Raw genomic sequence first — 72,089 nt, 5'->3', positions numbered from 1 at the left:
GAAGAATGTTATGCGTTGAGTTGGTTCCGTATTAACAAGAACTATGAAGAGGGATAAACTATGTTATTCAATGATAATTGTTGATAAGTTTATATGTTTTTAAGCAATTAAGCTTCATGAGATTGCTTAGAATTTTCCTCAAGTATGTACTTGTTTGATCACATGCCAAGGTAATATGATAGCCTTATTTCATATAAAGCATTCTATGTTGAAGCATGCGTTCTAAAGACTATAGTTAAGTTTCCACAAATGCTAAGCTTAAAGCTACTTTGGAAAGATTCATAATATGTATGATGTTAAAGCATGATATGTTTTTAGTAAGTCGGATACTGAAAGCATGGAAGGTGTCCAGGAAGTACCTAAGGTGTTGACGTTACTTAGTAACTCCAAATGTGCACGTAGAAAGTTATGAAAAAGAGGCCGAAGTACGGGTCTCTTAGGCCATATTTGAGAGGCCGAAGTGTGGGTCTCTTAGGCCCTATTTCAGTAACTGGGGCCAAAGTATGGGTCTCTAGGCATGATACAGATGTTGGGAGCTTGAGCGATGAATGCTCGTTCTCAACTAAGATTCAGGAAGTATTCACAGAACGTTATTATGTTTTATGCTTCAAGTGTTATGAAGTTGTTCGATGAGTTAGAGTTAAAGATATAAGAAATGGTCAGAAGTGACACACCTCAACTAAGGTTATAATGGAAGTTGGGTGGGAGGGTCCCTCCCCTAACCAAGCTGAGATTCAGTAAGGTTATGCTCAAGAGCAGGCCAGAGGAGTCGCTCTCTTGTAAAGATATTTAATGTGGAAGTTGAGGCCTAAAGGCCTCCCAGAGTCGATGTCTATAATGCCTATGTTATGTTTAATTACTAGTAGAGAAGTTTTACGTAATTACTTGCTTGACTAATTTCTCAGTTTTCAGCTGTGCTTTTCAATTCATGATCTCTTGTTAAGCATGATTAATATGTATGCCTATTACGTTTCAAAGGTTAATCGCTCGCTGGGCTTCTAGCTCACCCTGTTTTTATGTCTTCTCCACAGGTAGCGGTCACTCCCTAGAAGACGACTCTGCTGTTGCTCTGCCACTCAAGACCAAAATGTTAGAAAGTCTAAGTGTGGGTTATGTATAAGTAGTACGCATGTATTATGTCATGTAGGGACTAATTGAGTGTGTTGGGCTTACTACTTATGTAAAGTGTATAAGATGTTTTATTGAAGAGTAATGTAGAACTCTGTTAATGATTGTCATTTGTCTTAAGTTGATGGTTGAGTCTATATATGCATTTCAAGGTTCTAAGTCAAGTTATGCAGGTTAATAGATAGTAAGTACCAGCAAGAGGCTTGGTAACTACTGCGACCACATCTCCTTGCAGGTTTAAAGGGTAATCTGAGAGGGAGTGTGGCACAAGGTTTCGACACTAACATATGTGCTGGATTTCTGAACTATGTAAAGATCTTTTACATATCATAAACAGCTTTTATGTGTTCTCCATATCTCATACAAATTTTCAGAAATACCTTTAAGATTAAAATAATGTTCATAACAATTAAAGCAACTAGGTGTAGAAAGTTTTCACTTGATTTCATGTTCTATCAAAATAACCCCAGAAATCTCAAACTTTCTATATTTCTTACTTTGATCCAATCGAAATATTCTGGATTTTATTTTACATAACAAGTTTTATACACTTTGAACCTTTTAAGTGTTCTGAACTTATAATTTAGGTTAAATAACCGTTTTCCTTTATTGTTTGCTAGCCATTTTTAAATATCTAAATATTTGCAAATGGTGTTTAGCTAGGTTGGTTCTAACAAAAGTTGTTTTACAGTAGAACCAATATAACTTTTGCTAATGCACATTTCATTTATAACAATAAGTTTAAACAATTTGTTCTTTACAACAAGATAAAATAACTTTCATTACAATAATAAAATTAAACAAGTTTATCTCCTTGAAGAAGAGGCAATATCAGGCTTCTTAGAGGACGATCCTCTTTTGTCAACAGTAGTAACATTTACTTTTGATTCCAGTCCTTTAGCCTTCATCATGGTTTGGTAAGCCTGTAACTCATCGAGAAGTGTAGTCAAGTTATATTATATTTTATTCATCAACGCGTTCGTACAGAATTGAAACAAAATCTTCGAAAGAGATTGAATAATAAAACCAACTTAACTCTTCTCATCAATGACAACACCATTTACTTCTGCCATGTTGAAATCGACCATCATGTCCAAGACATGTTCTCTAACAGAGGGTTTTTTCATACGACAGTTGTAAATGTATTTGATAGCATCATGCCTCAAGGAGAAGGACAGTTATCCAAACGTCCCATGCAGAGATTCCATAATCTCCCTGGCAGTACTCATGCTCTCATGTTTCTTGGCCAATACATCAGATATGCTGGCAAGAATATAGGCACAAGCTTTCTCATTAGCCCTGATCCATCTATGATATGCATCCTGAACATTTCGAGTTGCATTTGAGCCAAAAATGGGAGGACACTCCTCTGTTAAAATGAACCGTAGATCATCTATCACCAGTATAGTATTAAGGTTTGATTTTCACGTAGCATAGTTATCCCCGGTAAGTTTATCAGAATCCAATAGTTGTACTAAAGAACTTATCACTCTGAAAATATAAACAAAATTTATTAGAGAATTGCTTTTAAATCCAAACAAGTTTTAGCAAAATAATAATGTACCCAAAATTCTCATTATTTTTTCAACAATACTATAGCAAGACATTTTTTACTAAATACTATCCCAAGAATAACTCATATTTCAATAGTCATTTAGCTATCGTTTTTTGTTAGAACTTACTAACACTTTAGTAATTCTGTAAGTGTGACCCTCTGTTTTCAGACTTCAAAAGTCGGCCTCAACGATGCTACCGAATTGGAAAGTCAAAGTTGAAAATGACTTGAGAAATCCTATCCATTTCTAGAGTTTGAGTTGTTTCGAATCCTATGTTACAACCCTCCGAGGGGATAGCCATCGTTAAACGACTAGCGAAGCTGACTTAAAGACGACAAGTAAGCGCAACATAGAAATCTCACAATCCAAATAAATGGAAGAGACCGCAGGATACATTGACACATATCCTTCACCCACTTACTATGAACTACTTCCCACATTCACCTTGATATTGACCCATACAAATACTTTCCGAATGGAGGTCACTTTCAGGGTGACAAAACCATCATATAAATCTCACGGTGTGAACTTTCTAGAGATGTGAGAATTGAAATCAATATATCGTATATTTGATTTTACATTGAACAACTTTCCCTCATTCACCTTGATATTGACTCATGCAAACACTTTCCAAATGGAGATCACTCCCTGAGTGACATGAAGGGTCGCATGAATCTCACGGGGTGAAAATCTTAGGATGTGAGAATAAAAATTAAAAGATCACTTTTGATTTTGTTGTGAATAACTTCCCCTATTCACCATAATTTCAATTCATGTACTCACTTTCCGAATGGAGGTCACTCCTAGGGTGACCCGAAGCAAAACATGGATCGAGATTGTGAACTCATAGGGATGCGAGAGCTAAAAATGATATATCATATATGTTATTAATCTCTCACTGAAGTATTCTAAATTCCCACTAAAGTGTTCTAATAGCATATCATATATGCTATTAAACTCCCACTAAATTGTCCTAACATTTGTTTAGGTATAACTTTACTTAGGTTTGTTCCGGCTAACTAAACAACCTAAGTCTAGGTTTTTATCCAAGTATAATGTTTATATTTGGATTTAACCTATGAAGTCTAGGTGATAAACCAGTTTTAAAATCTCACACCGCTCACGTATTGCTCATGAAACTGGTTAACAATGCTCAATTATTCGACTCCCCAGGTAGGAGGTGTTCCGTAAACTGTCAACTTAAATACCCCCAGCCTTAGACAGGATTATATACTGGTTGAGTTTGTAACCATATTTTACAAGATATCGATCTATTTTAACTATTAAAATAGGTGATTAACCTACGTGAGCATGCAACTTATCTTTGTTATGGATTTTAAATGTCTAGCTCAATTTTATAACAACTTACAAAATTTTAGACATGCTAAGCATCCATAACATACATCAAAGGCATTCAACATTTAATATAACATTTATATTAAAACATTTGAAACTCTATAATGCATACTATATATTATAACATTTTATAATATACTTTCATTGCATGTAACATGCTTCCTATAGTGGGATTTAAAATCTAAATGGTATACTTTATGCACATACAAGATTTATTTAATTATAACATAAGTCACATGCATAAATAATTAAACACAAATTGACATGGTTTTAGTTTTGGCATTTTCAAGCAAACAAATGCCTAATTATTACAAAAAAAAAAAAATACAGCAAAAGCAAGCTCCAAAACACTTCTCAATTGCTCGAACCACCTTGAACCGGAACCGAACCTCGAACCGGACCTCCATTGCTCAAAATTATGCTGAATCGGGCAAATACCATCGAGTACCATCAAGCATCGAGTATGCCCTTCGATTACCATCGTGTATCGAATATTTCACTAAATACCATGGAGTATGAGCATCGAGTACCATCGAGTATGGCATCGTGCATCGAGTATTTCACTAAATACCATCGAATTACATCAAGTATGGCATCATGCATCGAGTTTTTGAGCATCGAGCATCGAGTATTGAGCAGATGCTGAAACCTCAGTTCCTGTTTCTCGACCTTCTTCACTTATTTCTTTAATTACAACCTAATTGTAACTCTAATGACTCCATACGAATCACAGACGCTTAAATATACATTAAGGCTCATCAAACAAGAGCGAATAACAAGAATTACAACATAATTGAAGACAAAACAATGCTAAAACTCTAAGAAACCATATCAATTCATCATTTTCATACAACTTATGAAACAACACCCACCAAGCCAAAGTTAAACCGAATTAAATGCTTAAATGATGCTCTGATATCAATTGTTGCATTCAGGAAGCAAATAGCGGAAGTAAAATTGGATCATTAAGCATTCTAATTAATTAATTTTGGCTTCAAACTAAGCATGCTCATAAACTAAAAATGGAGTTTCAACACTAACCTTTGAAATACCTTTGATTCACGATCTTCAACTGCAATCTCCTTGATATCTACTCATGAACCACCACAAGGCCTTCCCTATTATCCCCTTCATGCCTTGGATTGAGTTGTGGGACTCAAAGTAAGCTTCGATTAAAGGATTAAGGAGAGAAGGTTTCTGGTTTTAACAATATGAAGAACAGTTCTTCAATCACTCTTTCTCAGCAAATTGCAACTGATTGCATACCTCATTTCCACTCAAATTTCAAGTTTATATTGCACGAATTTCATGCAAAGAGAAAGCATGCATGGATTACAGTAGCTGATTGAGAAATTAAGCTGAAATTTAATGGAATTATGTGTGAGCTACTATGAAAGAAATTGGGAAAATCTCTCTTTTGGGATTTTTCAATTTTCTCAATTTTTGCAATTTTGAAAAAAAAAATTAAAATTGCAAATTAATTTCAGTTTTTAATTTTACATTTAAAACTAAAATTATATTAATTTTACAAAAAAGTAATTAAAAATAATTTTTTATTAAAACTAATAATTAAACAGTTTAGTTAATTCTAATTAATTTAATATCAAATATTAAATTAATTAATCATCAATTCTACTATCATGAATCTCTATTCATGAGTTTAGTATTTAAATCATGTTTAAATATTAATCGATTCTCCAATTTTGTTTAATTCAAATTAAACGTAATTATAACACATATAATTACTAATTCTCTTAATTCAAATTTGAACATTTCAAATTAACTTATCACGCTACTCTAAGGCTAATATGTTTTGTGAGCTAATAAGGGGACCTAGTGAACCTACAGATCATGGACTCCAATAATCAAAGATTAATTGGCTAAACTTTTTGCACCAAATTAACCCCTCATTTGTTAGCTACTGGGTCACCCCACTAAAGCCTAAAGTTGCACTCCCCTCACTGTAGATATATTGTGTCCACTTGATATAACTATGATTAGTAAGTTAACCCTTCAGAGGTTGTTTTACTCCCAAGATTATCTCATGTTCCTTAAGTCCCATTAATCCTCTAGTGAACAATTGATTTATGATCCAATCATCAAACCGAGTTCCTCTCGAGCCAATGAGAGGATGGGTCCCCTTTTTCAAGACCCGGAGTCAGTACTTAAGGAAACAACCTACTACTATCCATGAGAGCGGGTAGGAGTGAATTTTATCTTGCACCTTATATCCCCAACTATCTACCCAGTCTTACCCCTGAAATGGGAGGCTTATTGAGCCCATGTTGTTGAGCCAACCCTCACCTATGCAGATCTAAGGATAATCCCGAATAATCAGAAATTCATAGTTAGCTCAGGATTAAGGTCAAGTTACCTAGGTTACCGTTTTGAAATAGTCAGTTTTAAATGGTAAATACTAATATAAAGTAAGAGTGACTAATTTCATGGTCTGATCTTCCACAAACTCATTGCACAGGACGCCCCTACTTCTCATATCATCATATGTACGAATTAAGATCACTTCGTTTGTAGCACTTTACAACTTTTTGTAACAACTACAGAGTGGGCCGCATCCAATAGTGTTACCAAAATAAGGCACCCAACCTTATTCATATACTATAGATCATTTTGACTATTTACTAGAATCTGATCCACTTTTATGTCTCCACATAAAGTTCAAGTACTCATATAATAGTTATAGATCTTATAGTTTATTAGATTTATTTCTCAAACGAAATAAGAAATTCATATATTCAATAACAACATATTACATTTTCAGAATAAGTTTATTGTTTACAAACCACGAGTTTTAGGCACATAAAACTTAACAAACGAACATCTCTTGCAACGATGCCATGATTTCACGAGCAGTAGGCATGGCTTCATGTTTTCTTATTGAGCATATCAGATATGCTTGCCAAGATGTAGGCTCTCACCTCTCATTAGCCCTTACCCAACTATCATAAACTTCCCGAATATTTCGGTTAGTATTTGAATCGAGAAGAGGAGGAAATTCTTCCATTAAAATAAACCTAAGGTCGTCAACCACTAGAACTGTGTTTATGTTCGATTTTCAGTTACAGGAACCTTCTCCATTGAATTTATTAGAAGCAAGAAGTTGTATAATTGAATTCGACATTGCTGAATAAAACAAATCCTATTAAAATTATGCATTTAAATCCAATTTTAGCAAATGTAATAAGGTACCCATATTTCTTTATTTATTTGTAACGATACTTTGGTGAGTTAGAATATATGCTACCAAGGGGCAATCAAATACTATTTCATTGAAGCAAGACAATCTTGACCAAATACTATATCCATAATAACTGTTATTCCTATAGTATTTTGGTTACCATTTTCGTCAAGAACTTTTATTAACATTTAGTAACTCTTGTAATTGTGCCAGCCATTTAATCTTATAGAATGGTATGAACATGTCCCTTAATTAGAAGACAATGTTCAAGACGGAACTATAAAAACCTATTCATTTCTGAACCTTGGGTTGTTTCGAATCCTATGTTATAACCCTTCGAAGGGATTGCCACGGTTAACAACTAGCTCGTGTCGCCTAAAAATGATAGCAAGCGAAACATAGGAACCTCACGGTTCAAACTAATGGAAGAGACCGTAAGATATGTTGACACATTTCCTTCACTCACTTGAAGAGAAACTCAACATGAAGAATTCCTTGAGCGGAAGCAGATCGTCCAGATTCCATTTTGATTGAAGTACAAATTTATAATACAACAAACAAATTATGCAATCAAAGTAAATTACAACATGTTTTTCAAATAAAATACAAAGGTTGAGAGATTATACCTTTAAAGAACCGTTCTTCAACTTATCCCTCAATCCAACTTGTTTACGAACGCTTCGAACAAGTCAAGAACACTTCTCTCGAACAAGCAGTAAACATTAACTCGATCCTCGAACCAACAGGGACACTACCACTCAGATTCCTTGGTTTACTCAAGGTGAGAACCCAGGAGTGGTGGGCTCTGACTATTTTGGTTAAGAGGATATTTATGAGTTTGGAGGAGGAAGAAGATCGAAGAAGAAGCACTATCACATAACAAACTCCCTATCGCATAGACAAAGAGAGCCTATCGTATATGCTCTATGTTTGTCATGTAGATTATCGTATAATCTCTACTTTGTGATCATGTAGATTATCGTATAATCTCTACTTTGTGATCTTGTTGTTCTCTTTCTGGTGTATTTTTAATCTTCTAAGTAAAATGAAAAACTCTTTTTCATTTTATTCCAATTGCCATAAAATTGCACAACCACCCACTAAGGTAGTTTTTGAGAAAAATGATTATTATTCAAAATAATAAATAATATAAATAAATATGATAACCAACTTATCATATTATATTTATAACCTATAGTTTTAATATTGCATCACATACAATATAAACTATAGTTCTTTTTCTCTATTTTATGGTATTTAATATAAATCATATTTATATTAAATTAACAACTATTTGAATCTCATTCAAATATTTATTCCTCCAATTAATGTATCAAATAATTATATCAATTATATCATATATAATTAAATTCCCTCTTATTAATTTGAACAATTCAAATTAACAAAAAAATTGATTCTCAACATAATCCTTTTAAGCTACCAAGGAGACCTTATGGACCTGTAGCTTGAGGCTCCAACGATACGTGAATAATTAATTACTTTTTAATTATATTATCCACCATTCGTTAATTGTCAAGCACTTCACTAAAGTCTGACGGTTGCACTCTTCACACTACAGATATATTTTTGTGTCCATTGGATATAACGAATCAACAGTGTGATGACCCTTCACAAATTACTCATAAATACAACTAGGCCAAATTACCGTTTTGCCCATGTAGTTACATCTAATTCCTTAAGTACCACTGATTCCGCTAATGAACAATAAGTCATAGTCCCACTATGATTGAGTTCTCCCTGGCCGACAGAGGGTGTGGCCATTATGTTAAAGACCCAGAATCAACCCTAAGGGAGCAATTTATCTATTTGCACATGCATTGGGGAAGAAGTGAATTCCGTCTTGTGAAATTGAGTTCCTAGCTCCCCATTCAGATGAATCCCCAAAATGGTAGGCTTCTTGAGTTGGAAATCTGGCCACTCTCACCCATACAAATCAAAGGACCACCTTCATGAGTGGAAGTTCACAACTCACTCAGGATTCAGGTCATGTCACCTATGGTCATCCTAGTGAAATGTAAGTCTCTGTTATCAACGGTGTTATATAAAAAGACTAATCATTTCGTGGTCCGGTCTTATACAAATTCTTTGTATAGGATACCCCCGCTCGCATGTCTCCACATGAATGATCAGGATCAGATCATTTATAGCACATTACAACATTTATAATAACTACAAAGTGGGTCGTATCCATAGTGTCATCAGGATAAGGTACCTAATATTATCCATCTATTACAAACCATTTAGGTTATCATTTTAACAAGATCCAACTATGTCTCTACATACTTGTTTAAATTTACATAAAATAACCTCGGTTCTTAGTTTATTAGATTGAGTATATGCTTAAAAAATAACACTTATTTTATTAATAACAATATGTTTATACAGAGTTTACAAACTACGAGATTACAAGGAGATTTAGGACACCATTCCCAACAATCTCCCACTTTTCCTAAAGCCTAGGGAGACTAATGTACAAAACAAATAAAGTACAAAATACAATAAACTAGTTCATACACTGTACCTCAGTAACATCTCCCACTTGCTCTAGACAATGTGTCGCATATCTCGTAGACCCAGACTCTCTAAATGACCCTCAAACACTTTAGCCGTGAGAGCCTTTGTAAACGGATCAACAACGTTGTGCTCCGACGCGATCTTCATGACAATCACATCACCGCAATGCACAATCTCTTGGATCAAATGATATTTTTGTTCTATGTGCTTGCCTCTTCCGTGACTCCTAGGTTTCTTAGAATTTTCCACAACACCTCTGTTATCACAATAAAGTGTGATGGGTAAAGACATATTTGGAACAACTTCCAAATCAGTAAGGAACTTCTTAAGCCAAATAGCCTCTTTAGCAGCTTCACAAGCAGCTAAGTATTCGGCTTCCATAGTGGAGTCCGCGATACATCCTTGGTTGTTGCTTCGCCATACTATAGCTCCTCCATTCAGAGTGAACACTAACCCTGATGTGGATTTTCGAGAATCCCTATAAGTCTGAAAATTAGAGCTTGTGTATCTTATAAGGATCAAATCCTTATCTCCATACACAAGTCATATAGTCCCTCATTCTCCGAAGATACTTGAGGATTGTTTTGATCGTTGTCTAGCGATCTAATCCTAGATTGGACTGATATCGACTGACAATCCTTACTGCAGAGCAAATGTCAGGTCTAGTACATAACATTGCATACATAAGGCTACTAACAGCCAATGCATAGGGTATTCGTCCCATTTTCTCAACCTCTTGAGGAGTCTTAGAATACTATTCCTTAGACAATACGGTTTCATGCCTGAAAGGTAATAAACCCTTCTTGGAATTATGCATCAAATATCTAAAAAGCATCTTGTCAGTATACGATGCCTAAGACAAGGCTAACCATCTTGTCAGTATACGATGCCTAAGACAAGGCTAACCTTTTGTTCTTACGATCCCTAACAATCTGGATCCCTAGAATAAATTGCGCCTCTCCCAAATCTTTCATTTGGAATTAGGCGGTCAGCCATTTCTTTGTATCAGTCAGAAACACCTACGTCATTCCCAATGAGTAGGATATCATCCACATACAGCACGAGGAAAGCTACTGAGTTGTTGATGTTTTTCTTGTAAACACAAAGCTCATCAACATTCTAATCAAAGCCATAAGAATTTGATCGCAATATCAAATCTTATATTCCAAGATCTAAATGCTTGTTTCAGTCCATAAATGGACCGATTAAGCTTGTAAACCTTTTGCTCTTGATCTTGTTCAATGAATCCTTCTAGTTGAACCATGTAGATGGTCTCCTCAAGATTACCATTCAAAAAGGCAGTCTTTACGCCCATTCGCCATATCTCATAGTCATAATATGTGGCTAAGGACGGGAGAATCCTGATAGACTTTAACATGACAATAGGTGAGAAAGTTTCTCCATAGTCCACTCCCTCAACCTGGGTATAACCCTTTGCCACAAGTCTAGCCTTAAAGGTCTGTACCTTTCCATCTACACCTCTTTTTCTCTTATAGATCCACTTACAACCTATAGGTTTTACCCCATCAGGTTGATCAACAAGCTTTCAGAAAGAATTGAAGTATGTAGACTCCATTTTAGATTCATGGCTTTAATCCATTCATCTTTGTTAACATTTTCCATTGTTTGCTTCTAAGACAACGAATCCTCAACTCCATCATCAGATATGATGTTTTGGGCTTCTGTTAAACCCATTTAGCATACAGGTGGGTTCACAACCCTCTCACTACGTCGAGGAAATCTCAACTCTTAGATGGTTGACTAGATGAACTAATATCAACAACTCATGTTGATCTATCAACCTGTTCAACAGCTCTTATTGAAGTCTCAATAGTCTCATTAGAAATCTCATTTAAAACAAGTTTATTTGTGGTTTATGATCCCTTATGTGGTCTTCTTCTAAGAAGGTACGTTTGTCGATACAAACATTTTATTCTCACTTGGATCATAGAAGTATCCACCTCTCGTTTCTTTAGGGTAACCTACAAATAGGCACACTTTTGAACGAGATTCCAACTTTTTAGGGTTTGCCATAAGCACGTAGGCTGTCCCCAAATCTTGAAGTAGCATAAACTACCTTTACGACCTCTTCATAACTCAAAATGTGTTTCAGAAACACTCTTTGAGAGAACATTGTTCAAAATGTTAACTTCGGTATCTACTGCATATCCTCAAAACGAGTCTGGAAGATGAGCATATCTCATCACAGACCGAACCACGTCCAACAGGGTTATGTTTCTCCTTTCTGATACACCATTCTACTGAGGTATACCTGGGACTGAGAGTTGGGAAGTGATTCCATGTTCTATCATATAGTTCTGGAATCCTAAGTCCATATACTCTCCACCATGATCAGATCGTAGTGTTTTTATCTTCTTACCTAACAAGTTTTCAACTTCAGTCTTATGCACCTTGAACTTTTCAAGAGCTTCAGACTTATGTTGCATTAGGTATAGATACCCAAATCTATAATAATCATCTATGAAAGAGATGAAATATTCATACCTACCTCGTGCTCTTACATTCATCAGACCACAGAGGTCTAAATGTATAAGCTCCAAAGTTTCCTTAGCTCTGTAACCTTTTCCAGTAAAAGGTCATTTGATCATTTTACCTTCAAGGCATGATTCACATACAGGTAAGGAGTTTTCTTCTAAACCATTTAGAAGTCCACTTTTCACCAACTTCTTAATCTTATTGAGATTAATGTGACCTAACCTTAGATGCCAAAGATGTGTATTTTCTTTAGGAGAAACTCTTGCTCTTTTTACAGTTGTTATTGTTTTGAACATTTCAGTATTGAGAATGGCTTTTATGACTAATGGCCTTAGTACATACAAGTTATTTTCCATTGAACCAAAACCTATCACCATTCCATTCTTAAAAATAAACACTTTATTCTCAGAGAAGGAAATGGAATAATTTTGTTCAATCAGACAAGAAACTGAAATTAAATTCCTCTTGATATGAGGAACTACATAAATGTTATCTAATAACAAATATCGTTTCTTATCCAAAAATAACTTAAGCCTTCCTATAGAAACGCTGAAACGGCCTCACCAGTACCGATTCTAAGAGTTAACTCTCCATCTTCCAATTGTTTTCAGGAATTAAATCCTTGATGGGAAGAACACACATGGTTAGTGGCCCCTGAATCAATTATCCAGGTAGGATCATCATTCTCTACTAAGCATGTCTCCAAGACAAATAAATCACATTTATCGTCTTTGGAGTTCTTTCTTCTCTGAAGAGTAGTGGGATTAGTATTAGAACCCATATTATAAACTCCAAGTTTCATCTCAGAGAACAATCCTCGTTTGATATACTTCATCAGAGTTAGCAATAATTGCTTCCTCTGTTAATCCCTTGACATTCAATATGGACTGGAGACTATCTTGGGAACTGACACCACTGGTTTCATTGTCATTAATCCCATTTTGCTTGAATAGTGAGAACTTATGTTCAAACAATTATTGCAATAATTCCATGATCTCATGTGCAATGACCATGTTTTCATACCTTTTGGCCAATGCATCAGGTATGTTTGCCAAAATGTGAAGTCGAGCCTTCGAATTAGCCTTCATCCATACCTCATATGCATTACGAACATTTTGTGGTGCATCAGGGGTTGGGACTTGAGGACAATCCTCAAATATGACAACTTCGAGGTCGTTTACCACGAAAAATGTTTTAATAGATTCTTTCCATGACATGTAATTAAAAACAGTCAAAGTAGAAAAGACAACTAACGAAAAATCAATATTTGACATTTTGCTAAAAAAAACAAACATATTGATGTACATTAGATTTTAGCATAACTCTTTTAAAACAAATCCAATCAGGTTTAGCAAAATCTAAATGAACCCCATTTAACATTTAGTTTTGCAATGACACTTCAGTGATTTAGGACAAAAGCCACCAAAGGATAGTCAATTTCTCACAGAATGAAAACTTCATTCTCGATTCTACGAGAATTTTTATGAAAGCCTTTCATTTGCTTCTCTTCGATGGAAGTTTTATTTTCCCAGAATGTATCCTAATTTTTGGCCTAATTGATAGTCAATTTCTCCCTTCACTGAATTGAGACACTTTCAACTAGTCATTACACCAAAATAACTCTTATTCCTATAACGATCAATCATCATTGATTTGGTCAAGAAATCATTAACTTGCTTAACAATTTCCCATAAGTGTGACATTTCATTTTAAATCCTAGAGTTTTGCCCCAATTAGCCAACCATTTGGGGCAAAAACTAAAGCGACCCTATCTATTTCTGAAGTTCGCCTTGATATTGACCAACTGCACAAACCATCCGAAGGGGGACACTCCCAGGGCACCTTAAGGCCCTACAAGAAGGTCTCACGGTGCAAACCAATGAAAGAGACTACAGGACATGTTGACACACATCCTTCTCCCACTTACTATAAATACTCTCTCCATTCACCTTGATATTGACCCATGCAAACACCATCCGAAGGGGGATGCTCCCAGGGCGCCATGAGGCCAAGCATGAATCTCACGGTGTGAATATTAAGGGAGAAACGTGAGTGAAAAATGACATATCATATATATCTTTTCCTCCCACTAAGTATTTTAACAACCTAGGGTTTAATTTACTTAGAAAAAATACGACTAATTATTTTTGCTAAGTGATTGTTTACGTTTGCCCAAAAATAACATTTACTTTGGAAAGTTAAACAATTTTGATAACATTCATTAAACACTTTAACAAATATTAATCAACAATTGCATGCTTGAAGCAAATCTATCTAATTCACCTTTCCAGGTAGGTTCCCAGGTTGGGGTGTTCCGTTTCCGTCAATTTAAATACCCTAGCCTAACCAGAACCCACCTTAGACAAAAGATCCCTTATAGATAGATTTGTTACAAATTTAATCTTTTATTGAAATCAATTTAATCCTATTAAACCGATTTAAAATATTAATCTAATTTCTAATCTCATTAGAAATTTGTGAGCTTAGGTCTATCTTAATCATATTTTAAAACTATTTTAAAAAATGATTTTAACTAAATTTACATGCGACTCTTTATTATTGATTTTAATTCTAATTTCATTAATTATAACTCTTATAAAGAATGAAACAATTAAAACCATTCACATTGCTAGCTAGACATACATAAGGTATTTATAACTTTTATAAATAAACCTAAGTGTCATGCTTCATGCAATGTTTATTTATTACTAATATATATAACTTTTATATAACAAGTAATGAACTAAGCATACATACCATGCTAACATACAACTTTATATTATAACATTTATAATATAGATAATGCATGGATATGCTTTAATGCATGCATACATATAGTATAACTCTTATATTATATGATGCATAAGTATGCTTTATGTAATTTAAATCATGCATACTAATATATTATAACATTTATAATATAAAATGATGCGTGAAAAAACATGCATAACGTATGGTGGGTTTTAAAACTATATGGCATACATTATGGCATATAATAAACATACATCGTATGCATATTTAATTAAAGTTGATGGACTGGGATAATTTTTCTCAAAATTGAGAAAAAAAATCTAAACTATTACAAAAGTTGGAGTCAATCGATTCGAACAGAAGAATCGGTCTTAAACAGCCCACCTTGAAGCTTCGTCACTTGATCATGTAGCAAATCCTTTGATCTTCGAGTACCACATGTCGAGTGTAAATGTGTAGCAATGATTGTGTGGCTTAGGACTATACGATGAGCATGAAAGTTCACACGATCGTGCAACATGCTTCAAGTAGCGCATACTATGCGATCGTGTAGCTAATGACTATGCGATGAGCATGAAAGTCTACACGATCGAGTAGCAAGTGCCAAATATCGTATACCCCAGAGCGTCTCGCGATCAAGTAGCCAACACAACACGATCGAGTAAACTCTTTATTCTATCGCGTAGCATTAGCTATGCGATCATTTAGAAAATGTTACATGATCGAGTAGAACAGTTCTACACGAATGCATAGCCAAATCTAAACGATTGTCTAGCTTGAGCTACACGATGCGACCTTCGTTTCGTCTTCTCCATCGAAGCAAACTGCAACTCTTTGCATCTGAAGCTTCTTCAAGAAGGATTCAAAAACACAAATGAATAAAAACTCGATTGCAAGAATAATACCCAAAAACACAGGGGCCCTTACAATTAACTTTTTTAATGTAAAACGAGAGCAATAAACAAAGACAACTATCCTGGAACATCCATCAACAACATCCACGAACATTTAACACTTAAACACATTGCAGAAACTTAAAACCCACCAGAAACTATAAATAAACATCAATACAACAAATGGAATTTGGAAATCAGAACACAACCCGGCTCTGATACCAATTGAAGGGAAACTCAACATGATGAATTCCTTGAGCGGAATCAGATCGTCCAAGTTCCATTTCGATTGAAGTATAAATTTACAGTACAATAAACAAATTATGCAATCAAAGTAAATTACAACATGCTTTTCAAATAAAATACAAAAGTTAAGAGATTATACCTTTGAAGAACCGTTCTTCAAGTTATCCCTCGATCCAACTGTTTACAAACGCTTTGAACAAGTCACGAACACTCCTCTCGAACAACCAGCAAACAATAACTCGATCCTCGAACCAATAGGGACACTACCACTCGGATTCCTTGGTTTACTCGGTTTGAGAACCCAGGAGTGGTGGGCTTTGACTATTTTGGTTAAGAGGATATTTGTGAGTTTGGAGGAGGAAGACGATCAAAGAAGAAGCATTATCGCATAGCAAACTTCCTATCGCATAGACAAAGAGAACTTATCGTATATGCTTTGTATTTGTCGTGTAGATTATCGTATAGTCTCTACTTTGCGATCTTATTGTTCTCTTTTTGGTGTATTTTTAATCTTCTAAGTAAAATGAAAAACTCTTTTTCCTTTTATTCCAATTGCCATAAAATTGCATAACCACCCACTAAGGTAGTTTTTGAGAAAAAAGATTATTATTCAAAATAATAAATAATATAAATAAATATGATAACCAACTTATCTTATTATATTTATAACCTATAGTTTTAATATTGCATCACATACAATATAAACTATAGTTCTTTTTCTCTATTTTATGACATTTAATATAAATCATATTTATATTAAATTAACAACTATTTGAATCTCATTCAAATATTTATTCCTTCAATTAATGTATCAAATACATTATATTAATTATATCATATATAATTTAATTAATTTAATTATATCATATATAATTAAATGTTCCTTCTTAGTAATTTGAACAATTCAAATTAACTCAAAAATTGATTCTCAACATAATCCTTTTGAGCTACCAATGGGACCTCATGGACCTATAGCTTGTGAAGGAAATCAAACTTGAGATTTCCATGAGCAGCGGAATATATATCATTCTAAATTACAATCATGAATGAACATTACAAATTACAGTCGAAACATAAACATGTGGTTATACAATCAATATAGAAATTACAACATGAACAACTACAAATGAATAAGGGAAAAACTCTACGAACATTTGTAGACTCGTCTCCATGCTCCTTGCTCACGAATGCTCGAACACAGCAACCTCGAACACTTGAATAACACGACCACAACACTGCACGAACACTTCGCACTCGTCCTCAGTGGTCGTCTCGGTCACGAACTCCTTAGCAACACGAACGGCCTCCACAAAACCTCGATGGTTTCGAGTTGGGTATGACACCCCCAAGAAGGTTACCTTGGTATTCTCGATGTGAGAATCCAGAGGCTGGCTGTTCGAACTTGGAATAAGGCAGACGAAGGAGGAATGAACAATCGTGTACACGATTGGGAAAGTGGGAGAAGACAGAAACCTATCGCATAAGTCGATGCCCAATCGTTTAGCTAAAGCTAAGCGATCATCTAGCAAAAGCTAAGTGATCGTTTAGCTCATCGCATAGCTCAGTGTCTGTCGCCTACAAACACTACACGATCGTTTACTTTGGGCAAGTTGTCGCTTAGTAAATACTACACAATCGTTTAGCTCGCCCAAGCTGTCGTTAGTAAATTTGTATTTACTTGACAAGCTTTCGTGAGATGTTTTTCCAAGAGAGAATCTCAAAACAATTTTTCAACATTTTGTAAAAACTTTCTAAAATTAGGGAAAAAATTCCTTTTATCTCACGGTTACCATGAATCACCAATAATCACCCATTCAATTGGTTATTAAAGAAAAAGAATTAATTATCCAATAATTAATATTATTATAAATATAAATGATAACCAACTTATCATACTATATTTATAACCTAAAGTTTTAATATTTCATCTCATAAAACATATAAACCATAGTTTTTTTTTCTGTTCCATAGTACTTAATGTAAATCTCATTTACATCAATCCTCTACTAGATGTATCTCATACATCATACCAATTATATCATATATAATCAAAATACCTCTTGTCAATTTGAACATTTCAAATCAACACCAAAAACTGATCCTCAACTGAATCCATTGAGCTACCAAGGGGACCTTATGGACCTGTAGCTCGAAGCTCCAATGGTACGTGAATAACTGATTGAACTCTTTAGTCACGGGATCCCCCATCCGTTAACTGCCAAACACTCCACTAAAGACCGACATCTGAACTCTCCTTACCATAGATATAATATGTGTCCATCTTAACCAAGCAGAAGTGCGATAACCCTTCACAGATCGCTCGTAAGTACAGCTGGGCTAATAACCATTATATCCCTGTAGTTACATTTGTCTCCTTAAGTACCACGGATCCCTCTAATGAACATAAGTCATAGTCCTACTATGACTGAGTCTTCTCTTCCAAAGAGAAGCTATGGCCACTATGTTCAAGCCTCAGAATCAACCCTTAAGAGAGCAATCTCTCTGCTTATCCCTGCTTCGGGAAAGAAATGAATTCCATCTTGTGGATTGAGTTCCTAGCTCCTAGATCAGACAAGTCCCCAAAAGGACCGCCCTCAAAGGCAAGAGTTTCCAAAACACTCAGGATTGAGGTCGTGTCACCTATGGTCATTTAGGTGAGATGCAAGTCTCTAGTTTCAATGGCGTTATATACAGAGTCTAGTCATCTCGTGGTCCAAGTCTTATACAAACTCTTTATATAGGACACCCCCGCTCACACATCTCCACATGAATGGTTAGGATCTACCATCTGTAGTAGTTTACAACACTTGCAAACCTCTACAAAGCGGGTCGTATCAGTAGTGTCACCAGAATCGGGTATCCACTTGTATATCACATATACATGCTTAAGTTCACATAAGATAATCAAGGAGCTTTGTTTATTGGATATGAGTAAATGCTAAAATTAAATAACATTTATTTTATTCATCAAACAATGTGTATCTTTACAAAACAACGAGACTCCGGAAGAATTAGGACACCAATCCCAATAGCTTGAAGCTCCAATGGTACGTGAATAATTAATTAAACTCTTTTATTACATTATTCACCATCCGTTAACTGTGGAGCACTCCACTAAAGACCGACGGTTGTACTCTTCGCACTACAGATATATTTTTGTGTCCATTGGATATAACCAATCAACAGTGCGATGACCCTTCATAAATTGCTCGTAAGTACAACTAGGCCAAATTACCATTGTGCCCCTGTAGTTACATCTTACTCCTTAAGTACCATTGATTCCTTTAATGAACAAAAAGTCATAATCCCACTATGAACAAGTCCTCTCGGACTAAGAGAGGGTGTGGCCACTATGTTCAAGACCCGAAATCAACCCTTAAGGTAGCAATTTATCTACTTGCCCCTACATCGGGGAAAGAGTGAATTCCATCTTGTGTAGTTGTGTTTCCAACTCCCCAATCAGACGAATCCCTAAAATGGTAGGCTTGTTGAGTTGGCAATCTGGCCACTCCCACCCATACAAATCAAATGACCGCCTTCATGAACATGAGTTCATAACTCACTCAGGATTCAGGTCATGTCACCTATGGTCATCCTAATGAAATGTAAGTCTCTATTATTAACGGTGTTATATAAAGAGACTAATCATTTTATGGTTCGGTCTTATACAAACTCTTTGTATAGGATACACCCGATCGCATATCTCTACATGAATGATCAAAATCATATCATTTGTAGCACTTTACAACACTTATAACACGTACAAAGCGGGTCGTATCCGTAGTATCACTAGGATAAGGTACCTAACCTTATCCATCTACTACAAACCATTTAGGTTATCATTTAAACAAGATCCACTTGTATGTCTCTGCATACTTGTTTAAACTACATGAAATAACCTCAGGTCTTAGTTTATTGGATTGAGTATATGCTTATAAAATAATACTTATTTTATTAACAACAATATGTTTATACAGAGTTTACAAACTATGAGATTACAATAAGATTTGGGACACCATTCCCAACACCACTTACTATGAACTACTTCCCCATTCACCTTGTTATCGACCCATGCAAACACTTTCTGAATGGAGCAATCGCGGTAAAATGCAACACGAAGCCAAGTATATAAAACTTTCTTAACTTCATGATCGTTTTCATAGTTCTTAGCTCGAACGGGTAGAAGTGTTGCTGATTTTCAACATCTTAAGTTTCATAGTTATTTATAGAAGGGGTTGTTACACCTCTTTTGGTACTAATTTTAGCTATGTCAAACGATGACCCTTGTTTTGCATCTAGTTTTTTTTTTTAAGAGTCTCCAGTTAGCATTGGGTACTCGATTGGATTTTGATACAATTTTTTCACCCATAGACTGATGGTTAAATAAAACGCCTGAACCAGATATTGGAAGATATGTTGTGCACTTGTGCACTAGAGTTTTTAGGGAGTATGGGACTCTCACCTGCATTTAATGGAATTCCCATATAATAATAGCTATCAGACTGCCACTGGCCCATTGCCATTTGAGGCCCAATATAGAAAGGATTGCAAGTCTCCAATATGCCGGGGTGAGGTTGGTGAGAGGAAGTTGCTGGGTTCTGAGCTAATGCATATCATGAATGAGGCAATACAGAAGATCAGAGCTCGTATGCAACTAGCTTAGAGCAGACAAAAGAGTTACGCCGATGTAAGATGTAAGGACTTGGAATTTGAGACTGGTGTGAAAGTGTTCTTAAAAGTGGCACCCATGAAAGGTATTCTGAGGTTTGGCAGGAAGGCAAAGTTGAGTTCGAGATTCATTGGACCTTTTGAGGTCTTAGAGCGAATTGGCCCTATAGCTTACTGATTGGCATTACCTCCAGCACTATCTTCAGTTCATAATGTCCTCCACATTTCTATTTTGAGGAAGATATGTGACAGATTCGTCCCATGTAGTTGACTTTGAGCCATTGCAGTTGAATGATAACTTAAGCTACGAGGAGAAGGCTGTAGAATTTCTCGCCAGAGAGGTAAAGACATTGCGCCGTAGGGAGATTGCGCTTGTGAAAGTCCTGTGGAAGAATCATCAGTTCAAGGAGGCCACTTAGGAGTGAGAGAATGAGATGAGGGCTCAATACCCGGAGTTTTTTCAGGAACGAACTTCCGAGGACGAAAGTTCTTTGAGGAGGGAAGAATGTAACACCCCCGGAGTTTTTTTTTTTTCAAGAATGAACTTTCGAGGATGAAAGTTCTTTGAGGAGGGAAGAATGTAACACCCCGCACATTTTTTTAGTAATCATGTAATTTTAGTAACTTTATTAGTTGGAATTTCAGTAATTGGTATTAATTGAAGGGCATTTTTGGAATTTTGGACTTCAAGTGTAAGTCCGGGAATTTAATTGTTGGCGTGAAATTATTCAATTTGAAATTCAAATTGAAAATTAATGGCAGAAATTAATTTTCTTTTGAAACATAAAGGAATTTAATAGTATAAAATGGAAAGGAATTAAATGTAATTATATTTACTTCCTTTTTTGTTTTATTATTATTCTTATTGTTTTTTTTAGAAAAAGTCAAACACCACCCCCCTTTTTCTTCCTCACGTTCGTGAGCCCGTCTGACGCTGCCCAAAGTTGTCACGTCAGTTTCTTCTTCATGACCTCCGTCCACCACTGCTCAAGCGTCGTTCACTTTTGCCATCACTAGATCTATCGATTTGGGTAAGATTTCTGCCGTTTGGGTTTGTTTTCGGTTGATTCTTGAATACTCATTAACTTTTGGCATCAATTGGTTGATACCCATTGTGTTTCAACTTTGGATTCAAGTTTGTGAAGGTATTAAGGTGTTGTTCAGTGAAGTTGGAGTTTGTTTTAGCGAGTTTTGATAAGTTTTATGTTTTTATTACTCTCTTGTGGATATTTTGGTTGTTGAGAAATTTTGGTAAAGTCGTTTGGAAGTGATTTTTTTGAGGAAGCTACATATGGATAATTTATTTGAGACATTGGTAGTGAAGTATGTATTTGATTCAAGATTTAATCATGTAAGCCTAATTTCAAATTATGATTAGGGGGTTGATTCAATAATTTCATTCAAGATGAAGAAGAGTTTGGTTTGCTAATTATTTGGGCTTAAAATTGGAGGTTTGGAAGGTGAATTCGAATTGGACCACACCTTATGTAAGGTTATCTGGAAATATTTTGTAATATTTGGGTGTTTGGAATTTGGCCTTAACTATTAATTTTAAAGCTTGGTTTATGTTTAGGATTGATTAAGGATTCAAGAATTTCACAAAGATTCAATTGCTTTTTGGTTCGACCTAATATCAAGGTAAGTAATCTTACTACTGGAACTGCCCACGGGCCAGGCATTAGATGTATGCTAGCATGTTAAATGAAGGTTATGGCATAATGAAAACATGAAAGATTGATAGTATAACATGATTAAAGTATGTTCTGTTACGAGATCCGAATTATTTATTTATGCATATAGACACTTGAATGCTAGTATGATATGGTATGTGCTTCCATGGTTGTATTTGATCTGATGATGTTGAGGTATACATGTATGTTATAGAACCATGATGTTGAGGTATATGTGTATGTTGTAGAGCCATGATGTTGAGGCTTATATGTATGTCATAGATTCATACAGTGATGATTATGATGTGAGACTGTGCAAATGTCCTTATTGATTAGTTAGATGCCCATTAGATTTTATGTTTCCTTCGGGATTCACCAGTTTTTGTTTCCTTCGAGATTCACCAGTTTGTGTCTCCTTCAGGATTCACCAGAGGTAGTGGGCATACTTAACTACAGTAGGATAGGACTCAGTCTCCTTCTTGTTTCATGTGCATGTGTCCCATGAGGACTAGAGCAGTTTATATGTTTCACTAGAGGTGGGTATCTAGAGGACATAGATGCCCAGCCTGACCTCAGTAGTGGGGTTACTTACTGAGTATTTTATACTCATTCTTTCTCATATTGTTGTTTCAGGTAAGGGTAGAGATGCACCGACAATGGACAAGTGGAATTCGTGATCGAACCATTGAGACTAGTTTTTACGCTTCCGCTCATGAGATTTAGAGTTCTTTTCATGTTTCTCTCAACTTTTAGTTTTGATGTTTAAAACTTATTTTTAAGAATCGTTTTTTAGACTTATTTATTATCCTTTATGATTTATGGGTACTTTACTATTGTTTTAATATTTGAATTTAATGAAAGTCTTTTGAACTTACCTTATTTAATTAGCATTTATTTCGCCATAATAGAGTGTCATTTTGAGTTCCATGCATGCATGTATTTAGTAATGGCCTAACTTAAGTCCTAGGGGGTCGGGTCGTTACAGTTGGTATCAGAGCCCATGTTTTGGGTTCTGTAGACTGGCTTACTATGTAAGTCTAGATTGTCCTTGTGGCCCATGAACAGATTCCTTGTCATCGCCAGGTACGTCTTATCAATTACAAGTTTTATGAAAGTTGTGCATTAAAATATTTTTTTAGCTTAAATGCACCAGTTATGTTCTAATGCTAGGTCGGTGACTTGTTAGAAGTTATTATAAGAGGATTATCAGGTACGACACTACAAAAGGAGAAAAATAAAATAGAGTAAATTATGAGGTCACTTGGCACTAGTTAATCTCATGGAAATTATGTTAGAAACGAAAAAATATATACCTCAGTTCAGTAATGTTAAAGGTTGATGAAACTATGTAGAGTTATGACAATTTAGGAATAAAGGTATGTATATGTTTAAGCTAAGGAATAAATTGTCGAGACAAGAATTGATCAAGGACTATTGTTATGTTTTGTGTTGGATGGTACAATTAGTGGTAGTATAAATACACAGGCCAGTACTCAAGTATAAGGTTAAAAGTTGTTTTATGGATAAGAAGGAAAAGAAGAAAAGTCTATAGATTTATTAAAGGTTCTGAGATATTAAACCAAATGTTTTGAGAGGAACTTTGGAAGCGATTAATAAGTCATAAGCACTTTGGTAATACTAGGAACTTGATGGAGTAGGTAAAGTATATGTGATGATATGAAGAATTCTTTTGGAATATCTAGCTAGGTAGATATCATTAAAGGAAGCTAAAATAGTTGGACATGACCTTGGACTTAAAGAGGTTAAAGCAAGGTGTTATTTGTTTTGGTTGAAGGATTATTTTATTATACCTAAACTAAACCCAGAGCCTTATTGTGTTAAGGAGATCCAAGTTAGACAGATTTGAAGAAACAAAAGTTTTTTGGAGTTTAAACGTATGCAAATTGATAAAGAGGAATTCTACAAGATGGAAATTCTTAGTGAGAGAGATAAGATTTATGGTGGAGTTAAGTAAAATATAATTTAGTAAAGAGATTATGTTCCACTTGGAAAGTGGGAAAAAGAAAAGAAAAAAAGGTGTCTTGAATTTAGTGGTTTTATCAGAGATAAATGTGAATGAGAGAAAAGTATCCAAGAAAGTTCACTCTTTTAGAAAGAGAAAGAAATTTAATGTGTTCGAAACTCCTAGTTAAGTATGGTTTGAAGGCTGGATAAGAGGGGTTACAAGGTATTTGTTTTGGTGTAAAAGAAGAATACCTCATTATCATGTGAAACTTTAGGACAATATGTATTAGGTGGAAAGATAGCTTATGTAGGTGATTGGTATGGAACTTTGTTTTAACATAAGAATCTGTTACCAAGATAGAAGGTTGAGAAGGGATATGTTAAAATGGAGTTACTAGTAATAGTAGATGTTCGAGAACTATTGATATGGTATGTTGAGGCTTCATTAGTTAAGACGTAAAACATTGAGGGCATTAGTAAGATTTAAGGGATTTTAACTTTGTGTGCAAGTGTTGGAAACATGAACTAGCAAGACCATCAATTTGATTGAGAAAAGAAAACAATCCAACTCGAGGTAAACAATAATGGTATATGCACAAAAGTAAGTAAGTTGGATCTTCCAATATAACCATTGGTATAAGGGATAGACTTGGCAATAAAGTTGAGTTGATAGTAAGAAGTTACTAAAAGTGGGTTTGGATCATTACAAGATAGTATGTATTCTCTTGCATGGGCAATGAGTTAACTAGCTTTAGAGAGTACGAATAATCCAAGCTAGGACTTATGAATCAAGAAGATTTTATCGTTAAAAAAAAAAGAAAAAAATGACTTCAAGGATCAATTACGGTTATTACAAGGTTATGAAAATGTGTTATCAATTGACTTATGCTTTAACATTCGGGGACTTCAAAACCTCATTTTCAGGGGAAATTCTGGACTCGTTTGTTGTGGGGTCTAAGTAATGATATGTAATTGTTTCAAGCCTAAAGAATAATATGAGGATGGCTCAAGCAAGTTTTATAGCTCATGACAGCATAGAGCCTCATGATGAGTTTCTCGTGAATGTGAGACTTAATTAGACAGAGATATTCTCGGACATGTAGACCCTAGGAAAGACATCATAGTTGGCGCTTCTAGAGTAGAAGCAGTTTTCAATTGACTAGATTTGTTCTGGTACGTATCTTCAAATGACGCATTATATAGTATGATCAGTTCCTTCACTGCACATATGAAGTTTTCCCTGTGACATGGTAGGCTCAGATATATATTTTTAGTATATAAGACTTTCTTAACTTCATGACCATTTTCAAAGTTCTTAGCTCGGACGTGTAGAAGTGTGGTTGATTTTCAACTCTTAAGTTTCATAGTTATTTATGGAAGGGGTTGTTACACCTCTTTTGGTACTAATTTTAGCTATGTCAAACAATGACCCTTGTTTTGCATCTTTTTTTTTTTTTTTTTTAAAGAGTCTCCAGTTAGCATTGGGTACTCAATTGAATTTTGGTATAATTTTTTCACCCATAGACTGATGGTCAAATAGAACGTCTGAACCAGATATTGGAAGATATGTTGTGCGCTTGTGCATTAGAGTTTTCAGGGAGTTGGGACTCTCACCTACATTTAATGGAATTCGCATATAATAATAGCTATCAGACTGCCACTGGCCCACTGCCATTTGAGGCCCTATATGGAAAGGGCTGCAAGTCTCCAATATGCCGAGGTGAGGTTGGTGAGAGGAAGTTGCTAGGTCCTGAGCTAGTGCATATCATGAATGAGGCAATACAGAAGATCAGAGCTCGTATGCAACTAGCTTAGAGCAGACAGAAGAGTTACGCCAATGTAAGACGTAAGGACCTGGAATTTGAGACTGGTGTGAAAGTGTTCTTAAAAGTGGCACCCATGAAAGGTATTCTGAGGTTTGGCAGGAAGGCAAAGTTGAGTCCGAGATTCATTGGACCTTTTGAGGTCTTAGAGCGAATTGGCCCTATAGCTTACTGATTGGCATTACCTCCAACACTGTCTTCAGTTCATAATGTCCTCCACATTTCTATTTTGAGGAAGATATGTGACAGATCCGTCCCATGTAGTTGACTTTGAGCCATTGCAATTGAATGATAACTTAAGCTACGAGGAGAAGGCTGTAGAATTTCTCGCCAGAGAGGTAAAGACATTGCGCCGCAGGGAGATTGCGCTTGTGAAATTCCTGTGGAAGAATCATCAGTTCAAAGAGGCCACTAAGGAGTGAGAGAATGAGATGAGGGCTCAGTACCCAGAGTTTTTTCAGGAACGAACTCTCGAGGACGAAAGTTCTTTGAGGAGGGAAGAATGTAACACTCCCAGAGTTTTTTTTTTTTCAAGAATGAACTTTCAAGGACGAAAGTTCGTTGAGGAGGGAAGAATGTAACACCCCGCACATTTTTTTAGTAATAATGTAATTTCAGTAATTTTATTATTTGGAATTTCAGTAATTGGTATTAGTTGGAGGGCATTTTTGAAATTTTGGACTTCAAGTGTAAGTGGGGGAATTTAATTGTTGGCGTGAAATTATTCAATTTGAAATTCAAATTGAAAATTAATGGCAAGAAATAATTTTCTTTTGAAACGGAAAGGAATTTAATAGTATAAAATGGAAAGGAATTAAATATAATATATTTACTTCCTTTTTTGTTTTATTATTATTATTATTGTTTTTTTTTTATAAAAAGTCAAACACCACCCCCCCTTTTCTTCCTCACGTTCGTGAGCCCGTCCGACGCTGCCCGAAGCTGCCACGTCAGTTTCTTCTTCATGACCTTCGTCCACCACTACTCAAGCATCGTTCGCTTTGCCGTCACTAGATCTATCGATTTGGGTAAGATTTCTGCCGTTTGGGTTTGTTTTCGGTTGATTCTTGAATACTCATTAACTTTTGGCATCAATTGGTTGATACTCATTGTGTTTCAACTTTGGATTCAAGTTTGTGAAGGTATTGAGGTGTCGTTCAGTGAAGTTGGAGTTTGTTTTAGCGAGTTTTGGTAAGTTTTATGCTTTGATTACTCTCTTGTGGATTAATTTTGATTGTTGAGAAATTTTGGTAAAGTCATTTGGAAGTGAATTTTTTGACGAAGCTATATATGGATAATTTATTTGAGACATTGGTAGTGAAGTATGTATTTGATTCAAGCTTTAATCATGTAAGTCTAATTTCAAATTATGATTAGGGGGTTGATTCAAGAATTTCATTCAAGATGAAGAAGAGTTTGGTTTGCTAATTATTTGGGCTTAAAATTGGAGGTTTGGAAGGTGAATTCGAATTGGACCACACTTTAGGTAAGGTTATCTAGAAATATTTTGTAATATTTGGTTGTTTGGAATTTGGCCTTAACTATTAATTTTAAAACTTGGTTTATGTTTAAGCTTGATTAAGGATTCAAGAATTTCACAAAGATTCAATTGCTTTTTGGTTCGACCTAATATCAAGGTAAGTAATCTTACTACTGGAACTGCCTACGAGCCAGGCATTAGATGTATGCTAGCATGTTAAATGAAGATTATGGCAGAATGACAACATGAAAAATTGATAGTATAACATGATTAAAGTATGTTCCGTTAAGAGATCCGAATTATTTATTTATGCACATAGACACTTGAATGCTAGTATGATATGGTATGTGCTTCCATGGTTGTATTTGATCTGATGATGTTGAGGTATACATGTATGTTGTAGAACCATGATGTTGAGGTATATGTGTATGTTGTAGAGCCATGATGTTAAGGCTTATATGTATGTCGTAGATTCGTACAGTGATGATTATGATGTTGAGACTGTGAAAATGTCCTTACTGATTAGTTAGATGCCCATTTGATTTTATGTTTCCTTCGGAATTCACCAGTTTGTGTTTCCTTCGAGATTCACCAGTTTGTGTCTCCTTCGGGATTCACCAAAGGTAGTGGACATACTTAACTACAGTAGGATAGGACTCAGTCTCCTTCTTGTTTCATGTGCATATGTGTCCCATGAGGACTAGAGCAGTTTATATGTTTCACCAGAGGTAGGTATCTAGAGGACATAGATGCCCAGCCTGACCCCAGTAGTGGGGTTACTTACTGAGTATTTTATACTCATTCTTTCTCATGTTGTTGTTTCAGGTAAGGGTAGAGATGCATCGGCGATGGACAAGCGGAGTTCGTGATCGAGCCACTGGGACTAGTTTTTACGCTTCCGCTCATGAGATTTAGAGTTCTTTTCATGTTTCTCTCAACTTTTAGTTTTGATATTTAAAACTTATTTTTAAGAATCGTTTTTCAGACTTATTTATTATCCTTTATGAGTTATAGGTACCTTACTATTGTTTTAATGTTTGAATTTAATGAAAGTCTTTTGAACTTACCTTATTTAATTGGCATTTATTTCGCCTTAACAGAGTGTCGTTTTGAGTTCTAGCATGCATGTATTTAGTAACGACCTAACTTAAGTCCTAGGGGGTCGGGTCGTTACATATAACCTATAGTTTTAATATTTAATTTCATGAAACATATAAACCATAGTTCTTTTTCTATTTTTATGGTATTTAATGTAAATCATATTTACATTAATCTTCCACTTGATGTATCTCATATATCACACCAATTATATCATATATAATTGAGTTTCCTCTTGTCAATTTGAACATTTCAAACTAAACCCAAGAACTGATTCTCAACTTGAATCCATTGAGCTACCAAGGAGACCTTATGGACCTGTAGCTTGAAGCTCCAACGGTACATGAATAACTAAATAAACTCTTTAGTCACGGAATCCACCATTCGTTAACTGTCGGGCACTCCACTAAAGATCGATAGCTGCACTCTCTACACTATAGATAAACCATAGTTCTTTTTCTACTTTATGGCATTTAATATAAATTATATTTTTATTAATTCCTCCAATCAAATAATGTATCAAATACATCAAATCAACTATATCATATATAATTGAATTAATTAAATTATATCATATGTAATCAAATTCCCTCCATTAATTTGAACATTTCAAACTAACCCAAAAACTGATTCTCAACATGAATCCATTGAGCTACCAAGAGGACCTTATGAACTTGTAGCTTGAAGTTCCAACGGTACGTAAATAACTCTTTTTAATCACGATATCCACCATCTGTTAACTGCCGGGAACTCCACTAAAGACTGACAGGTGCATTCTTCGTACTATAGATATATTTTTGTATTCATTAGATATGATCAATCAATAGTACGATGAACAATCATAAATCGCTCGTAAGTACAGCTAGGCCAATTTACCATTTTGCCCTTGTAGTTACATCTAACTCCTTAAGTACCACTGATTCCTCTAATGAACAATACATCATAGTCCCACTATGACTAATCCCTTCACAAGCCAAGAGAATATGTGGCGTCACATTGTTCAAGTCTCGGAATCAGCCCTTAAGGGAGCAACTTATCTACTTACCTCTGCTTTGGGGAAGGAGTGAATTTCATCTTGTGTAACTGAGTTCTCAGCTCCTCAATCAGACGAATCCTCAAAGTAGTAGGTTTGAGTCGGCGATCTGGCCACTCGCATCTATGCAAACTAAGGGACTGCCCTCATAGGCAGGAGTTCACAACTCACTCAAGATTAAGGTCATGTTACCTATGGTCATCCTAGTGAAATGAAAGTCTCTGTCATGAACAGCGTTATATAACGAAACTAAACATTTCGTGGTCCAGTCTTATACAAACTCCTTTGTATAGATCATCCTCGCTTGTATGTCTAATACACGAATGATTAAGATCATACCAATTGTAGCATTTTACAATATTTGTAACACCTATAAAGCGAACCACACTCGTATTGTCACAAGAATAAGGTATCCCTCCTTTATCCATATACTACAGACCATTTAGGTTATCACTTAAAGCACGATCCACTTGTATGTCTCCACATACATGCTTAAGTTACAACGATAACCAGGGATCTTAGTTTATTGGTTTGTGGTTAATGCAACAAAAATATCTCATATTTCATATACTGAAGTGAATAAAATATCTCATATTATAAATCACAAAGTGTTTGTTCATACACGTGTTTACAAACTACAGGACCCTACGAGATGTAGGGCATCAACCCCAACACTCATATAATGACATGTACGAATTAGGATCACTTCGTTTGTAGCACTTTAAAACTCTTTGTAACAACTATGGAGTGAGCCGCATCCAATAGTGTTACCAGAATAAGACACCCAGCCTTATTCGTATACTATGGACAATTTTGACTATTTACTCAAACCTAATCCACTTTTATATCTCCACATAAAGTTCAAGTACTCATGTAATGTAATAGTCATGGATCTTTTAGTTTATTGGATTTATTTCTAAAATGAAATAAACAATTCATATATTCAATAACAACTTATTGAATTTTCAGAATAAGTTTAATGTTTACAAACCATGAGTTTTAGGACATAAAACCCAACATATACCACTTATCCTATAAACTTCGGTTAGAAATTCATTATATGTTGTGCCAACCTCAATGTCAAACCCCGCAACTCTCCTCCATCGTAATCCTTTTTCCTTTCATTCCAAACGCCAATGAAACAAAATCCAAGCACGAGGTATTTTCCTATAAATTATAACAAAAATGTATTAATATAATGTAGTTAAAATAAAAAAAAAAAAAAAAAAAAGAAAAAAGAAAAAGAAACTAAAAAAAATTGACCTAATCGTCCACCCGGCCAGGTATAACATCGGGCCAAAAAATAGTATCGTACTTTTTGTGCGCCCGGCCGGGTTAGGGTTAATTCTACCAGGCCCCGAACCAGTCCCAACCCAGTTTCTATTCCATACTCGAGAAGACCGGGTCAATCAATTTATTTCATACCCGGTGAAGACCTAGTGAAGCCTGACCAAGTATCAGACTTATTTCAACAATTATTTTGTACCTGATGAAGCTCGACCAGGTAATTTTAACTCATTTGCTTTCTACCCGGTGAAGCTCGATCGGGTATCCAACTTATTTCAACAATTATTTTGTACTCGATGAAGCCTAAACCAGGTAATTTTAACTCATTTTCTTTATGCCTGGTGAAGCCCGATCGAGTATCTTAAAAAAAATCCTATATTTTTTCTCATTCTTTTATATAAATATCAAATGCAAGGCATTATTTTAAAAAATAAATAAATAAACAAAGCAAGCATAAATCAAACTCCAAATAGGTTATTTATTTTTGTCATTTTTTTGGAAATTATCGAATTATTGAATACATACAAAATGAAATACATACCTTCTTACAGAGTGTACAAAATTACAACTTCGTGAAATACAAGTTTTTGACTTGACGAAAGACTTTTTGTTTGGAAATAATTTGGTGAAGAAAACTTTTTGTGGGGTTGTAAACAAATCAAATTTAGTGGAGAATTTTTTGTGTTGGAATATGAATAATTTTTTGTGAATAAATTTTTTAGGTGGATATTTTTTGTGAGTTAATTTGGTAGGTTGGTTGTTGAGATTAAAAGTGAGAATTTAATAAGAGACATAAGAGTGATTGTACAACCAATATTTTCCATGCTTACATCATTTTCATCATCATCGGGTCAAAAAATACTTATTTTTCAAAAATAAGTCAAAAATACAAAATCAAAAATGCTGTTTTTAAATATAGAAAAATAAACTAGTATAAAATATAGCAAAATTTTAGAAGACACTGATAGACTCAGTGATATTGATAGATACTGATAGAAGTCTATCAATATATATCATGGATAGTTTTAAAATTTTATTATATATCGTAAATATTTTCAATCATCTTACTATTTAAAATAATTTCCCAAATCAAAACACTAAATAAGTCATTTTTGTCAATTTTACTTTAGACAAAGGGCATCGGATTTCGCCAAGCGTTTTGTGGATAGGGATATAATGCGGGCGCTTTCCAAACACATGCTCTGCGTAGTTCAACCGCCATGGCAGTGTCCGTACCGAAGAGCTTGGATTCTTGTCCCATTGATCGCCTTCTTCCTCAAATTCGTTCACAATCCTCGCCCAACCAAAGAGAGAATGCGAGGCAAGAAGTGTTTTCTTTACCAATTTCAAGAAGGTCTGCAATTTTGATCTCTTCGCTCCCGTTCACTCTCGTTTCTGTATCTCCGTCCAAGGCGAGAGAAAGAAGGAACAAGAAGACCATTCCTCTCGAGGATTATCTCACCAGTCGTTAGTAATCTCAATCCTTCCTCTTAATACTTTTAATAGGTAGAAAATCATATAGTCTTGATCAGTAACTACGACATATTATTCAATTTCCATATCCAAAATTTAAAATTCTACTGAAATGAAGTGGAAGTTTGATTCACTACAAGTTGAGCTCTTGGGGTGTTTATAGTCTTGTTTCCAGGACTCAGACAGATCTGTGACGTTTGTTGATTTAACAAAATACCCGTCGAAATCTCTCCTTTAATGGTTGGAAAATCTGGATTATGAGGAGCATTTCTCTGTAGATTTTCTTTGATTCACATTTGCAATGACATTTTGATTACAGCAAATGGACTCAAGTACTACGATGTCGAGGAGGGAAAGGGTCCTGTGGCAGAGAAGGGTTCCACAGTTCAGGTAATCTGTTTGGGAAATTTGAGAGCTATTTTGCCTGTATTTGAATTTTAACTTTTTTCTGTATTAGCTTTCGATTACAGGTGCACTTTGATTGCCTCTATAGAGGGATTACAGCTGTGTCAAGTCGAGAATCGAAACTCTTGGCTGGAAATCGTGTTATCGCCCAGGTTCTTACATTTTGCTTACGTGAATTTAGTTTAATCAGTTGTTATCTAAAGAAGGAATGTGTACGAGCGTGATGATTAATGTTAAGAATATATCATAGGATTAAATGTTTTTTAGTCAACAACTTCAGCTCTAGGTCAATATAGTGATGAATCATCTGGATGTAATATAAAATTCTTATTTCTTCCTCAGAAAGACGTGATATTTTAGAGCCCAATTGAATTTCTAATGTATGTTGTCCCTTGGTTTGATCAGCCTTATGAGTTCAAAGTAGGAGCCCCGCCCGGGAAGGAGCGGAAGCGTGATTTTGTGGACAATCCAAATGGTCTATTTTCAGCACAGGCTGCACCTAAACCCCCACCAGCAATGTACTCCATAACCGAAGGGATGAAAGTTGGAGGAAAGGTATCTAGTTTTAACATATGCTTGATGTGTTGATAATCTTCTTCCTCTTTATTATATTCTCTTGAGTCTCTCCCATTTTCCTTCATTTTCCAGCGTAAGGTGATTGTTCCCCCTGAGGCTGGATATGGTCAAAAGGGAATGAATGAAATTCCAGTAAGTCCCTTGATTTAAATTTTAGATATTTTTGAGGTTTCGAGTATGATATTTTTCTATTACATAAAGTACTTCAATCATTTACATTGTGATCCATCAACTATTTTGAAACTTACTTACACTTGTATGTGAATGCATGAAAACTCGGAACTAAAAAAGTTAGTCCTGAATTAAAGTTGTAAATGTCAGTGAAGTCTCGAGTATGGTGTCTAATTATCCATTACTTCAAGTAAGTCAATAATTTACCTTTTTTTTTGTATCACTTTTTGACAGAAACTATTTTAAAAATTGTCTGATCTCACTTGCATGTGAACGCATGAAAACACGGGATTAAAATTTGGCCTAACTCCCTGGTTTTGTTGTCATATCATCCAGTTTGATCTCAGAACATTGTACTGAAAAAAGTTATTTCTTTTTATCATGAAACATGTGCACATATGTTTTGGTTTACACTTTTTCACCCCTCAACCAACGATGTCTATTTTTCAGGCATCCTCTTTATTCTTTAGTAAAAAAAGTTTCAAATACACCGTTAAATTTTTTAATTCAATTTTTTAAAATAACCTGTTCAAGTTACTTCATTAAGGGAAATACAAAATAATAATAATAATAATAATAATAATAAAAAAAAGAAAAAAAAATAAAGAAAGAAAGAAAAAAAAAGAAAAAAAAAACATACATATACTTTAAGGACAAAACAAGAATGCTGTATATTATTTGATAGCGAAATTGAAACCTTAAATATACTTTTAAAATGAATAGTGGTTTGATACAATACAAAAGTTGTAAAGGGTGTATTTCAAAAGTTCAAAAGATTAATTGCAGAATTAAAAAATCCATATAAAGTTTATGGGCAAAAGCCATAATTTAGCCCCTTTTTTCTTGTATGCAAGTGTCATGAGTGGAGGAATCCAAGAAACGGTCAAGTCAAGTGCCCTTTGGTTTACTTATGTTATTTATGTCAATTATTGCGTGGAGGATTGAGATAGAGATAAGATAACAACCTTTTAGTTGTATGGTTATGAGATTTACATGTAATCCTGCTTTGTATTTGGCAGCCTGGAGCTACTTTTGAATTGAACATCGAGCTTTTAGAAGTGGTGCAGCCTGAAAAAGGTGGGGCCTGAGCTGATTCGAGAACCAGATTTTTGATCCTCCACTGAACAAGAAGTTGAGCATTCTTTTGGAAGAACGAGGAGAAAACACAACAGCCTAGTCTTGAGTAGGGGAAGTTTTTTTAACAGAACATGGAATTCTTTACATGCTATTATTCTTAATATAATCAAAATGTTAAATCAATTGTTTGGTGTCGTATCTTAGCCTGACACATTACGACCCTCTAAAATACAACAAAAGCACCACTCTTCTTAGTGCCAAACGCACCAAATTTCTACTTCGGTCTCTGGCCATGTCACCTTTTCTCTACTCCTTTAGGCTTTAGCTTTTAGCTTTTGAGCCTGGTTGGATATTAATTTTCAGGAGTTAGAGGGCGGCTTTGATAGAGAAAACGTGACAGCCTTATTTGTATATTGGCCTATTGTTTTATTAACAAAAGGAAAAGCAGAAATTTCAAGTGTTGTGGATATCATTTTCAGAAAGAGACGCAATAAATTGGTGTTGTTGGCAAGGGAGATTGGATTGGATGGTTGTCCCAAGTGTCATTTTGTGGAGCAGAATCAAGGATTTTCCTTTCTTGATGCGTCGTCGAAAGTGCCTTGTCATTGCTAGGATGCCTCTGCTCTCCCATCTCCTCCTCTTCTTGACATTTTCCTTTGGTCATCTAAGAAAAAGGAAAGCCTAACTCAAATCAACAGACAGTTTGTCTACACAACACGTTGTTGGGTTTCCCCAACCTCGGATTCAAGTCCAAGTTCAACCTCATTTTGCTTCAAAATGATGTCGTTTTGAGCGAAAAATAGTGTGTTGTGTCTTGCTTTTACTGTGAACCAATAGGAGTGTTCCATGAGAGGGAATCAGTTCCAACTTCCAAGTTTATTTTAAGTTTGAAAAATTCAGAAAGTGAAAAAACAGATGGACGAGAGATGCGGTGTTCTAATTTTTACCTTTTTAGCCAGCACCTTAATCCAACTACCTAAAAAGAGAGAGGATTTGTTCCATCTTTCTTAGTATCAAATCACTAAAATACTGGTTGTTTGATTGATGGTTTTTTGCAGTTTGTTAATAATAATAGTGGTTTTGGATTCGACCCAAATGGCGTAGGGAAAGGGTTTTAGTTTTTGTTCGATATTTTCACTCTTTTGATACGAAACTTAATTCGTGGTTTTCAGATATTTTTGTACTCATGTTAATTGAATGAGTATTGATTCCATCAAATTTTTATTTTGAAATTGATCACTACCTTTGTGGAAGTAACTCATACGTCTTCTAATTCTATTTAATTGTCTCTCTTTTCTTTCCTCTTATGAACCCAACCCAACTAAAAACACCTCTACTTCCTCATACTTATGCCTTAAAATGTCAACTCTTTTTTCTTTTATTTATAATTTTGAAGGAATTGAGGTTCAAGAGTGTGTTCTTGGATGAAAATGAGTTACTACGGTCCTTTCCCATCATACAAAAACAAGAGATTGAGGAGCAACAAGGTGGATGTTTATAATTTCATAAGATGTAACACTATGATTTGTTAATCCATTTATATTTTGTCTCCATGCGTTGAATTTGGACTATGGTCCACTAACCAAATATCATTATTAAGTAATATGAATCTTAATGGACATTATTAATAGGGTTATTATATGTAATTTTATACATTTCTTTCAACTAAAACATGATCTTAACCCAATTCTTTATTTGGTTTTTTTTTTTTTATTCCCGCCCAATATTAATCTAATTTTACCGTCTAAGAAATGTATCAAGATGTCATAAATTTTTATCATCTAACTCACATGTTAAACTCAATAATAAGAACTTAAGCAATTTTTTTTTTTAAAAAAAAAACAATGACTTTTCAAAAGTAGGTTATTAGTGTCTGGCATGTGGTGTAACAAACTTAATTATTAATAATAATTGCTGAATTGTATTTGAATTATAATTTCTTTATAGTTAAATGCTTGTTGAACTTAAACGTAGGGAAGAGGGCTTGGACCCTTTTAGACGAAAAAAAAAAAAAAGAAAGGAAGATTATTACTTATTAATGTCTATTGAGTATATATAATGTAAATTAATAGTAATGAATTTAGATGGTGGCGTCTATATAAACGCCGTTAGAATTGGGGTGGGTGAGTCTAATCGGAAGCTCCGAAAAGCGGAAAAACGCAAGCCCGATTCCCGTGTCCAGTATAAAAGCCCCTCAAAATCCCCTCGAAACGACAAACGTTACGCCCACGGTTGATTCAAAACGACTGCCCTTCTCATCTCTCATCTTATAGGTCTCTTCCTTTCTCTCGCCGCTTCAAATGCGTCCCTTCAGGTACCTTGCCGGCGTCAACTCCTCCGCCATCTCCGACACGCCCGAGCCCGAGAGGTATGACTCTGACTTCGTCATAATCCTCGCTGCCCTCCTCTGCGCCTTGTTTTGCGTTCTCGGTCTTGTTGCTGTTGCTCGCTGCGCCTGGCTACGCCACCTCGCCGGCGTTGGTGGCGGCGCTGCTTCCACTCGTTCTCCTCCGCCTCCTGCCTCCAACAAAGGTCTCAAAAAGAAGATCCTGAGGTCTCTTCCGAAGTACACCTTCACCGCTGAGTTTTCTGCTCAGTTCTCAGATTGCGCGATCTGCCTCGCGGAGTTCGTTGTCGGTGATGAAATTCGGGTGTTGCCGCAGTGTGGCCATGGATTTCACATGTCCTGCATCGATATGTGGTTCCGATCTCACTCTTCCTGTCCTTCCTGCCGTCAGATTCTGGTGGTAAGTCAGTGCCAGAAGTGCGGCGGTTTTCCGGCGAGCTCAAGTTCGAACGGTGGGACGGAATCCAGAGTAAAAGAGGAAGGAGATGATAAGACGAATAGGTTCTTACCTTAGCCCTAGGGTTTTTCTCTTAACTACTGCGATTCTTGTTCTTTCCTTCCTTCCTTCCTTCCTCCGTGTTGTAAATAGCTTTCTTAATCAAATTCATGTAATTACTGAAAATTGTGGATGTATTCAAGTTGTAAGCGAAGGCGATTCCCCTGAATTTAAAATCGGCCGTTCTGGTAGTTCTGTTTCTGTTGTGAATATTGACTTAAAAAAATCTGTCGTCGATTTTCAGCGGAGATGGCATAACTTCACAGTACAGACGATGAATTCAAAAAGGGGAACAGTATGAGTATCATGTGGATGGTGGACACTGCAATAGCCAATGTGATTTGTTTAATTCCATTTTGGATCGCATTTTTCAGCAGCAAATGGCTTCCCTCTCTGCATCTCTCTTCAACAAATGCCAATTTCTCTCTTTCCTCCCCACTGAAGATTTTAAGAGGTCAGATCCATAAAGTTTTCAAAATGGAATAATTCTGCAACTGCTCCATTTGCTATTTAAAAATTACCAAATCCCCAATCCATTTTTTTTACCTTCCATAGCCATGGCTGCTCTCTGTCCTTTTCACTTTCACTTATATGATAATCACTATCAAATTTTTTAGGTTTTAAATTAGTTTTCATGTCTCAACTTTCCAACTACTTTTTAATTCACTTCTTTGACTTTTACTATTTTATTTCCTTACATTACCTATTTTCCTCTTCAGTTTGAACATAAACTTACTTAATTCTGTCTTCCATTTTTTAATTATGCACTCAAACATTTGGATGAGGAATCTTAAAAGCAAATTTTGTTTAGTCTAAATATTAATTCTCTGTTTCATTCACATATAATCTTACTAATAAAATTTATAATTGTTGTGGCATTTATCCATCTTATCTCATAATAACAAGTTTGAAGGAATAAAAATCAAACCAACCCCACTTTTTACTTCTCTATCTCTTATTTTCCTCGGTGAAGTATGAATTCAACTTTATAATATCTTATTCACATGCTTTCTTTTTTTTTTTTTTCCTGCTTTCCCATTGTCACACTTTTTTCTGCCACTTTTGAACCAACACAATTATAACAATTCCAACATATTTTCCTACCCATTTATATTTCTATATATTTTCAGATCACAAAGTGGAACTTCAGCTTATTATATTCATTTCTTTATCTTTGATTACAAATTTTTTTTCTTATTTAATAAAATTAAACTATAAAAATGCAAACTTTTTTTATTATTACTTTTTATATTTAATAATTAAATCTCATTTGAATTTTTGAGTTTTAAGATTTAATAATCCTTTTTGTTCCACAATTTCTTATTCTTGTTTTTCACATTTCTCACGCAAGTATTTGAATTTTTAGCTAGTTTTTTCTTAATACCAATTTTAGTTTTCAAAATTCGACTTTAATTTTGAGTCAACAAAAACATAAAAATCAATGGATAAAAGTAATATTTATAAATTTAATTTTTAAAATAATAAGTCACAATAAATTATAATTGTCAGTTGGACTAATATAGAACAAATTTAAGGAGACGGGATACTAAAATGAACCAAGATGATAAATGAGGTTCAAATCAGCCACCAAAAGGCGTTGATCTAACATGTGATATTTATTAATATTAGGAGGCGGAATTGGGATGAGAATAAATGTAGAAATAGATAGGGGATACATGTCCCTTCTTTGGTACAAGTTTTAAAGTTTTAAGCTATTCTCATGTATTCTTTATACCTATAGATGATATCCATATAAAAGTGTGAGTTTTCTCTCCCCCTTTTAAATGAATTCTCTGTTTTATTTTATACTATTAAAATAATTAATATATGAATATTAAATTTATAATTTATAAAATTATATTAATTTTTAAATTATAATATTTGAATTTAACTACTTCAGATTAATAAATAAATAAATAAATTATATAATAAACCGTAAAGAACCAATGCATTAATAATATTAATTCATCAATAAATTATATAGGTAGTTAATTAATTCTCATATGATTAATATTTTATGAGATTATTTTTTAATAATTATAATTAGTTTATGATAATTATAATTCATTATTTAATCACAAAATGAATTTATTTTTTAAAATTAAATTATTTTTTTTTAATTATGAATACATCATATTTATATAAATCATCAAATTATGTAATCAAGTAACTTTAATTATAAATTACTCATTTTACAAATATTTGTAATTAATAATTTAATTAATATTATTATTTGATAGTTAAATAATTAATTTTACTCAAAACTTTGAATTGAATTTATTGTTTATCAATTAATCTATCAAAATTTTATAGAGGTGTCCATGATTAATTTTATAAATAAAATACAAAGCTAATTTGTTACCATAAAATTTTGATAACATTTTTATGTTCAACCAAATACTATCACTTTTTATTCTCAGACATATTTAATTTATGGACATCGGTAAAGCCTTAAATCAAATCGTCGAGAAAAAGAGAAGCAGCCATTTATAACCCCTTGTTTTTTAAAATAGTATTTTTTAACCATGGGAGCTGGAAATTTGTGGTAGCCAAAAATGGTAATGAATTAGGTGGAATTGCATTATGGAGGCTAACTTTTGTTTTTATTTTATGAGCAAAGACAAACTGTCGATGCAAATGGAAATGGATGGGTTGATTGGATTAGACATTAGAGGATCAAACTTGTTCTTATTCAATATGTAATGCTAACAAATTGCAGTTAACCCCACTACTTAATTCCTATTTTTTTAAGAAAAAACAAAAATTAAATATCAACATGTTTGAATTTATTTTTTTAATCATCCAACTCAACACCACACTATGAAATATTGCGGCCCTTTCCTTTTCTTTAGCGTCGTTTAATAAATTTGGTCCCTCTAATATGCATAGTTTTATATAAAAAGACACTATTTATCGTAATATGAAAATATAAAAATAATATTTTGAAGTATATAGAATTAGTGTTTAAGATATATTTCTTTTTCATCAAACCACTATAACCCAAAGATTGTGTGTTAGTTAGGTCAAAACTTTAAATATATTTATTTTTAGGAAATAGAAAAATCCATCTTATTATTCCATCGCATTTGGAGCCGCCCAATAAAATAAAATAAAATTAAAAGGAATGCCCCACCCACCATACGTATATATATTATTAGTCATCACATGGGCATCATATAATTTAATTATAGCGTATTTACTTGACTTTGTTTGTTTGTTTTTTCTTAAACTCTTCTTATAATTTTCCACTTCATATGCATAAGTGGCAAAAGCTCAACCAATGAAAAAACAAACATCTCATTGAGATTAGAAAAAAATAATAAAATAAAAAAAATCACGACATCTTTGCATTAGGGTTAACTCATAAATAACGATATTGCTAAATTCACTTATTATAATCTGAGAGATTGATTATTGAATTCTTTATTATGTAATGGTCGATCTAACAAGTATAAGTTTCAAAATAATTTAACGTAACTATTTTGAAGTTAATAAATAAGACTGAAAAATTTAGCATGTGATATAAAAAGAATGTGATAGATTTTGTGATATTTCACAAAATAGGTTAGAATTGTTTTTTAGCGTAATTGATTGAAAAAAAAAAAACGAATCCCCACCCTAATGGAAGAAATGAAAATGTTAATACCATTGCATTGAATATTCCACCCAAGTAGTTTAGGGGTAAACTAAAAAATAGACTAATTGATATTTCATGTCACATCGTGGGGTATAGTATGAAAAAGAAGACATTACTCACAACAACATGATCTTTAGCAACATTGTCAAGGACGTGGTTGGAACTTCATTTAAATTGCCTAAATTGGCTTTAAATATCTACAAAGCATTACTTTAGATTAGTTGCTAGATAAAAACAACCTGTTAAGTTTTTTTTTTTTTTTTTTTTTTTTTTTTTTTTTTTTTTTAAAACATATTAAAATGTTTAGAAATAACTACAAAAATCATCTTTAAACGAGACATGTTTGTTTAATATCTATCCCCTATTTTTTTTTTTAAAGACAATTAACATGTACAAAAGTTTTTATGAAAGCTCTAACTACATTACTTTCAATTTTTTTTTTTTTTTATCAAGAATACAATATTAAATTTAAATATTTAAAATTAAGAGTAAAATAGAATGAAAATTAAATTATAAATACCAAAATAATATTTTAAAAATAAAAATCTATGAGGTTGTTTTTCACTAAATTCCCAACGCATCCGAGAAATCTGAAAAGGGAAGGAGGATAAAAGTGAACCCGACGTGAATCGAACACGCAACCTTCTGATCTGGAGTCAGACGCGCTACCATTGCGCCACGGATCCGCTTTGCTTAAGGCTATTATTATTTTTGGTTTGGCTCTACGAATTTACATTTGAATCCGAAGCGAAGTTGCTCACTCCAGCAAAACCCTATCCTCCCCCATAGCTTCTTCATTTGCTGTGGTATGGCGCCTCTGTGCATTTTCTCGTCTCCACCATTCTAATCCATCATTTATCTTCTCTCAGTATGTTTTCCTGTACCTGTAATGGCATCCAATTGGGCTCTACAGTTACATTCTCTTTCTTTCCAGGTAATCCCTCCTCCAGTCTTCTTCTTTTTCTTTTGATTTTATCAGGAAACGTTCTCTGCCATGTTTATCAACTTTTTAGATCATCTGTGCAGCCACACGCATGGGTTCGAAAGCCTTCTGCTCTGCCCGGCATATCTCAACGTGAAATTGGTAATGAATGCGCTGCCATTAGGTATGGTCATTTGAACTGCAACTGGAATCGGCATCGAATTGGTCGTAAGTTTCAAATAAAATCGGCTGAGGGTTCCGGGAGCACTGATTCCGGCCGAGATGTCGAAGATGATGAAATCGTGGTCAAGAGTGGGAGTGGTGGTGTGGCTTCCAAAGATTACATCGGGAAAATGCAGGAGATGATTATTTCGTCACCTCCCGGCGTTTTCTTGGTAAGTTTCTGATAGATTAGGAGTTTGTGACTCTTCTTTATATGTTTTTTTTTGGCACATTCGGGAATGGCGTTTGTAATGACCGTCTTCTTTCTGGTATATTCACAATTTACACCTCTTTACCGCAATTGAATGGAGACCTGTCTGCTGAATGGTCATGGATCATGACACTGATACTTATTCTGCTATGTGTTTGGAACCTACGTAACTGCGTTACTTCATGAATGGTTTATGATGTCGACGGAATTGATATAAACTGATATAGGTTTTGAACGCAAATTTGCGACAATGTGTAGTGCCTTGTGTTATAAACCCTAAACTCCAGTGAATGAACTCTGAGCTTAAATTGTGCCTTTTGTTTTGGCGTTACGGGTATGTTAATTGTTACTCTCTTGTCCTATCCTGTCCCAGATGAACAAATGTACTGGAAACGGTCTTGCAATTGGGTTTTGCATTGTAACTGCTTGTTTAGCAATACTTGCAAGAGTGTATTTGATGGGGAAGTCCAGGAACAGTCATTCCGGATCAGTGGCTGATCTAGTCAGGCGTGGTCAGCTAAGATCCGACAGAAGAGGCATGTATGATTTAAATCTTTGGAAACTTTTCCTGTGCAATGTGCCTATATGTTTGTTATGTTCTATTTTTATTTCCATTATATTCTCATCATTTTCTCTGTAATCTTCCTTTCTTGCAGTTCCAAACCTTTAAAATACAATGACCCCTTTAATAATCCACTGGTGAAGGTTGACAAAAGCAATTCGTCCGTAGAAATGTGTGGAAAGGTTTATCGGTTGGCCCCAGTTACTCTTACCAAGGAGGAACAAAGTATTCATCAGAAACGGAGGTCTCGGGCATATCAGTGGAAGAGACCAACCATGTTTCTTAAGGAAGGAGATTCAATTCCTCCTGATGTTGACCCCGACACAATCAGGTGGATTCCTGCAAACCATCCTTTTGCAACAACGGCTAGTGATATTGATGAAGACTTGGCCCAGAACAATGTCTATCAAAAGCATGGTGTTCCTTTCCGTATTCAAGCCGAGCATGAGGCTTTGCAGAGAAAGCTTGAAGCACTCCAGAGTGTGAGTACCTCTGATACTCTGCACTCAATTCTGTGATGTCTTCTTGCTCATTCCTTTAGTTGATAAATTCATATATAGTATTTTCTGCGGGCTAATGGGGAGCGAATATGTTCGTTCAATGATGGAATTGATGACCCACAAAAAATTCAGGTAGACAACCTAACACAGCTCTCCCTGGTAGATGTTTTGTGTAGCAAAACTAATGAGGAATGTGGAGTCCAAGTCCATCTCTTTATCTTTTGTCCTGTAGAATTTTACAATATTATCCTCTCTTTTAATCAGCCAATTCCCTTCCTAAAAGATGTTAAAAGAATTTCATCTATTTCTTAGAAGTCTGATCTCTCTCACATTCAGTGGACACCCCTTCGACTTCAAGTAGGAGGAGATTCCTTGGATTCAAATATTTGGTCCCTTTTTGGGACCACTTAGTTAGAGAAAATAGAAGAGATTTTTTAGGATAAGGATTCTTTTGGCTTTTCTAAGATTCTCATTTTTGGATTTTTTCACTTTTGTTACTCACTCTTAGGTGATGAAAGTTATATGCAACTCCTTGCTATTATTGTTTAAATTCTGTTTCTGCCATGTTGTAGTGTTCTTTAAATATATTTGTCTTCGTCAAAGTTGGGGCTTTTCTCTCCTTTTTGTTTTCATTTCTTCAATTAAATTAAGAACCATTTGGATTTTAATTTTTGTAAACTGTGCTTGTTTATTTTTCACAATTTCTCTTAATTTCTTTGTCCTACTTATCATGTTTCCTTATTTGAGTTCTTAACTAAGTTTCATAAACAAAAACAAGTTTTTATAAACTACTTTTTCTAGTTTTCAAAAATTAGCTTGGATTTTGAAAACATTCCTTAAAAATAGATAACAAAACAACCATTGGGTGGAAGTATTGTTTAGAAGCTTAATTTTCAAAAATCAAATGGTTATCAAACGTGTTTTAACTTTTTGCAATCAAAATTACCGCTGAAAGATGGAAATTTCTGTTTCTCCAGTATATGAGATGCGGATCGTATTTCTTAATGATGTTAACTGTGGCCTGCAAGAATTACACTTTATTGGGTAAGGTTAAACAAATATTCCCTTTGCGGATGATAGCTTAACGTGTTCCCGTGATACATTCCAGTTCTGGATAATTAATCATCATCCACTTATTTAGAAAGGAATTTATAGTTAGTATACTTGAGACAACGAAAAAAACTCTTCCCATTAATTTATTTATTCTAAAGAAGAAACGATGGTGGTTGCGGTTGGGTCTTGGCCTCTTGGGAACAAATCTAAGGATTTCTAGAAAGTAGCCTCAAGTTCAGGTAATTATGCATGAAAGTTACATCCAAATGATCTATCTTGTGATGTGTAGTGGATTTCTTTATCTTAATTAAAATTTTCATGTTCTTTTGGGGCACTACGTCAACCAAATGGTTCCTCCTCTCCCGTTGTAATTTCTAATCTTCAGTTTGTATGATAGATGATGATTTTTTGTTCTCATTTCCCTTTAACCGGTCCTCGAGTTTCCTGATCAAGGAAATTAATATGAAATTAGTTATTCCAGAGATGATGCCACTTAGATATGGTTTCCTAGTAATAGTGTAAACGGCTGTCTGCTTAATTGTCTTGATATGAGTCACCCTTATATATCTATATTTATATTTTCTGCAGGAACAGAAACTGAATAGTTTATTTATAGATCCTGGAAGTGTGAAGGATTTTGAGAGGCCTTTTAAGTCAAAATCCAAGTCAGATGAACAAGGAGAACAAAGTTTTTCAGATAACCAACCTGGAGAGTCAAAGCCTCCAAACTCAGGACATCTCCCTAGTTCTTTCAGGGGCCAATCATCGTCTGATGAAGCACAGAAATCCTGAGGTAAGGTAATTTAGGATATATTCGCTATCTTGGTGGATATAATCATTTTACCAACCGATTAGGCTCCTCTGAAAATTTTGAATGCATGTATTTTAACATGCAGGTTTGCTGTATAAATAGGGTTAGCTTGCAGTTCTGCTGTTAATAAGCATCACGAAGTTAGTTATGAGGGGCCTACTGTATAGTATCAATGCCTGCAGGCTTATTTCCTTAGGTATTTCTATTGTTGGAGACAAACTCTTTAAAAATGCACCTTATTCAATTGGGGGAATATAATAGCTTCTTGGTAATGATATTGGTTAGTTGGATTCTGCCCTCTGCCATGTCGCATTCATCAATAGATATCTGAAGATTGACTTGATCAGCTAACATTCTCGTGACCCAGAGATTATGGCATTCCCGAAGGTTTGAACTCCTACTCCCATCCCTTATTTTGAAAAGGGATTTTTTCAAGATTAGTGTGTATGTGAACGTGATACGGAACTTTTAATTTGTAGAATTATTTGAGCCTGTTTATTCAAGGATAGGATGGGCTCGTCGGTTCAATGGTGGTACCAAAACTATAACTTTTGTGTTATGTTGATTTCAAGTAAAATTCTTGGACAATGTATGCAGATATTTAGTACTTTTTTCAATTATTGTACATCGAATATAGATGTAGCCCGCATCGTCCCTACAGATGATGGCTTAAACAGCTGGGCTCGACTATATATTTCTCTTTTTTTAAACACTTGCCATCTTTTTCTACTTATTCCTTTCAATTTTTCAAATATATTTATTTCAAGACTTTATTAAAGTCCAAAACATTTACGAATATTGGTCATCATATCATTTTAATCATTTTCCCCCAATTACCTATAGGTTCTGATTCTAAAACTTCAATATCATACCTGGTTCATTTTCACGATCCTCGGTTATATTCTCACATTCAAGTTTCTCATGTTATTTTAAGTAATGGGTAAGTTTTTCTTCCCACCATATCTTTACTTATTATTGCGTTTGCCCTTCTTTTAGTTGGCTTCTTTCTCAATCCCAAAAAGTCACTCTCCCAAACGATGCTCAATATTCAACTTTCTCAAAATTTCCCCTAATGATAGGTAAACTTATAGCAAATTTGGTCCTGATGAGCATATATATATTCTTTTGAAACTAAACCTGGAGTAGCATTAAAAACACGAGCTGAGTAGAGTTTTTGCTAACGACCTATTTTGAATGATATGTTTTGTTTTCTGATGTTTGACGATTAATAGCTGCCCTGGCAAGAACGTTAGCGATATGGTTTGTAGGGTATTTGGCAAAAAAATAACAATGGAATAAACCCCAGCAAGGGAGCCAAGCTTCAGGATTTTCTAATATTCTTTGTTTCCGCGAGGCCCTCCTCTTCCTTGTTCAAAGGCCTTTATGCTAAAGAGTCGAAACTGTGTTAACATTTTCTTTGATACCAAATATGTATAATATATTTGGGTGGGGACATTTGATAAAGCATGCTTCATCTTTGTCGCCAAAAAAAAAAAAAAAAACTAATATTTAATACACCAAACAGTTAGAGAAAAGATCAGTTAGGTGAGGACGGTCAGTCCTAGAAAAGAAAGCAAGATAATCTGATTTTTGGCGATTTATTCGGATTCTTTAGTTAAATACAAAATGAACTATGCAATTTCTCCTGTTTTCCTAGTGAACATATACTTTTTTACAATTAATTATATAGAAAACAATAAATATCAACACGCTAAACAAACACAATCTCCGGTGTGGGTCTCCGGCGGCGAGGCTAGTACTGGCCGGAACTGGAACAGGTTGATCTAATTAGCAAACTTAACATCTGGGTTTCGTATAGGTTTGAGCCACATGTCCGCCATTACTCTGGACGATAAGCTCCACAGCAAATCCGGTCCCTTCGATGCCAAATTTCTTCCCTTCTTCGCCGCCTTCCCAATCCCATACGCCACCAGCCACTGCATCGCCGTCAGCCTCTGTTTTTCACTGTCCCATGTATTTCTCTTCCCTCCCCCTCTCATCTTCAACCCTCCCACGTGCATGCTCATCACCTTAAATCTTCTTTCCTCTTCGTATTTGCTTGTTTTTTCTTCCATTTTTGCTTCTTTCGCATGGACCAGACCCACCACTGGCCCTCCCACTGTTTCGTATCTCCTTAATGGGTCTCTTAGCTGCACCACCACCCCCACTGTCACCCCTTCTTCTGCATCTTCTTCTCTTTTGTTTCCATATCCACTGAAGTTGAATTTCTTCATCCAATCTTCAAATGGAATTGCAGAGTCCAATGGGTGGATTTGATTCTGATCTTTTCCCCCAATTTTCACATTCAGAGCAGAGACGTCAAATGGGGCTTCTTCTTCCGCCATTTCGGCCTGGATTTTCAAGGCTTCCACGCTCATTTCTTCCAGCTTCTGCATTGAGAATGCTAGAACCTCTTCAATGGTCAGAGGGTCTTCGTTCAAGTTCCAAATTCCTGTCGAAATCCTCTCTTTCCTTCCTGTGCTCAATGCAGTCGCCATTGCTTTTACAGCAGCAATGGCGCGAGCGGCGGTGGAGCTTGCTCCTTCTTTGTTTCTCCCTTGAATGATTGCTGAGGCAATTCCTTCAAATGCTATTTGTTCTGCTGTTTTCCCCATGAGTTCATCCGAAGACATTAGTGCTACTACTTTTGAGCTCAGTTCCTCTAGTCCACTGCAAGCCATTCTTTGAAACAATTCAAACCCACTCAGCGACTGTGTGGATGCTAAAATGAATGGTTTGGATATCTGCATCGCTAGTTTTGGAGTGTCCTTCTTTGAAACTTGGGTGTTTAGTGGATTCATGGCGGCTAAGTAGCCTCCATCTCTGGTTTGAACTACGCAGCCTAACCCCTTCCCAAGATCTGAAATGTACGATTTGGATTCAGTCTCCGAGGAATCCTCTGTTTCTTCAAGTTGGAGAGGAGGAATTTCAGGGTAACTCAGTTTACTGTTATTGCTGTATGAGCCAGTACCGTCTTCTTCCTCCAGCATCTGAAGAAATTCTCTCGTTACGTTTTCTTCGTCGGCATCAAGTCTCTGTGAATCCGATTCTTCATCGTTTTTCCCAGAGTTTTCATCTCCCATCATTGACTCCAGAGCTTTGATTTGCTGTGCGATCGAATCCAGTTCTGATAATCGATTCAAATGAGCCTGATCGAGTACAACTTCCTTAACTACCTCGCTTGAAGTCGACTTTGCTTCCACTGATTTTTCAGATTCTTCTTTTTCCACTTCTTCCTCTTTGTCCTGAATCTCTACTCCTTTGTCGACAACTTCGAAGTCTGGAAGATCGAGATCTTCAGTCCTCGGTTCTTCAGATTTTTTAATAGACGGCGAGGTTGAGGGAATGGGCGCTGGTTCATCTAAGTTTAGATCATCCATTCCTGGAAGATCCGCCGAAGCTCTTGCTTGCGATGGAGTCCAAGCTTCACTTTGACTGGTTAATCTCGGACTAAGAACGCTGAATGAGGTCTTCGATTGCTTTCTCCCGAAAGATTTTCCCGATTTCGATTCCTTTGGCTGTGCTTGATTGTAAATTCCAATACCTCCGTCTTTCTCCATAATCTGAAACCCTAATTTGACAACGAGTTCTCCACCTTTGGCTTTCCCCGCCAGATTGAAGCTAATGTCCCACTGTCGAACTCGCGTTCCTTCATAACTCTTCTCCATGGATTCTTCAATCAGTTTACTCAAATCCACTGAACTTCTCCCGAAATCGAGCTCTTGAGCATCTACAGCAAAAGCGTAAATCCAAAACGGACGAGGCTCGAACTTCAGAGGCTTTCCGTTTCCAGGAGTGCAATAAACATGGCATTTGAGGAACAAAGTCTCTTCGAAATCCGCAGCGCCTTGCGTAACCCTAGACGGCATTGTGTTGACAGCTCCATCTTTGGTCTCTTTCTTCCTCACACAAACGGAAAGTCGAAGCCCATTCATGGAAGCGGGAAGGCCCTGAACGGTGACGACTTCAACAGAGAACAAGCAACTTATCTTCTGCATTCCGATGTGGGTGAGAGCTCGAATCGGCTTCCAATTCCATATCCCCTTCTTCTCCGGCGCCGCTTCATCCAACTTCCTCGTCTCCGGCTGACTCGAAGATACCCTGTTTCGTTCCGTTTGCGAGTTATCCTCACCATCAAGCTTGGGGCGAGAACGCCACGGCGACAGAGACATCCGCCGGGACCTCGGTTTGTTGAATTTATCGTCAGTTCTGGTGACGCCCACATCTTCAGCAGAGGGAATAGAAGGAAGAGAGCTCCGAGGCAGAGCAAGCGAGGCTGTTCTTCGAGTAGTGGAGATGTGGGTTTGGTAGAGCGATTGGCTCAGAGCCTCAAGCTCGTCCAGAAGCTGGGTATTGGAATCCCTTCTTTGGGGCGTGTTCTGATCAGTCGCCATTGATGAAGTTGGAGCCAAAAGTGGTGCAGAGGAAGGAAGAAGATAAGCAGATAAGAGAAGAAATAGGCAAAGAGCATTGGGTGTTGAAAGAATATGAGGTGGATAAAATGGAAGAGGATAAGTAATAGAAAGCAGTGGGTGGAGGATGGAGAGCCAGCCATTTTTGTCTGGCCGCAAAACCTTCATCGTTTTGTAATGCATAGACACAGAAACAGACAGCCACCGCCACGCAGCTTCTTCTTCATGGGTCCCCTCTGCATTAATGATTGGTAACTTTCAATCCTCAACTGTCAGTTTGTAATTTCAGCAATATTCGACATCCATTGCATGAATTTTTACATTATATGATTATATGATTATGATTAAATTGAAATGTAGAGTTTATGATTGTGGGGCTCGGAGGGGAGAGCGGGTCAAGTGGGAGCTAAACTTTTGGAAACACATGGTCATAATTGCTTCCTTTATTTAAGGGTTGTGCAATATAAGTAAAAGGTGAAAAAAACAGGGTCTGTTCAGAGAGAGAGAGGGAAAGATGTCGAATAACGAAGAGCAGCCACAGCAGCAAATGACGGGGAAGAGACAAGAGAAGGCTCCGGTGGAAGATTTGCTGCCATTGGAGAGCAGTCCTTACGTGAAATACAAAGACTTGGAAGAGTACAAAAGGAAAGGGTATGGGGCGGAGGGGCATCTTGAGCCCAAGCCAAATCAGGACGGCGGTGGCGGCACCGACGCACCCACCTTGTCCGGCAGTGGCTTCCCGGAGGTCAAGCCCACCACCATTGACGTCGTCACCAAACAAGGCCTTATTTCTTGATTTTTCCCTTATCCATGCCATTTAAAGTTTCTCTTTCGTTTCTATGTAATCTAAATTTTGATCTCATTTTTGCTACAAGAACTTCATTACTGCCGTTCTTCTTCTTTTTTATCTCAAGAACATGGTGGCTGCAGTGAAAGCCAAGCTTGTTCTTGTAGGATAGCAATTGTTTCAAATATTATATTCAAATTACCACATTTTTCTTCATGCCTCTTATTGGCTATTGCCATGAGCTTCCAAGTTTATGAACTGGGTTAGTTTGTACATTATTTTCTACATTAATCAGATCAGGAATTTTTGGAAAATAACACATTGCCAACGCAATATTTCTCGAACACTACATTGTCAAAGACTCGAAAGAAAAGAAAAGAAAAGAAAATATTGATTTTTTTTTTAAATCATCGAATATACCCATTTTCATAAATTCATCACATACCCTCGAGACGAGATTTTTTTCCCCTTAAAGGGGGTCATAAGTATGTTCATGATGATCAATTATGTCTTATGATCCTAACTCATTTTTTCAACCACGTGCTTCAAATATAGTCCTTTTAAATTATTTAGAATTTTGGAGTTTTAAGATGTTATATTGAAAAGTTATGACTTTAAAGTCTTATGATATTTATGTTAAATATAATTCGTGAACAATAAAATTTGAACAAGTAAAGGGAAAAATGAACTTTAAAGAAACAATAGACTATTTTCTTAAATTCTTCACATACCCCATACATGTTTTTCCCCTAAAAATGAGTTCATATTAATCAAATATGCACCTTTTATATTTTATTAGCAATAACCAACCGCTCATTACACATGCTTGTAATAAGTCCATTTTTTTTTTTTTTTGGAGTTTTAGATTTGTTATGTATAAGTAAGTTGTATTTCATTTTACTATTTCAATTTGACAAATTACTGTTATAATTCTATTATCAAGCTCTCTATATAAAGAAACTTGAAATGCTCTTCTAAATCTATGGGTAAAATATATTTTTGGTCCATAAGATTTGGAGTTGATGTAAATTTGATATATGAAATTTCAAAATAAACATTTATAATCCCCAAAATTTATGAAAATATTTAAAATGGTCCATAAAATTATTTGACCCTTAGTTGATTATTAAAAAAGATGATGTGACAATAACCTAACTACTCAATTTTAGTGTTTTTTTTTTTTTTTTTTTTTGTAAATAATAATAATTTTTTTCTCATTTATTGGAAGCTTACCACAGTTACCATTATCCATTGCTCGACGTCCGATATTGGTGCGTTCATCACCCTTAAACAAACAGAAAATATGTTTATATTAATCTCAAGAAATTGGTGTGTTCATCACCTCTGCAACAGTTCCCCTCCGCACACAACCCTCTCACCAACGCCATCACCTCAGTTCCTAAAAACCCACAGAGGCAAACAAGTTCGGAGCTACGAAATCAAAACCCTGGTGTGTATCCGACACCAAATGGGAGCTGAATTTGGGTTCAATTTCAAGAAACGCAATAATCCCTCAACCCATATGGAGGTAGAGAGGTAGCGACGTGAGTTGCAGATGAAGATTTCTATGATTGGAATCTCAGAGGAACATTTTTTTTCCTACATTCATTGTCTAAAAAAACCACTCAAACAACAAACATCCAAAATCTCTCTCGATAAGAAAATCTGTAGCAGTATATGAATGGAAGGAGATTGTGTGTTATTTCTCCTAAAACAATTGCCCCCAATTGTTGAGTCTACTAACAAAATACGTGAGAAATTTGAGAGAGAAAAGTCTAGAGAGAGAATACCAAATCATTGATGCTTTAGAATGGAGAGAATCGTACTTAAAGGTAACGAACACGCGCAGGTTCTGGGAGAAGAGGCGACAACGACAATGGCAGCCATAGTGACTGTAAGTGATGAGAAAAGAAGGAAAAAAAAAGTAGAGAGAAGATGATTCCTGGGGTTTGACTTTGTATTTTTTACTCTTCGGAAAAAATTAAGTTTTTTTTTTACTTGTTTGATGATGAAAATGATATAAGCATGAGGAATTTTTTATGTATAATTACTCTTATATCCTCCTTTATTAAATTTTCACTTTTTAAATTTAACAACCAAATTCTCACTTTTTAAATTTAACAACCAAATTCTCAACAAATTTATTGTATAACCTACTAAATTAATTGTTCTACAATCCACAACAAAAAAGTTCTATTCACAAAATTCTTTTCACCAAGTTGTGATTCATAAAAAGTTCTCTTCACCAAATTATCTCTACAACAAAAAGTTTCTCATCAACCAAAACTTATACTTGTACACTCTGTAAAAAGGTATGTATTTCATTTTGTATTGAATAGTTGATCATTTCTTTCATGTTAGAATTCATTTGCTTGTATTGATGCTTGCTTGCTTGTTTCTTTTTTCTGATGCCATAAAGAAGTATATTTGAAAATTAAAAAAAAAAAGAAAAAGAAAAAAGAAAAGACTGAAAACTATTTTTTTAAAATACCCGATCGTGTTTCACCAGGTCTTCATCGGGTACGATGGATATGGGCTAAATTTACCCGGGCGGGCTTCATGGGATAGGAACTGGATAAACGAACGGAGGTGCTATTTTGACTAGGTTAGAGGAGGGACAGGGCCCCCACGGGGTCGCAATTGGGCGCCAAATGGGGCGACTCGGTCAGGGCCTAGCCGTGTGCACAACTTGGAAACATGGCCTAGTTCGGGGTGTTGGACTCAGCTGGGTGTACGATCGGATAAATTTTTTAATTATTTTTTAATTTTAATTTTTCTTAACTACATTAAACATTTTTCTTATAAATTGTAGGAAAATACCTCACGTTTTGATTTATTTCAGTGACGTTTGGAATGAAAGTGAAAAAGCTTAGTATGGAGGAGAGTTCGGGGGGTTTTGTTAACATAATTACTTTGTACCTATATTGAATAGATTAACCTTAGAATCATTTATGACAAATTGATGATGATGGATATAAAGTGGCTATTGTCTTCCTCAACCAAAACTCCGAATACCCTTAGCGGGATCTCTCTCTAGATGAGATTCAAGAAAGACTTAGTGTATATTGTTTGGGTATATTGGGGACCATAGCCCTTAGGTCTCTTTATATACTAGTTCAATTTGAAGGAAATCGAACATGAAGATTTCTATGAGTAGTGGAAGAAATCATTCCAAATTACAATCATGTATGAACATTCACAAATTACAGTCATTGTAAGACCCTAACACTAAATCTAAAGTGGGAGGTTAAATAGAGAAGAAAAATCCTAAGTAAGGATATTGGAGCAAAGAGTGGAAAACATTAATACTAAATTATCCAAAAAGGTGACCAAAAGACCAAACGCATATGGAAGGCTTAAATATTTTGAACGCAAAAGTGCATGGAGGATGGAAGCAAGAAGACTTGAAAAATGGCCAAGGCATACAACAAACGCAACGGCATGCGGACAAAGCAGGGCATGCGTTGGAGGCAGGCGTCGAGTGAGCATGCTAGGCGCGCAGGCCATACGTTGAGGACAAGTGCACAGGCCATGCACCGAGGCCAAGCGCGCAGCCTATGCGTCGAGCATGTATGCCGAGCGCCCTGCCTATGTGTCGAGTAGGCAAGTCGGACGCCCATCTTATGCGTCTAGCGCTGTCCAGTCTGCCGAGCAGCCATGCATCGATGCCTTATGCCAAATGCACGCCCATGCGGCGAGGCATGCCTATGCAGCTGTACGTGCCTATGCGACCATACGCACCTAGGTAGCACACCCATGCGTCGATGGTCAGCACCGTACGTCCATGCTTAGTAGGCCGAGCAAGCATACCTGCAAGCCATGCGTCGAGGGTGAGCGGCCACCCTATGCATTGGTGATGGCCGACTCATGCGATGGCTAAATGGGACTTTGATGAAGGAAGGGTAAGTTGCTATGCGTTAAGGACAAAAGGTAAGGCTAATTGATGGAAAAACTCCAAGGGAAGATGCCAATAGTTATACGAGTATAAGTCTTAAACAATTTAAGTAGAGAAATATGTTTAAGTATTTAAGTGATTTAGGTGGCAAAAGGAGGATCACACAAAGTTCTAGCAGGAGGTGGACAAATGAGATTTCATGCAATGGAAGTCTTATCACCCTAAGCAGGAGGTGGGTGAAGGAGATTTCATGCAAAAAAAGAGAATTTTGGCTGGTAAGCTGAGATGAGAACAACTCAAGGCTAGGCAGGGTAGGCTAAGTGTTGGCAGCTCCAAAGTGAGACAAATGAGAGTTGAGTTGTCAAAAGGGGGTGAGTTTGGAATGGCTATAAATAGAGGGGTTGGGTGAAAGGGATTTATTCATACCATCACCAAAATCCTATGTTGAGAGCATATTTAGAGTATTACGTTCGAGTTATTAGGCTGCCAAGTTAAGTGGAGTTCAAAAGAAACAAAGGTTGCATTGGTGAAGCATTGAGCCAGCCCGGACGCACAACCAGCCAACGCATCCGGAACCCTGCGCGCACGCCTTGCAACGCTGCGTCCGCCCGTCAACATGCCTCGCTCGACGCATCCCGCGTGCTAACCCAGTGTAGCAGCCCCACAGTGCGACGCATCACGCCCAACGCAATAGCTCCATCGTGCGACGCATCACACCTAGCACAACAGGCCACCGTGCAACGTGCGCCCAATGCGTCAGCCCCCTGTACGGCACAGCACGCCCACTCTGCCTACTGCCAAACACCCAGCTGCCTACCACAGTCCAAATAACCTCTAAAGAGGCTAATTTTAGGATTTTGGCTAAATTGGAGTAGGGTAAACTGGTATTTTCATTATATAATGATATTTTGACTATTTTGACATTATTTATTGATATAACAAGTATTAATTGAGGAATTTTCATTGATATGGAGGAATTCTCAGGAAGGTATTCTCAAGGTGATTTTAGTGGAAAAACTTGCTTGCGGTGAGTGGTTACTTAGTTTTATGCATATGTAAGTGCAAAATGCATGTTATGATGTTATGTTGTTTGCCATGATATTGTTTGTGAAATTTCTATAGAAACTGAGATTATACCCAGACTACATAAGTTAGCATGCTTAAAAAGGGTACTTGGCGGGAAAATATAATCGACCTCGGTCGGTGGGAAATAATAGTCGGTGACAACCGGTGGGAAATATAGTCAAGTTACCTAAGCATGACTAGCGGGAAAAAATTGTCGATGTACACATTGGCGGGAAAAGTGGGTTATAGGAAAGTTTCCATAAAAAGATATTATGATTGATAGTATGTACATGATATGAACATGCCAAGTATAGCATGGAACTGGAGGAAAATGATTTATGAAATTACACATGATCATGCATAGAGTATACTGAAATTGTGATTGACTTCCCAAAAATATGTTTTGCAAAGTGTTTATTATTTTAAAAGCACCACTCACTGGGCTTAGTAGCTCACACTTTTCCAAATGTTTTCTTATATTCCCACCCCTCCCCCCTCTCCCCCCAGGTAGCAAAGCGAAGGAAGGAGTCTACAAACCACCATAACACCGAGACTTGGTAAATTCTCAGGGCACGACTCGAATCATGTGATAAAAGAATATAGGAAATTGAACTATATGTATGAAAGTTAGATAGATTATTGTAAACATGTTAAAGTCTTTAATAGATAGGGGGGGGGGGAATGTTAAATTAAAATGTTGTCTTAGAATGCTACTGGTGTATCCTCATACTCCCTTCCAAGTCTTGGGGGCTAAGGCTAGAGAGGGGGTGTGACAGTCATAAAACAGAATCAAATGGTTATGCGTTCAATACAGAAATTACAGCATGAAACTACAAATGATCAAAGAGAAACTTTACACACATTTGTAGACTCGTCTCCACGCTCCTTGATCACGAACGCTCGAACACAGCAACCTCGAACGCTCTAACAACACGACCGCTACACAGCACGAACACCGCGCAATCGAACTCAACGATCGCCTCAATCACGAACACCTCAACAGCATAAACGGTCTCCACAGAACCTCAGCACTGTCGAGTTGAGTATGACACCACCAAGAAGGCTACCTTAGTATTCTCGGTGTGAGAATCCAGAGGGTGGGTTCTGTGTGGAGACTTGGTTTAAGGCAGAAGATGGAGGAGACAACAATCTTGTAAACGATTGAGCAAGTGGGAGAAGACAGAACCTATCGTATAGGTCGATACCCAATCGTTTAGCAAAAGCTAGGCGATCGTTTAGCTCATCGCTTAGATCCGTGTCTGTCGCTTACAAACACTACACGATTGTTTACCTTTGTCAAGTTGTCGCTTAGTAAATCCGATTTACTTGACAGCTTCCGGGAGATTCTTTTTCCGAGAGAAAATCTCAAAAACAATTTTGTCAAAAAACTTACTAAAATAGGAAAATAATTTTCATTTTATCTCACGGTTACCATGAATCACCAATAACCTCTCACTCAATTGGTTATTAGAGAAAAAGATTTAATGATCCAATAATTAATATTATTATAAATATAAATGATAACCAATTATCATATTATATTTATAACATATAGTTTTAATATTTCATCTCATGAAACATATAAACCATAGTTCTTTTTCTATTCCATGGTACTTAACGTACATCTCATTTACATCAATCCTCCACTAGATGTATCTCATACATCATACTGATCATATCATATATAATCGAATACCTCTTGTCAATTTGAACATTTCAAATCAACACCAAGAACTGATCCTCAACTGAATCCATTGAGCTACCAAAGGGACCTTATAGACCTATAGCTAGAAGCTTCAACGGTACGTGAATAACTGACTAAACTCTTTAGTCACGGGATCCACCATCCGTTAACTACCAGACATTCCACTAAAGACCGACAGTTGAATTCTTTTTACCACAGATATATTAATGTGTCCATCTTAACTAATCAGAAGTACGACAACCCTTCACAGATAGCTCATAAGTACAGTTGGGCCAATAACCGTTATGCCCTTGTAGTTACATCTAACTCCTTAAGTACCACTGATCCCTCTAATGAACATAAATCATAGTTCTACTATGACTGATTCCTCTCTTCCGAAGAGAAACTATGGTCACTATGTTCAAGCCCTGGAATAAGCCCTTAAGGGAGCAATCTCTCTATTTATCCCTACTTCGGGAAAGAAGTGAATTCCATCTTGTGGATTGAGTTTCCAGCTCCCAAATCAAACAAGTCCCCAAAAAGGTAGGCATGTTGAGTTGGCAATCTGGCCATTCTCACCCATACTAATCAAAGGACCGCCCTCAAAGGCAAAGTGCCCAAAACACTCAGGGTTGAGGTCGTGTCACCTATGGTCATTTAGGTGAGATGTAAGTCTCTAGTATCAACGGCGTTATATATAGAGTCTAATAATCTCGTGATCCAAATCTTATACAAACTCTTTGTATAGGACACCCCCGCTCACACGTCTCCACATGAATGATCAGGATCTACCATCTATAGTAGTTGACAACACTTGCAAACCTCTACAAAGTGGGCTGTATCCTTAGTGTCACCAGGATCAGGTATCCCACCTTAATCCTTATACTACAGACCTATTTAGGTTATCACTTAAGTTATGATCCACTTGTATATCACATATACATGCTTAAGTTTACATAAGATAACCAAGGAGCTTTGTTTATTGGATATGAGTAAATGCCAGAATGAAATAACAATTATTTTATTCATTAAACAATGTGTATCATTACAAACAACGAGACTCTGGGAGAATTAGGACACCAATCCAAACAAAATTAGAGTTTCCATGAGCTCCTACCCATTAAGTCCATACTCAATTAGGAAGTTATGACCTTAATTAATTAGATCACATAATAGTGTCCAATCTAATAAAATAACCCAATGTGATAAAATATTAATCCACATACATGGCTCATACTTTAATTATACATATTATTATTTAAATATGTCTAACAATCTCCCACTTGGGCTATGTTTGTATACATGATGTAATTAAATCTCATAAACCTTACGCGCGCATAAACAAGTTATTTTAATAATAGAATTCCTCTTTAGTTCAATCTTGTCCATCTCCTGTATTAGCACGGAATTGTGAGCAACATGCTCATGAAAAAATTTAGGTGGTAAACTTTTAGTCAATGAATCCACCACCATAGAGTTTGTACCTGTAACGACCCAATCTTTTGAGTACTCTGATAAGGGTCGTTACTCATAATTACACATTTACATTCAAAACATTTCGACCATTGAGAAAAATAAATTTTCATTAAAATAATAAAGACAATTTTCCAAAATAAATAACAAATAAGAAAAACCTTTATTCGGGGCCCCTAAAATAATGAAGAAAAAAAATAAATTAAACAAATAAAATTTTGACAACCATCGAGTTTCAAATCAAAATTTTTAAATAGCTTGAAAACGTAAACTAAGCAGAAGCGATTTACATGTCCCATATGGCACGATCACAGGTCTTTCTCGTCACCCGCTGGTCCATTCGTATCATTACCTGAAAAACATAAATTAATAAAGGTTGAGTATAAAATACTCAGTAAGTGATCCCATTACCGGGATCAGGCTATGCATCCACGAGAAGAAAATGATGGCCCGTGGCTCATATAACTACATTGGTTTTTGATGATGAAAAGAAACCAAACGACGTACTGTCTTGCCTTGACATGCATGTCTAGCGGCCCGTAGGCACACCGTCAAATATGAAAATAACATGAACGTGAACTTGTCGACTCACACATGTCTAGCGGCCCATAGGCACACCGTCAAAATGGAAATAACATGAACGTGAACCTCTCGACTCAAGCATGTCTAGTGATCCGTAGGCACACCGTCAAACATGAAAAATACATGAACGTAAACCTCTCGACTCATGCATGTCTAGCGGCCCGTAGGCACACCGTCAAACATGAAAAAATAACATGAACATAAACCTGTCGGCTCACGCATGTCTAGCGGCCCGTAAGCACACCGTCAAACATGAAAAAATAACATGAACGTAAACCTGTCGGCTCAGGCATGTCTAGCGGCCCGTAGGCACACCGTCAAACATGAACGTAAACTTATCAGCTCACGCATATCTAGCGGCGTAGGCACACCGTCAAACATGAAAAAATAACATGAACGTAAATCTGTCGACTCACGCATGTCTAGCGGCCTGTAGGCACACCGTCAAACATGAAACATGAAAAAAAAACAACATGAACGTAAACCTATCGGCCCATGCATGTCTAGTGGCTCGTAGGCACACCGTCAAACATTAAACTAGACCCGTCGGTCCTCTGAAATAAAACATGCGTCAAGGCGAGACGGTAAATTGTCCTATTGGTCTATTCATGCATCACATACATAATTTCAGTACTGATTAGAAATTCGAACATGCTCATAATACTTATAACTGTCATGCAACAAGTATATCACAGAGACAAAATCATTCTTCTAAAGTCCATTAATTAACCTTGTAAATCTAATCTAGGCCGCCTGGCACGAAGGCACCGCTAATAGTACCACTTACCTCAACTTGGTAAAAAAAAACACGTAAAATAAAATCTCCTTGGAACTTTTTAGCACACTTGAATCAACTAAAGTTGTGGCTTGGTCCAAGACAAATTCCAAAACTTGATTCAATTAGCCAAACTGATCAAGAATTAAATCTAAAATCAATAACTTATTTTCCCACTATTACTCTCAATCCAAAAGAATAACCAACCAACAACTTACCAATCTTTACCAATTTTCTGCAAAACGAAAAATGGTCTCTAGCTTGATGGTCAATGCCTCAAAACTTCCAAATCTTGAATCTAAGTTTCACACCAAAGAGAGGTTACTAATTTAACCCAAAATCAAATGCGTGAATTTCACCACCCAAATTATAAGGAAAATAAGTCTTACCTAAGATTTTTCTCAAGATTCCGGTAAAGATTGGGCAGTGGCGACTGATGACACGTCGGCTCGTGGCTACCATAGACGGACAGTGGGTGTTGCTGTTGGACGACATAAATTGTTTAGGCTAGCGGCTGGTAGTGAGTGTCTTGCATGAGGAGGGTTTGCGAGAGTGAGAGAGAATGGAATTTCTAGTTTTACAGATTTTATTCAACAACGATTACGAACAAACCAGAGCTTCAAACAATGATCCTCCGTTCAAAATGAAACTCTATATGTCTCGAACAGATCGACCAAATCTGAGCATGGTCCAACGGTTCAAACTCTACCAATCAACAATTTTGTGGAAGCTATCGCTGAAAAACCCAATTGCTCTCTCCCCAATTTTTGGCCTCTTTTCACTCTCATTTAATTTTGAAAAAATCTCAATTTTTTTTTTCAAATTTTTAAAAGATAAATAAAATATTTTATCACAATATCTCCAAAATCTCCAAAGATTCTATTAAATTTATAAATCAATTAACTTTTTAGATTATCTTAATTTAGGCTTCAAAAACCAAAATTAAAGGGTATAAAATCCATCAATTTGATACAAATTAAATCCTTCCAAATATTTAAATCAATTCAAAACCACATGAAATTAATTATCTCTTTAATTTTTTTTTTTTTAAGTTGGCTCTAAAATCCAAAATCAATGGGAAGCAAAATTCAATATTTTCAAGATAATAAGTTCGAATATCTAATCAATTAAATTCAATTTAATCAATAAAAGTTTTTCAATTATTTTAATTTAATCTCAATTTTCCAAATGAAAGGAAAATTTAAACTCAATAATTTTAGATAATTAACTTAAATTTTCCTAAAATTTGGGATGTTACATTAGAGCCCATGTAACGACCCGAGTTCAGAGGGGTACATGAATGAACTGATATCACATCTGAATGAGAGGGATCCTGAGGACATGAAAGTATGGTTAAGAAAAGACTAAAAGAATTGAAAGTTACTACCTATACCAACAAGGTGCACCTTTCTTTTCCTAGGATGCATGTGAGTAAGGACAAAGCATGCTGAAAGGACCCGTGTTGGTTTGCGGGAAAACTTTCACTTCTAAAAAGCATTCAAGGCAAATGAGGATGACATAACCAGGTCACAGGGGACGCAGGGGAATGTCGGGGCTATTAGGTGCCAAATCCTGGTCCGAATCTTGGGCCTGGGGCGTTATAGTACCTATATGTTCTATCAAAATTTGACCATTCTGAACTCTTTCTTTCACAGCTAGAAACTTCACGTCTACATGTTTTGACTTTGTATTGCTTCTGTTATTGTTGGAATACATAATTGCCGACTTATTATCACAAAATAATTTTAGTGGTCTTTCTATGCCAATCACTATCTGCAACCTAGTGGCAAAATTTTGCAACCATTTTTCATGATTGGATGCCTCATAACATGCTATAAACTCCACAGCCATGGTAGAAGAAGCCATCGGTGTTTGTATAAAACTTTTCCAGGAAATAACTCCTCCAACCAACATAAAGATGTAGCTTGAAGGGAATCACAAAGTGTCTTGGTATCTAGCATAATCGGAATCAGAATACCCAATCATCTCCCAAACTTCTGATCTTCGATAAGTGAGCATATAATCTTTTGTTCTCTATAAATACCTCATAGCCCGTTTGGCTGCTTTCCAATGATCCATCCCCGGTTGCTCAAAGATTTGCCTAACACTCCAACTATGAACGCAATATTTGGGCACGTACTAATAACTTGTAGAAATACAAGTTATTGTAACCTTTTATTTAAAATAATTAAGGAAAGTAAGAAGAAAATGCGTTAACTTGAGGAAAATTCATAAAAATAACCCAAGTTATATGATCACATGTTTACAAGAAATAATATCCTGGAAATTAAAAATTTTAACATTTTTCGACATAGGATTTGATAAAAAAAAAAAAAAGGAGTAAATGCCTCGTGAAAAGATGAAAGTTGCAGCCCTATCATAAAGACAAAAGGAAGGCGATGCAAAACTTGCATGCATAGAGGAACCATGCGAGGAAGATTCTAGTATGCGAAGAAACCACAAAACGACGACGTGGTTGGCATACTGTCAAATCACAAAGCAAATTGGTAACTGACCTCAACCCAAGCAAGCCAATTCCAATGAATCTGTGACATGACCAGCCGGCGTAGCAGGGCATGGAATTTAATGTAAAAGTGTCAGATCATCATTAGAGATGTTCAGAATATACTTTCAATACTTACAAATAACCTGTGGCAGCTCATGAAAAAGATATAGAGGCTCTACAAGAGATTGCGGAAGCTCTGCCAAAATACTTCCATCTTCGATCTCATACGTTCTAGGTGAAGATTCTAAGTGAGAGCATATTCTCTTCTTTGGAACTAAAGGAGAGTTCACCCTTCATTGCGAAGCAATCAACAATAGCAGGCAACATGGGAGCCAAAGGAAATAAGAGATTTCAACCTGTGGCTTGACATCTCTATCTATCATGTTTATTCTCGCCTTTTATTTCATATTTTGTATTAAGAATCACACTTGAGAATTTTGTTATTTTTAATGAATATGATTACCATACATTTCATCTTACTCATATTCTCCATCTCTTTTATCATGAGAAACTAAACTCTCAATGGGTTGAGAAGATAACCTAACATTTTCCAAAATATGCATACGTAAAATAAATCATCTTGTTTAATTTGCATTTATTTCAATGCCTAATTCAATGAGAACTTGATTAGGTATAAGTGGTCAACTACTCGAGAGAGCAAGTGACTTAGACTTCATTAAACAAGGAAAGAATTAGTTTTAAAGATAAAGTTAGATCTTTTGTGAAACAATCAACTTAACATATATTCTGGATATAGAACAAATGTGGCTTCTGACACCGAGAGGTGGGTTTATTAACAAAAGTTTATACATGAATGCTTACATATGCTATGTGTTCAAAGTCAGGTATTATAGATTCGTTTTCTCCTACGATCCTCTAACTAAACAAAAAAAATATATGTTCACCGAGCTTAAAACTTACACCAATAAAGCAATACAAGTAGTAAGTACGGGGTCAAATCCATAGAAAAACAATGAACTAGTTAGGACGATGAAAGAATTCCATATAGCAGGGGGGTTTGGTCTGGTTTGTGAAGAACTGAATTAAAAATAAACATGCAAAGAATTCAAGTTTGAAAAAGATTAAAACGTACAATTGGATTGAAATGAATTGATAAAAGGTTTATTGAGAATAGTTCGTTATGTTCGATTTCAATCATTAGATGCTAAGAAACAATGCCGATTCCATGAACTCCACAACCTATTAGTTAAACTAATAACCCATTTAGCCAAATTTGAGATTAATAAATTTGACCCTAAATTAATTTTAAACTTTTCCTTCTCAGCGAAATCCAAGCAAAAACTAATTCGCAATAAGACTAGGGTTCATTCGTTATAACATCTTACAAGTTGAAAAGCCTAGACTCATAGCATGATTTATTGAGTAAGATTAAACTAAGGCAAAAAATTGTGAGTTCAGAAAAAGTCTTAGCCGACACATGCATTCCTAAGTCGTGCAACCTAATCTACAATTATGCATAGTGTCATGTAGATTTTGCATACAAGAATCTAATAAAAATGATTTGTCAGATTAATTCTATCAAATTCTATTAAAAATAACCCAAATCAAACTCAAGAGTTCATAGAACTCAACATCATTAATTAAACATTCTCAAGAAATTGAACAAACTACTAAATCCAAGAAGAAAAGTTACCTAGCCTTGCATCTTCTTCAAATCAACAACAACAACTGAGAAGTTGAAAGGCATAATGAAAAAGACTGAAAGATGAAGAAGAAAGAATGATGAAATCTAGCTAGAAACTCCTAAAAAATCGTCCCAATTGTGGCTCTAACTCGTTCTCCTTTTGTTTTCTTCCCTTACACCCTCAGCTGGAACCAAATATTTTTATTTGTAATACAATTGCCAGCATTGCGATGCCTTTGTTGAAGAATGGGTGTTAAAGGGACTGGAATTTCTCGTAGCGGAAGAAATTGGACGTATTAATCTCTAAATTTTATTTTACAGGATGCAGAAAATTCAGAATGACGGAAACGGATTAAGAAATTAGAGAGGAAGGGATTAAGAAATCACTCACTTTTGAAGACAATTCTTCGCGTTCCTCTCCAATTCATGTCGTCTTCTCTCAATCCCACAAACACCATAACCAGACACCACTATGGGGTCTTCCCTGTTATTTTCTGGGACAGAAACCATGCAGAGTTGTGGGCTTGCACATATGTTTGGTAGGAGGGAAGGAGAAAAGAAAAAAACATCTCTATAAACAACACAGAGAAAAGAAGAACCAGAGAGAGAGTGAGAGGGAGAGAACTTTTTCTCTCCTCATTTGTTACGTGAGAGAATGAGAGAATGAGAGATTAAGGGGTGAGGAAGTTGTAACCCCCTCTCCTTTATTAAATTTGAAATAATTGAATTCAAATTCTAAATTTTAATTTAATATATATATATATATATTAACCACTTTAATATATATTTAAACTATATGTTATATCACGTATAACATATAACCTATAGTTAATATTATATCACATATAACATAAACTATAATTTATTGTTCTCTCAAATAACCTAAGGTATTAATATGAATCAAATTCATTCTAATTTTAATCTATAGTTTTTATATGAATCACATTCATACAAATAATAATTGAATCATATTCAAATATAATACATCTCAATAAAATATATACATTTAATATGAATCATATTCATATTAATTTTAACATATAGTTCTATATGAATCATATTCATATAATTAATATTTGAATCATATTCAAACATTTATTTCTCTCATAAATCTACATAAATTTAATATAAATCATATTCACATCAAATTGTAACATATATTTTTTATATGAATCAAATCGCACCAAAATTAATTTGGTTTCCATAAGTCCTCATTGAGTTAACGAGGGGACCTTATGGACCGATAGATTGAAACTTCAATGATACAAGATTAATTGATTAAACTCTTTTAATCAAATTAATCAACATTCATTAACTTCCGGTCACTCCATTAAAGACTGACAACTGAACTCTTCACACTATAGATATATTTATGTGTCCATTGGATATAACCAATCAACAGTGCGTTGACCCTTCACAAATCGCTCATAAGTACAGCTAAGTCAAATTATCGTTTTATCCCTGTAGTTACATCTAACTCCTTAAGTACCACTGATTCCTCTAGTGAACGCTTAGTCATAGTCTAACTATGACCAAACCCCTTTCGGATCAGGAGAGGGTGAGGCACATCATTGTTCAAGCCCCAGAATCAGCTCTTAAGGGAGAAATTTACCTTTTTGTTGGGAATGGTGCCCTAAATCTCCTTGTTATCTCGTAGTTTGTAAACTCTGTATAAACATATTTTTGTTAATTAAATAAGTGTTATTTTATAAGCATATACTCAATCCAATGAACTAAGATCCAATGTTATTTCATGTAATTTAAACAAGTATGTAGAGATATACAAGTGGATCTTGTTTAAATGATAACCTAAATAGTCTGTAGTAGATGGATAAGGTTGGGTATCTTATCCTTGTGACACTACGGATACGGCCTACTTTGTAGGTGTTACAAATGTTGTAAAGTGCTACAAATGATCTAATCCTGATTATTTATATGGAGACATGCAAGCGAGGGTCCTATACAAAGAGTTTGTATAAGATTGGACCACGAAATTATTAGTCTCTTTATATAACACCGTTAATAATAGAGACTTACATTTCGCTAAGATGACCATAGGTGACATGACCTGAATCCTGAGTGAGTAGTGAACTTCTACTGATGAAGGCGATCCTTTGATTTGTATGGGTGAGAGTGGCCAAATTGCCAACTCAACAAGCCTAACAGTTGGGGATTCGTCTAACTGTAGAGCTGGAAACTCAGCTACACAAGATGGAATTCACTCATTCCTCGATGCAGAGGCAAGTGGATAAATTACTCCCTTAAGGGTTGATTCCAGGTCTTGAACATAGTGGCCACACCCTCTTCTGGCTCGAGAGGACCTGGTCATAGTGGAACTATGACTTATTGTTCATTAGAGGAATCAGTGATACTTAAGAAGTTAGATGTAACTACAAGGGCAAAACGGTATTTTGGCCTGGTTGTACTTACGAGCAATTTGTGAAGGGTCATCGCATTGTTGATTGGTTATATCCAATGAACATAAAAATTTATCTGTAGTGCAAAGAGTGAAGTTGTCAGTCTTTAATGGAGTGATTGGCAGTTAACGGATGTTGGGTAATTTAATTGAAGAATTTAATTGATTATCCGAGTACTGTTGGTGTCACACCCCGCCCCCAGACCACTTTTTCAGCCTAGAAGAAGGATGCGGCTGCAGCAGTTATCAACTCTTGAGCTGACACTTACTGCCTAATGATTCTTGCGGAATAACTCTGATACCATACTATAACTTATACATAGCGGAATGATTAAGTTAAAGAGATAAACTATAACGGATTAAGTAGGCCCATCTTTTATTACGATAGTGATATAACGTTTATACAACTTGAGGACTTAACAATAAAGTTTACAATGACAACTGTAAAAACTCTCCGGAAGTGTAATTGGGACACGTGGCAGACCTTGACCTTAGCAGCACCCTGGAACTCCTCATCTTCCGCTACTTGGGGGGGGGGGGGGGGGGGTAAGGGGGGGAATTAAGAAAACATTTTGAAGAGTGTGAGCTACTAAGCCCAGTGAGTGGTTCTTTTAAGATGAAATTCACTTTGAAAATCATCCTTTTTGGGAAGTCAATCACATGACAACACTCGCATTATAACTCATGCACAGTCAAAGATATAATCATGCAACCAGTACTCTTTATCCCAAAAGCTACACGTAGCATGCATATCATATCATTAATCAATACAATCATCTATGGGAACCTTCCTATGACCCCAATTCCCGCCAATGTGCACATCGACCATTTTATTTATCCCGCTAGTCATGCTTAGGTACTTGACCATATTTCCTGTCGGTCGTCACCGACTATTATTTTTCGCCGACCGAAACTGACCATATTTTCCCACCGACCGAAGCCGACCATATTTTTCCTGTCAAGCACCTTTTGTTAAGCATGCTAACTATATCCCAGGCATAATCTCAATTTCCACAGTCACACACAAACAATATCATGGTAATCATCCTATCACCAAAAGCATGTATTTTGTATCTACAGATGCATATATTCCAATATCAGAGTATAAAGCTAAGTGAATACTCATAATATGCATTTACTATCAACACTGTATAAACACACAATATTCTTTATTTATCAAAGCAACATAACACTCACGATATATCAAAACTATAACGCTATAACACTCACACTATGTGTTAATTATCAACGCTATAACACTCACGACATATCGAAACTATAACACTATAACACTCACACTATGTGTTAATTATCAAAACTATAACACTCACCTTAATTGCTTAGGAGCCTTTCTAATAGTTCCCTTTTCTACCTCGGCCTCCCTTTTTACCCCTAGAATCCAGATCCAATTTACAGCTTAGATTACTCATAGTTCTAGACCTTATTTTGAGATACTTCCTTCTACAAAACTATTCTAAAATGTCTCAAGAAGCTTACCATAAAACCTTAGCTCATAACTTTTCATGGTTTAGCCGTAATCATCTACACATCAAGACTGACCCAGCTTACCTGATAGCTCGACCCCTCTGTCTTTTTCTCATTCTCCAGCCCAATTCCTTAGAGCTTCTTCTCCGGCAGCCTCACCATGAACACTAGACTCTCTTATCTTTCAGATGGCTTTGGAATTACATAAAACACTCGAGTAGATTGGGAGATCTCCTCGTCTCAAATTGATGCATTCTCCTCCACCCTTACTGTCCAATGCACTCTACTCTCCCCCTCTTTTTATGAATTTTATGATTTGTGATTTGAAAATGAAATCCCAAAGGCTCTATTTATAGGCGTCCAAACCTCCTATGGTGTTAACACTACCTACTTGGCTACATGGCTAAATGTTTAATCCTCCATTTATCAACGTAAGCTGACTTCACCTTGGTTCAATGTGTTCTTCCCAAACGCATCCAACACAATTTCTTAGGGTTTAAGAATTTTTCTTAATCGGACACCTAAATTTTAATTGACGTTTGCCCTTACATCTTCAAGCTTTTTTTGTATTCAATTTAGGGTTTTCAATACATAATCTATAAGATTGTGGCCAAATTCAACACATAAATGCTCTGTCGTTCGATGCACAGACGATTTCCTTCGATCGCGTGGGCGTGACGTTCGAATGAGGCGTTCAGGCTACTCTCACTCTCCCCGCTCTCGCTCTCTCCCACTTTCTCACTGGTCTCGCTCTTTCCACTCTCGCTCTCTCCCACTTTCTCGCTTACAATCTCGCTCTCTCTAACTTTCTCGCTCAAACTCTCGCTCTCTCCCACTTTCTCCCTCACAATCTCGCTCTCTCCACTCTCGCTCTCTCCAACTTTCTCGTTCAAACTCTCGCTCTCTCCAACTTTCTCGTTCAAACTCTCGCTCTCTCCACTCTCGCTCAAACTCTCACTCTCCCCCACTTTCTCGCTCAAACTACTCTCTCCAATCTCATTCTTTTCAATCTCGCCAGTGTCGCTCTCTCCTTCTTTCTCTCCACCCTTTCTCTCCAACTTCGTCCTCTCCCAGTCTCTTGCTCAGCCAATCTCGCTCTCTCCCATTCTCTTGCTCAACCAGTCTCGCTCTCTCCATTTTCTCTCTAGTCTCATTAGCTACTATGAATATGGTTTATCTCCGTGCAACTTCCACACGAATTTTCCCAAATAATTTTCTATATTTTCCTCAGTTCTTCAATCCTTTCTTCACTATTCAGGATTTAAGTCTTCAAGGTTTTCTTTTCTTTTTATCCTTTTAGGGTCCTCTCTACTCGTACTCCAGGATCAAATATGGTTATCATAACTATAATACCTAACCATTATAGTTTACATTCACTCTTACTAATTGTTGATCCACAGAAGGTGACAATTATTACAATTATTATGACAATTATAAAATTATTAGATTATTTACATAACATAGGATTTAACTTTCTCCTAATTAACCCCTTAATCACTTACTTAAGTAGGAAAATGGAGATCCGGGTTTCACAGTTGGAGCTTCAATCTACAGGTTCATAAGGTCCCCACTGTAGCTCAACAGGGATTTAATCTTTGGATTAATTTGAAATGTTCATATTAATTGAGGGAATTAATTATATATGATATAATTAATTATAATGTATTTGATACATTATGAGAAGAATTTGAATATGATTAAAATACTAATTATATGAATGAGATTCATGTAATTAAATATAAATATGATTTATAATGAGAGGAATTAAATATTTGGATATGATCCAAATATCATTTATATGAATGAGATTCATATAAATGGATTTAATATAAATGTGATTCATATTAAATGCCATGTATAGTTGAGAGAGAATAAAAACTATAGTTTATGTTGTATTTGATGCAATATACAACTATAGGCTATATACAACTAAAGTAGTTATTATATATTTTATTTTATTAATTTATTTGAAATTAATAAAAGGGAAGGAGTTATAACTCCCTCCCCACATTCTCTCAAAGAAAACTAACAAGTGATAAAAGTGGGTTGGAAAGAATCATCTTCATCCAACGATTCATAACACAGAGAAAAGTTCTCTGAGAAAATTCCCCTCCAATCCTCTCCTTCTCCTTCCCTCTACTATGGATTCAAGCAAAGCCCACAACTCCTGCTTGAATCCTTTAATCCCAAAAAGAGAATACAGAGGGTTCTCGATTGGTAATGTCCGTGCAAAAGAAGGAGATCTGCGAGGAAGGAGTTTCGTTTGTGATTTTTCGAGGGATTCGTAAAGAAAGTTTCTTCAAAGGTGATATCTCTTGAACTTGTTTCATGTTAAAAGCATCCTATAATTTAATGTTAAATGCATATCTCTTGTATGTTTACTATAAATTTTGTATTCGATAATTAATGGAATTTGGACGATCCGCTTCTGCTCAAGGATCTCATCATGTCGAGATTCCTTCAATTGGTATTAGAGCCAGGTTTGTGGTTTTTTATTCCAAATTCCATTCTTGTATTGAATTCGTTTATAGTGCTGGTGGGTTTTTGAATTTGCAATGTGTTTATATGATAACTCTTTGTGGATGGTTTGTTGATGGATGTTTACGGGATAGAAGTCTCTGTTTTCTGGCTTTCTGTTTAATTTACAAAGTTAATTTGTAAGGGTCCCTGCATTTTTGGGCAATAATTTACAATCGAGTTTGTATTTGTTAAGTTTTTAAGTCACTCGTGAGGCTTCAAAAGAAGGGTTGAAGTGCATTTTAATGGAGAAGATGAAACAGAGGATGCTATAGCGTATAGCTAGAGCTAAATGATCGTTTAGAATTTATTATGCGATCGTGTAGATTTTGCTACATGATCGTGTAGCATTTGCTAAACGATTGCATAGCTAACGCTACGCGATCGTGTAGAGTTTGCTACACGATCATATTGTGTTGATTGCATGATCGCATAAGCGCTAGCTTGGTAGACGATCGCACAGTATATGATACCTGATGCATCCTTACGTGTTAAACGATCGTGTAGACTATCATGCTCATCACATAGCCATTAGCTACACGATCGCGGAGTATATGATACTTGATGCATGATTGTTTATTAAACGATTATGTAGACTATCATGCTCATTGCATAGTCATTAGCTACACGATCGCATAGTATGTGATACTCGACGCATGGATGTTTACTACACGATCACGTAGACTTTCATGCTCATCGCATAGTCTTAAGCTACACGATCGCTTATAATCGACCATCTATACTCGACGTCTCGTTGCTCAACGATCAGGCATTTGCTACACGATCAGCAGCAAGGGTTCTTTGTGGCAAGCAGCTCAAGACTCGATTCACTTGTTTTGAACTGGTGGACTCATTTTTTGTAATAGTTAGCCGTTTAATTTTCGTTTTCGAGATATTCTATCCTAGTCCATAAACTTTATTATTAATATACATGTGATGTGTAACATCCCAAATTTCAGAAAAAATTAGATTAATTATCTAAAATTATTGAGTTTAAATTTCCCTTTCATTTGGAAAATTGGGGTTAAATTGAAATGATTGAAAAAAAATTTTATTGGTTAAATTGAATTTAATTGATTAGATATTCGAACTGGTTATCTTGAAAATATTGAATTTTGCATCCCTTTGATTTTGGATTTTAGGGTCAACTTAAAAAAAAAATTTAAAGAGATAATTAATTTCATGTGGTTTAATTGATTTAAA

At 35.7% G+C, this 72,089-nt stretch overlaps 4 protein-coding genes and 1 non-coding gene across 12 annotated transcripts; 3 read left to right on the top strand and 2 right to left on the bottom strand.

Moving 5' to 3' along the window:
• Positions 1–32,319: 32,319 nt before the first annotated feature.
• Positions 32,320–35,066, top strand: LOC120086172 (FKBP-like peptidyl-prolyl cis-trans isomerase family protein). The gene is made up of 6 exons (XM_039042683.2): positions 32,320–32,648; positions 32,974–33,044; positions 33,125–33,211; positions 33,465–33,614; positions 33,708–33,767; positions 34,826–35,066. Exons 1-6 carry the CDS (start codon positions 32,402–32,404, stop codon positions 34,892–34,894), a joined length of 684 nt encoding a protein of 227 aa, XP_038898611.1. The 5' UTR covers positions 32,320–32,401; the 3' UTR covers positions 34,895–35,066.
• A 1,826-nt stretch (positions 35,067–36,892) lies between these two features.
• On the top strand, positions 36,893–38,675 carry LOC120086173 (RING-H2 finger protein ATL8). The gene is made up of 2 exons (XM_039042684.2): positions 36,893–37,731; positions 37,971–38,675. The coding sequence occupies exons 1-2, from the start codon at positions 37,184–37,186 to the stop codon at positions 38,002–38,004; spliced, it is 582 nt and encodes a 193-aa protein (XP_038898612.2). The 5' UTR covers positions 36,893–37,183; the 3' UTR covers positions 38,005–38,675.
• Positions 38,676–41,621: 2,946 nt separating this feature from the next.
• MCD1 (multiple chloroplast division site 1) lies at positions 41,622–46,354 on the top strand. Of its 8 annotated transcripts, none has more exons than XR_005484403.2 (8): positions 42,088–42,297; positions 42,390–42,680; positions 43,092–43,258; positions 43,375–43,762; positions 45,422–45,626; positions 45,730–45,840; positions 45,930–46,031; positions 46,124–46,354. XR_005484403.2 is itself a non-coding variant. In XM_039043851.2 (6 exons), exons 1-5 carry the CDS (start codon positions 42,253–42,255, stop codon positions 45,623–45,625), a joined length of 1,095 nt encoding a protein of 364 aa, XP_038899779.1. In that variant the 5' UTR covers positions 41,622–42,252; the 3' UTR covers position 45,626; positions 45,730–46,354. The 8 variants fall into 8 exon arrangements, 2 of the variants coding, with proteins under 2 accessions (XP_038899779.1, XP_038899780.1); XR_016531995.1 differs by having other exon boundaries at positions 45,422–45,631; XR_005484401.2 differs by having other exon boundaries at positions 45,930–46,354.
• On the bottom strand, positions 41,978–42,049 carry TRNAW-CCA (transfer RNA tryptophan (anticodon CCA)). Its single transcript has one exon. It is a non-coding gene; the product is annotated as a tRNA-Trp (tRNA).
• An 869-nt stretch (positions 46,355–47,223) lies between the features above and the next one.
• On the bottom strand, positions 47,224–50,301 carry PMI1 (plastid movement impaired1). The gene has a single exon (XM_039043850.2). It carries the CDS (start codon positions 50,237–50,239, stop codon positions 47,429–47,431), a length of 2,811 nt encoding a protein of 936 aa, XP_038899778.1. The 5' UTR covers positions 50,240–50,301; the 3' UTR covers positions 47,224–47,428.
• Positions 50,302–72,089: the final 21,788 nt, after the last annotated feature.

Source organism: Benincasa hispida, chromosome 9, assembly GCF_027475165.1.
Source record: "Benincasa hispida cultivar pf3 chromosome 9, pf3_genome.v1.1, whole genome shotgun sequence".
NCBI classification, from domain to species: domain Eukaryota; kingdom Viridiplantae; phylum Streptophyta; class Magnoliopsida; order Cucurbitales; family Cucurbitaceae; genus Benincasa; species Benincasa hispida.
Note: the sequence above shows the minus strand (reverse complement) of the source record. Positions and strands in the feature narration are given on the sequence as shown.

Bases quoted from the DNA above. Each gene is read 5' to 3' on its own strand.
- MCD1 (XM_039043851.2), top strand. From the start codon at position 42,253: ATGGCATCCAATTGGGCTCTACAGTTACATTCTCTTTCTTTCCAG. The intron at 42,681-43,091 runs GTAAGTTTCTGA...ATCCTGTCCCAG, and splicing joins CACCTCCCGGCGTTTTCTTG to ATGAACAAATGTACTGGAAA. The intron at 43,763-45,421 runs GTGAGTACCTCT...TATTTTCTGCAG, and splicing joins AGCTTGAAGCACTCCAGAGT to GAACAGAAACTGAATAGTTT.
- LOC120086173 (XM_039042684.2), top strand. From the start codon at position 37,184: ATGCGTCCCTTCAGGTACCTTGCCGGCGTCAACTCCTCCGCCATCTCC. The intron at 37,732-37,970 runs GTTCTTACCTTA...GTCGATTTTCAG, and splicing joins GGAGATGATAAGACGAATAG to CGGAGATGGCATAACTTCAC.
- PMI1 (XM_039043850.2), bottom strand. From the start codon at position 50,239: ATGCATTACAAAACGATGAAGGTTTTGCGGCCAGACAAAAATGGCTGG.
- LOC120086172 (XM_039042683.2), top strand. From the start codon at position 32,402: ATGGCAGTGTCCGTACCGAAGAGCTTGGATTCTTGTCCCATTGATCGC. The intron at 33,045-33,124 runs GTAATCTGTTTG...TTTCGATTACAG, and splicing joins AGAAGGGTTCCACAGTTCAG to GTGCACTTTGATTGCCTCTA. The intron at 33,615-33,707 runs GTATCTAGTTTT...TTCATTTTCCAG, and splicing joins GGATGAAAGTTGGAGGAAAG to CGTAAGGTGATTGTTCCCCC.